This window comes from Colossoma macropomum, unplaced genomic scaffold (genome assembly GCF_904425465.1).
Source record: "Colossoma macropomum unplaced genomic scaffold, Colossoma_macropomum, whole genome shotgun sequence".
In the NCBI taxonomy this organism is placed as follows: Eukaryota; Metazoa; Chordata; class Actinopteri; order Characiformes; family Serrasalmidae; genus Colossoma; species Colossoma macropomum.
In genome coordinates, this window is record NW_023494785.1 from 1,963,179 (window position 1) to 2,024,126 (window position 60,948).

General features: G+C 39.9%; 3 protein-coding genes across 5 annotated transcripts; all 3 read left to right on the plus strand.

The window, feature by feature from the left end:
• The first annotated feature begins 16,917 nt into the window (after positions 1-16,917).
• Positions 16,918-37,155, plus strand: LOC118815246 (pentraxin fusion protein-like). Of its 3 annotated transcripts, XM_036581249.1 has the most exons (4): positions 28,959-29,235; positions 34,716-34,843; positions 34,966-35,027; positions 36,188-37,150. In XM_036581249.1, exons 3-4 carry the CDS (start codon positions 34,970-34,972, stop codon positions 36,820-36,822), a joined length of 693 nt encoding a protein of 230 aa, XP_036437142.1. In that variant the 5' UTR covers positions 28,959-29,235; positions 34,716-34,843; positions 34,966-34,969; the 3' UTR covers positions 36,823-37,150. The 3 variants fall into 3 exon arrangements, with proteins under 3 accessions (XP_036437133.1, XP_036437151.1, XP_036437142.1); XM_036581240.1 differs by lacking the exons at positions 28,959-29,235; positions 34,716-34,843; positions 34,966-35,027; positions 36,188-37,150 and adding exons at positions 16,918-17,025; positions 17,148-17,209; positions 18,362-19,150; XM_036581258.1 differs by lacking the exons at positions 28,959-29,235; positions 34,716-34,843 and adding an exon at positions 16,932-17,025 and having other exon boundaries at positions 36,188-37,155.
• LOC118815214 lies at positions 29,928-33,131 on the plus strand. The gene is made up of 2 exons (XM_036581192.1): positions 29,928-31,939; positions 32,170-33,131. Exon 1 carries the CDS (start codon positions 29,961-29,963, stop codon positions 30,924-30,926), a length of 966 nt encoding a protein of 321 aa, XP_036437085.1. The 5' UTR covers positions 29,928-29,960; the 3' UTR covers positions 30,927-31,939; positions 32,170-33,131.
• Positions 37,156-51,367: 14,212 nt separating the features above from the next.
• On the plus strand, positions 51,368-54,559 carry LOC118815275 (pentraxin fusion protein-like). The gene is made up of 3 exons (XM_036581281.1): positions 51,368-51,479; positions 51,602-51,663; positions 53,791-54,559. The coding sequence occupies exons 2-3, from the start codon at positions 51,606-51,608 to the stop codon at positions 54,423-54,425; spliced, it is 693 nt and encodes a 230-aa protein (XP_036437174.1). The 5' UTR covers positions 51,368-51,479; positions 51,602-51,605; the 3' UTR covers positions 54,426-54,559.
• The last annotated feature ends 6,389 nt before the right edge of the window (positions 54,560-60,948 follow it).

Sequence of the window (60,948 nt, forward strand, 5' to 3'; positions counted from 1 at the left end):
GTGAGCCACAACACGTCTGTGGCAAAACTGCAGTTTTTGTAACAATTTATCGAAAGGAAGCAACAAGGAACCACGCACCATTTTAGGACAACATAGCAGCATAAACAAATTTCATGTCTCTGGACATAGAAGGCAGCAAATCGTTGGATTTTTAAGAAAGACCCTTCATTAAGATAATTAAGTGTGTGTTTACAACAACTGCTACAGCACCATCCAACATCTGTGACAGGTAATCAAACCCACCACCTGATCTTCAAAGGCAGACTTTTTTATGGTGAGCTACAAGAGGCGACCAGCAGACCTGTTTTTTTGAGAGAATTTATTGGTACGGAGCAATAAGGAACCAAGCACCATTTTGGGAATTAGTTCCCACCTTGAATTTACTGTGACTACTGAGTAGTATAATTTCAAATGAAATCATAATACACTGTCAGTTTGTCATTTTGTATATTTGTGTCAAATTTGGTTATATTCAGACAATTATTGGTGTATTTTTAGCCTTTTATGGCAGAAGAAGCCAACTCACACCAATTTATTCAAATTCTTCATTCAAGAATTAGTAAGAAATGTCTATTCTCTATCATTTTTCAACTGTGATATTACTGAAAGTTTTTTAAGACTTGTGTTTGCAAAATGGTTAGGCTTAGTGGAAAACATAACATTCAGAAATGCTCTTCGCTTAAAGACATACAGTAAAGCTTTCCATGTATATGTCAACAATGAAGTGCAGTTATTGATTTGGCTCTCTCTGGTGGCCAGAGAAAAACTGTTGCTCTGAACAAAATTTGCTGAAATCAAATAATAGGATTTCCTGTACTGTACAACCTACACATATTTACAAAGTAAGAATTCTCATTAAGATGCATAATTTGAAATAATTGTCATGTTTGTATTGTTTTTATTCTTAGACAGGAAAAATTACATTTTAGATTTTTGGCAGTAAATTGAACATTGTAAGAGCTAACATAAGCAGAATCAAGCCAAATGTCATATGTTTCCTCAACTTATTATTATCAATATACAAATTGATTTTGGTCACAATCAGAGCATAAGTGACAGATTTGTGGTCCCTTGTTTCCGAATAGGCTGGACCGAACTGATTATTCCATAACTTGCAATAACATTGTGCTTAATAGGCAAGATTTTTTAAATAATTATTGATCTTGAGACTTCAGTGGTTGTTTTGAAACCAAGTTTGAGACAATGTAAGAAAAACAGAAAAACAAGTTTTTAAAAGACTTGTATTTGCAAAATTGTCAGGCACGGTGAAAAGCATAAAATACAGAAATGGTCTTGACCTAAAGACATACAGTAAAGCTTTCCACTAATTGTATATTTTTTTTATTAATTAGTTCAACATTGACATTTGCAGTTGCTGATTTGGCTCCCTCTGGTGGCCAGAGAAATATAAAACACCTCTTGCGCTAATTACAATTTGTTGAAATCAAATTAAATGATTTCCTGTACAGTTAAGCAACCTACACGTATTTGCAAAATGTTAATTCTCATTAAGATGCATCATTTGAAACAACAGTCATGTCTGTATTTTATTCTTAGACAGGAAAAATTACATTTTAGATTGTTGGCAGTACATTGAGCATTGTAAGAGCCAACTTAAGCCAATTCAAGCCAGATGTCATAGGTTTCCTCAGCTGATTATTTTCAATGTATATATCAATTTTGGTCACAATCAGAGCATAAGTGACAGATTTGTGGACCCTTGTCTCTGAATAGGCTGGTGTCTTCTCCACAAACTGTTTTAGGGAAGAAAAAGAATAAGAATAATAAGAAGAAAAATCCTACCAAAAGCAAAAGCGTTCCATGCACCTAAAGGTGCTTGGACCCCTAAAAAGAGCAAAAAAACAAAACACCATCCACCCCCAGGATCGTAACAGACATTGGGCAAACTGTGTGATAGTTGCACACTCTTGCCTCCTTTCTTTGGTATTGGGGTAATTGTAATGTTAGTCAGGGTGATCTCTGTTCACTCGTTAAGAAATGAGTGAAACACATTAACAGAATTGCATGAAGAAAACTGCGAACCGGTAAGCTTGAGGAACAGTGTGAATATAAAAATGGCAACAACAGAGTTTTTCCTTTCTGCGATATCAAATGCATACTAAAGGTATTAGATGTTACTGAATGTGTTTAGGAGAGTGTGTTCAGTTTTCACTCATCACTACTTTTTATAAAATAATTCTGCCCATATTGGGATTAGTTTATCACTGTAGGGATTCAATGTATGTGTTTGTGTAATGCATGCATTATTAGTCAGTGTGTCTCTGACAGTTGAAAATGCCCATTTCAACTATCAGGGCAATAATTAATAAGTTTCAAACAATGGGAGATCTATAATAATCTGCTGGCAAGAGGACAAACGCTATATGGACAAAAGTACTGGGACAGACCCTTTAATCATTGAATTCAGGTGTTTCATTCAGTCTCATTGCCTCAGGGGTATAAAATCAAGCACTCAGCCATGCAGCCTGCCTTTACACACATTAGTGAAAGAATGGGTCGTTCTAAAGAGCTCACTGAGTTCGAGTGTGGTGTTGTAATAGGATGCTACCATTGCAGCAAGTCAGTTTGCGAAATTTCTTCCTTCTTAGGTATTCCACACTCAGCTGTGAGTGGTATTTTCGAAAAGTGGAAAAAGGAACCACAGCAAGTCAGCCACGAAGTGTCAGACCACGCAAAGTTACAGAGTGAGTCGCCGACTGCTGGGGCACATTAAAGTATCTGACACTCTGCTGATCAATAACTGCAGAGTTCAAACCTCCTCTGGCATCAACAGCAGCACTAAAACTGCGCCGGGAGCTTCATGAAATGGGTTTCTAAGGCAGAGCAGCTGCACACATGCCTAAGATCAAAATGCACAATGCCAAGCGTGGAGTGGGGTAAAGCGCCGCCACTGGACTCTGGAGCAGTAGAAACGTATTCTGTCGAGCAACGAATAACACTTCTCTATCTGTCAGTCTGATGGACGAGTCTGGGTTTGGCAAATGCCAGGAGAACGTTACCTGCCTGACTGCACTGTGCCAGCTGTAGAGTTTGGTGGAGGAGTGATGATGATATGGGGTTGTTTTTCAGGGGTTGATCTAGAACCCTTAGTTCCAGTGAAGGGGAATCTTAGTGCTTCAGCAGAACAAGACATTTTGGGCAACTGTACACTTCCAAGTTTGTGAGAACAGTTTGGGGAAGCCCTTTTCTGTTCCAGCATGACTGAGCCCCAGCGCACAAAGCAGGTCCATAAAGTCATTGCTGGGTGGGTTCGGTGTGGAAGAATTTGACTGGCCCTCACAGAGCCCTGACCTCAACCCCATCCAACACCTTTGGGATGAACTAGAACGGAGAGTGTGAGCCAGACCCTCTCGTCCAACATCAGTGTCTGACCCCACAAATGGATGAATGGGCAGAAATTTGCATAGACACTCTCCAACATCTTGTAGAAAGCTTCCCAGAAGAGTGGAAGCTGTTAGAGCTGCAAAAGGGGAAAAACTCCATATTAATGCATATTGGTTTAGAATGGGATTCATAAAAGCTCCTGTAGGTGTGATGTGTAGGTGTCCCAATACTTTTGCCTATATAGTGTCTATACTGAGCCCACACAGAGTGAGAAGGAAGGTAAATTATGATATGTAGATACTTAATCTTACTCAAATATTATCTAGCAAAACCCAGAATGTGTTAAAGTTGTGTCCTGCTTTACAGTAAAACCTGTAAAAAGTACTAGTGTTCCAGTAAAGCATGGGTTTTAAATACGGCATCAACAGTGTGAACTAACAGCATCATCAAGAAACCAGCTTTTGCCATACAAAACACATCAAAGCATTTTTTTCCTCCCCCCCCCATTTTCTTCCTGACCAACAGGTGGCAGAAGCTTGTGTAGATGTGTATATATATGGGTGTTCTCAGGTGTTTTCTATTGACATGCCATTGTTCTGTGTCCTGATGAAGGCCTGAGAAGGCCGCAACGCATCAGCACATTTTTATACTTATTGCCATGTTTCAATAAAGGCTGTTTATACGTTTTCCAAGGACAGTGTGCCCCGGATTTCTTTGCTCTGGGATTTATTTTGCACGTGCCTTGTGGATGCTGATGGATAATTTTGGGTTTTTTTTTGCCTCTCCCAGCATAGAACCATTTCTTTTTTGAGTTTTCTGCAGCCATGCCCCAGGAGCACCTGTCTGTTTGTTTCATTTTTGTGATCTCTGTAGCGCCTCTTCATTTCTGCCGTTTCACTTCAAAGCATGATTTGACAGATTTCTTGCACATTCTGCTGATTAGACTAGAGAGCTGTTGTGGAAGAGAAAATGGGGAACTCATTTGTAAATGCGCCATTAGTAATGTTTAATCTTTAATGACCAATTGTAATGTACTTAATGGCCACTCATTTGTGTTTTGTGTTAATTGCCAATGTGTGTTTTTGCTTTGTTTTCTTGTTCTCTTGAATGAATTTCATATTGAAATTGACTTCATTTATTCTGAACAAATGCAAAAGTGCATTTCTATCCTTAGTGCTAAAGTCAGCTTCACACAGTTATTGTGTGATTTAACTCTCGATTGCAGAGGGTTAACAATGGGTCTTCAAAGCAGGACTGGATTTTACAGCTTCTCAATGTTTTATTTTTTTTTTTTGTTTATTGAAGTGTCATTTTTGCAGGAATTGGAGAGAACACTAAATTTATTATATACTTTTTATATTAAAATTAATTTTATTAGTTACAATTGTTTTTCTTTGCTTAGGAAGTCTGATTTATTTAATATACAATATGTATGCATGTAGCAGTCAGCATACTGTCTGCCTTACCAGTATCATTTGTTTTGAAAATAAACACCAATTCTAATTACTATAAAGTCATTTTGTTTTATTGTTTTAGCACTGTGTTAACTTTTATTTGTGGTTGATAAATGAAATTAAATTAGGAAATTAAAACAGTACTTTGCAACACTGCATAATGGTTTAATTGGAAATAACATAAATTAGTCTTTGTTTTGTTTCATTTGTTTTTTTAGCATTTAAATGTCAAATTGTGTTTTTCGTACGATCCTGTTTTTCGTATTACACTCTACATCATTTCCCCATTGTCACACAATGTAACATACCCCAAAAGGATCTCTCCACGATCTGTGTATCATTTGCTTATTCTATTTTCATCACAGAAACAGATATAAAAAAATATAATCAAATGGTTATTTGATTTTCTTTTCAAAATTCCAGCATAAGAAACTGAGAAATAAGTCAATTTTTTGTTTTCCTTGTCAGAAATAACAGATACAATGTAAAAGCAAGCTACGTCCCTTTTCTTTCTTCGCAGGATGGCATTGGAAGATGTTAATGCCATCTTCCACAGCAATATCTGCTCCTGTGTTTCTTTGTTCCCCAGCCAGCATTGTTTGATATTTGACATTGTCGTTTCATGTTCCTGGTTTAGGTTTGTTATATTTGTGTTCTTCCTTCCCTGTTCGTGATTTCTTTGTGTTCGTCAAGACTTTGTTTCTTAGTTTATCTAGTCAGTTCGTTTTCTTAGTAGATCCCTTTGTTACCTTGTTTTCATAGATTCTCTAGGATCCCCGTACTGTTTACCTACCTTCCTGTCGTTTGGAGTATCCACCTAAGAACTCAAATAAAATGCGTTCAAACTTCTACCCAGCCTCCTGGTCCACCTTGTCAGCCCACCGTTACAATAGCGTATGATTATGGGGAAGAAAGAGGTTTTGAGCTGAAAATAGCTTGAGTCGACAGTGACGCACATTCGGAGTTAGAGGTGGCAAAAGCCATAGATGAGGTAAGCATCTGCATGATATTTAATCATACAGTTTACAATACACATCGCTGTTGTCAGAAGAAAACCTTGTATCTCTAAAATGGTAACTTTACAGGGGAAGGAAAAAACCTACTTTACTTTTAATGTAAGTCAGTGAAACTAGATTTTTTTCCAAGTAATTTTGGGCTGTTTCTTTTGGTCCATTCATCATGAAATTTACACACAATGTAAAGGACAAGAGGCATTTTCAAATTACTTGAAAACCTGAAAAATGACAAAAATGGAGATTAATTCACCATTCGTTCATCATTAACCGCTTAATCCAGATAGGGTGACGGTAGCAGTTGGGAGAGCAGAGAATCCCAGACGACCCTGTCCCCAGCAACTTCCTCCAGCTCATTCCAGGAGACACCAAGCCACTCCCAGTCCAATTTGGAGATAGAATCCCTCCAGCGGGTCCCAGGGTCTCTTCCCAGTAGGCCGTGCCTGGTACACCCCTGGGCAGGCGTCCAGGGGGCATCCGGATCAGATGCCAGAACTACCTCAAATGGCTCCTCTCAATGCGGAGGAGTAGTGGCTCTAAGCTCTAAGCCTTGGTTGGAAGCCTTCTCCAAGTCCACAAAACACATGTAGACTGGGCTAGCAAACTCCCATGCCCCCTCAACAATCTGTGAGAGGGTGAAAAGCTGGTCCATTGTTCCACGGCCGGGACTGCATTGTTCCTCCTCAATCTGAGGTTCAACTATAGGCCGAAATCTCCTTTCCAGCACCTAGGCATAGACTTTCCCAGGGAGGCTGAACAGTGTGATACCCTGATAGTTGGCACACACCCTCTGGTCCCCTTTCTTAAAAATAGGGACCACCACCCCGGTCTGCCAGTCCAAGGGTACTGTTCCCGAGATCCATGCAATATTGCAGAGGCGTGTCAGCCACGACAGCCCCACGATATCTAGAGCCTTAAGCATCTCTGGACGAATCTCATCCACCCCCGGTGCCTTGCCACTGAAGAGCTTGCCAACTACCTCAGTGACCCCCACCAGGAAAATGGAGCTTGACACACCAGAAGCCTCTGGGCTTGACTCCCATGAGGGGGGCATGCCTACCGTTCCTCAAAGTGCTCCTTCCACCACCCGACAGTATCCTCATTTGAAGTCAGAGTTTCTCCACCCCTGCCAAATACAGCTTGGGCGAAGCCACCCCAACCACCCCTGAATGGCCGAACAGTTGTTCAGAACCTCCTTGAGGCTGACTGAAAGTCTTTTTCCATGGTCTTGCCAAACTCCTCCCACGCCCTGGATTTTGCTTCCGCCACCGTTGCTGCTGCTACCTTTTTTGCTTGTCGGTGTCCACCAAGGGGTTCTTGGGTTACCGCCCTGACAGGTACCAACAAGCTTTTGGCCACAGCTATGCCCTGAAGTTTCCACAATGGAGATTTTGAACAGGGTCCATTCAAACTCCATGTCCCCTACCTCCTCTGGGACATGAAAAAAGCTCTCCCGGAGGTGGGAATTAAAATCATTCCGAACCGGGGCCTCTGACAGTCGGTCCCAGCACATCCTCACTATTCGTTTGGGCCTACCGGGTCTGACCATCGGTCTTCCCTGCCATCTGATCCAACTCACCACCAGATGATGATCGGTTGACAGCTCAGCACCTTTCTTCACCTGAGTGTCCAGAACATATGGTCCCAAGTCAGATGAAACGACACCAAAGTTGATTACTGACTTCTGACCCAAGGAACTCTGGTACCATTTACACTTATGAACATCCTTGTGTTTGAACTTGGTGTTCGTTATGGACAATACATGCCTAGCACAGAAGTCCAATAACAAATCAACATTCGGGTTTAGATCGGGCAGGCCGTTCTTCCCAATCACACCTCTTCAGGTCTCTGAGCCATTGCCAACATGAGCACTGAACTCTCCAAGCAAGACTATGGAGTCTGTAGGCGGGGCCCTTTCCAGTACCCCGCCCACTCGCTCCAAGAAGGCAGAATACTCCGACCTGTTGTTTGGTGCATAAGTGCGCACAACAATCAGAGTTTTCCTCTCAGTGATTTTAATTCTCATTGAGGCGACCCTCTCGTCCACCAGGACAAACTCCAACTGCACGGCACTCGCGAGTAAATGTGGTGTTGTGGAATGCGACCTGAATCAAAATTATTATTTGCACAAAACCCGATCTTCCTCTGTACTACAGAAAAAAATATATAAACATATAAAAATATATAAGTTTGTTGTTGTAAATTACTATTACTGTTATATTATTATTGTTAATTTTTAAGGGTTGTACCATCAACATTAATATTAAATGTCAATACACTGAAGTATTTACAACAGGATCCGAGTCCTCGAGAAAGCAACCCTGGTTATTTTACGACAGGATCCAGAACAGGATGAGAGCGCTGTCTTTGGACTTTTACAACCGAAACAACGGCAGTGGGGGTGTTCTAGCCATGGTATAAGAATCTGTTTTTAAGCCGCTATTTTCAGACAGGTTTTGGGAGATGTTCAGCGTACGTCGACAATAAATCCGCATTTTCTGCATTTCCTGTGTATCACTCAGCAGCAAACCACGGTTGCTCAAGCCTCCCTGGCCCGCGTCCCTCAACCAGCTATAAGTCAGGAGCGAGTGGCGTCTGAGCAGCAGTTGGAGAAAGTCAATCTCTTGAGGAAGCAGAAGCGCAAATGCCGTGGGCGTAAGGGCGGTGAGGTTGCAACCAGTCCAGCAGCACCGGAACTGTCGGTTGCTGCTGAGCTTCCTGCTGTTTCTGCACCCCAGGAACAGCCTGTGTCTGCTTCCGCCACTGCTTTCCCTGAACAGCCTGCCTCCGAGGACATCGCAACAGGCCTGCCTGCCTGCCTCCGAGGATGTCGCAGCAGGCCCGTCTGCCTCAGAGGACGCCGCAGCAGGCCCCGTCTACTTACCCCTGCGTGCCATGTGCCGGCTCCCCGTCATGTTCCTGCGACCCGGGCGCTTCCTGTTCCTACGCCCCGACCACCCTTGCAGTCCACTGCCCAACCTAAGAACCTTAAGTCTGTGTTTTCTCCTGTGTCTAGACAATGTTTTACCCCAGGTTTTGTTTCTGTTCCCGTTTCTGTAAGAATATTTGTGCCTGTTAACGTTACTGTTTTTGTACCCATTTCTAGATTTGCATCTGTCCCTGTTCTGATCACTATCCCTGTCCCAGTTACTGTCATGGTCTCTGTCCCTGTTTCTATTATTCAGTCCCTTGTCCAGTCCCATGCCCAGTCTAGTCTGTGGTCCCAATCTGGTGTCCTGTCCCCTGTCTAGTCTCCTGTTTGGTCATGTTTCATGTTTTTCTCGTCCCTCCTCCTACCTGTCTCCCACATCAGATGGCTTTTGTTATTCGCGCCTCGGGAGCTGCACGTTCGGAGGGGGGTTCTGTCACGGTTTCCCCTTTGTTCCTGTGTCTGTTTCTTGCTCTGTTGTGTAGCCATGTGCTTTCTAACATTGCTTGTGCTTGTGTTTTTGTTTTGGTTCTTTGCCCCACCCCTTTTCCCACCTTCCCTATTAGGATCCTCACCTGTCTGTAGTCTCTGTCTCCTCCCTCTCCCAGGTGTTCCCCATTCGTTCTAGCCTTTATCAAGCCCTTTGTTTCAGTCAGTGTTTGCCTGTTCTACTCGTCACTTTGTCACATGTATTGTTTGCATGCCTACCTTGTTTTGTTTGCTTTGTTTAGACCGTGTAGTTTGTTACCTTGTACTTTGTATTTTTGCTAGTTTGTTTTGTTTATTAAAGTCTACTCACACCTCTATCCAGCCGCCTTGCTCACTACACACATGACACTGTTCTCCTGCTCTCTTCCTTGGCGAAAGAAAAGATTAACAACAAAACAGACTATACTATGCTAAAATTGATTTTCTCAGTAGGTTAAGATCGTTTGGGTTCAATAATCAGATTTTATTTTTGTTTTATACTACAGTAATCCAGAGTGTGATGCAACACAGTGCGAAAGCATGGTTTAGTTGTTTCTGTGAAATTAAAGGTGAGACTGTTTAGACTGATACTAATCTGTTCCAAGGCGAAACAGCTACATTTCACCTGAAATATTGGACTAACAGTTTAACATTGAGTGAACACAGACCAAGTGTTTTTTTCAGTTCTAAAAACATTATTGCTCTGCAAAAAGAGATTTCAAAACTGAGTAGTAACAGGTAAAAGGACGTGCTTGTTAACATCGCTCTCAACGTTTTGCACAACTCTGGCATGACTGCTGCGATTGCTCCATACATGTCTGCAGCATTGTGAGAACACTGGCGCATCAATGAATTCTGTGAGATAAAACTGCTAAGAAGGAAGGTTCTTCAGTCAGTTGTAGCCGAGTCACAGTTAGCATGAATTGCGTCTAATAGCAGATTTGACAGTTTCGTTTTCATATTGTGGGTTATATTGTTTATATAACCTTTTATGTTGTGTTTTAGAAGGGCTTGACATGTCAGAAGAAGAACTGTTTTTGGTGCTATATAGAACCCTTTTCAAAAAGGTTGTATATAGAACCATCGACAGCACATTCTCCATCAATCTGAAGAACACTTTTACAATGTAAAGAACACTTTAATCTTTGAGTGGTCATGGTTCTATATAGAACCATTTTCTTTACCGAAGAACCCTTGAAGAACCATCTGTTTAAATTCTATAAGGGGGTTACCTAAGATTTTCACTTGCACCTGTGTAAATGTGATGTGACAAACGTGATTTAAGAGCGTAGCATGTAGCAAATCAACAATATACATTCCACATGTATATATCTAGATTTATTTATTTTAATATCACAGTGCAGTATCTTAACAAATGAGGAAACATATACACACACATTCACCCTACCTTTGAAATGTTTTCATGGTACTTGATCTTAGTGGATTGGAAGCAGCAAGACGGGTAGCAGAAGAAATAGTTGAAGTAGGTCCTGTTTTCATGAAAGAAAAACGTTGGCCTGTGGAACTTGTTAACGAGCTAGCCTCACCATGGACTTCAAGTTTCAAGTTTATTTGTCATTTGCACAACATGTCAGGACATTGATGCATTGAAATGCTTGTGGTGAGGCTCAGATAATCACTGTACAGAAAGTAAATAAATAAAATATGTAAAAAACAAACTGAAATATTAAATATACACAAAATACAGAGAAAATATACACAAAATATAGAAACAATATACATTTTAAAGTGACTTAAGTGACTCAGTGTTATTGTTCTTTAAAGTGACTTAGTGTTAAAGTGTGATTGTCCATAGCAGAGATATATAATAATAATGCTGACAAAGTGACTAAGTGAAATGGTAGTTGGTGAAGGACCCACAGCTTCATAACTTGTTTAGAAGCCTGACAGCCTGTGGGTAGAAACTGTTCATTAACTGGGTTGTTCTAGCCTGAATGCTGTGAAATCTGGTGAACAGGCTGTGTGCTGGGTGGCGCTGTCTGACTGGATCTTTTTGATCTTCCTGAGGCAGCAGGACCGGTAGATGTCCTGTAAGGCTGGTAGGCTGTTGCTTATGATGGCTTCTGCCGTCCTCACCACTCCTTTAAGGGCCTTGTGGTCGCAGGCAGTGCAGCTGCTGTACCAGACAGTGATTCAGCCCGTGAGGAAGCTTTCTATGGTGCATCTGTAGAAGTTGGTGAGGATCTGAGAAGGCAGACCAAACTTCCTGAGCCTACGCAGGAAGAAGAAACGCTGACGGGCAGATCTCACGATAGTGTTGGTGTAGAGGGACCAGGTGTGGTCATCAGTGAGGTGTATGCCGAGGAACTTCACACTGCTGACTCTCTCCACTTCAGCTCCATTGATGAACAGGGGAGAGTGATCACCCCTCTGCAGCTTCCTGTAGTCCACGATCATCTCCTTTGTTTTGCTGATGTTGAGACAGAGATTGCTGTCATGGCACCACTCTGACAGATCACTGACCTCATCTGTGTAGGCTGTTTCATCTCCATCAGTGATGAGGCCTAGGATGGTTGTGTCATCAGCAAACTTGAAGATGATGTTAGATGTGTGTTTGGCTACACAGTCATGTGTGTACAGGGAGTACAAGAGGGGGCTGAGCAGACATCCCTGGGGAGGCCCTGTGCTCAGAGTCAGTGTGGAAGAAAAGCTGTTTCCAACTTTCACCACCTGGGGTCGCTCGTCAGGAAGTCCAGTATCCAGTTGCAGAGATGAGAGTCAAACCCAAGTCTGTGAGCTTAGAAATGAGTCTGGCAGGGATGATTGTGTTGAATGCTGAGCTGTAATCTATGAACAGCATTCTCACATATGTGTTCTTTCTGTCCAGGTGTGTGAGAGCAGTGTGTATTGTTAGTGCAATGGCGTCATCTGTGGATCTGTTGGAGCGGTATCCAAATTGGTGAGGATCTACGGCGGCTGGAAGTGTTGAGCAGATGTGAGCTTTGACCAGCCGCTCAAAGCACTTCATAACTGTAGATGTCAGTGTCATTCAGGCAGGTGACAGACGATTTCTTGGGGGCTGGAACAATTGTAGTTTCTTTAAAGCACGTGGGAATCACTGACAGTCTTAAGGAGAGGTTAAAGATGTCAGCGAAAACCTCAGCCAGCTGGTTGGCACATGCTTTAAGTACACGGCTGTGGATGCCATCGGGACCAGGTGCCTTGCCTTGGTTAACTGCCCTGAAGGATCTCACCAACTCAGACAGGGGAATGGCTAGAGCGCAGCTCTTCTCATCTACTGAGAGTTTCTCAGCAGGTGAGGTGTTAGTTGCCTCAAAACGAGCATAATGAGCATTAAGTTCATCTGCAAGTGAGGAGGAAATGCCCTTGTCATATATCACACCTTCTTTGTAGTCAGTGATGGTGCGCAGGCCGTTCCACATAGGTCTGAGATCAGAGCCAAGATAGTTGGATTCCACTCTGTCCCTGTAGCTCCTTTTGGCCAGTCTGATGGTCCTCTGAAGGTCATATCTGGCCTTCTTGTAGCTAGCTGGGTCACCAGAGTTGTAGGCAGCAGCCTGAGCTCTTAGTTTGGCTCGAACCTCAGCATTGATCCAGGGTTTCTGGTTGGGAAATGATCTGACATTGATTTTTGGTGCAATGTCTTCAGTGCATTTATTGATGTAGCTTGTGATGGAGTCAGTGTATTCATTGATGTCTGTGCCAGCCGCGTCATGGAACATCTTCCAGTCTGTGGATTCAAAGCAGTCCTGAAGTGTGAAGATGGCCTCCTCACTCCATTGACAGACTGATCAAAACTGGTTTTGCCTGTTTAAGTCTTTGTTTGTATGTGGGCAGGAGAAGAATAGAGGTGTGATCAGCTTTGCCGAAGGCAGGGCGGGGGAGGGATTTGTAACTGTCCTTGAGTGCAGTGTAGCAGTGGTCAAGAGTCTGTTCTACTCAGGTGGGAAATTTAATGTGCTGGTAGTATTTGGGCAGAACCTTCTTCAAGTTTGCCCTGTTAAAATCCCCAACCACAATAAAAACAGCCTCAGGGTGAACGTTCTCAAGTCCATTAATGGTCTCGTACAAAACTTCCAAAGCACGAGACTTATCTGCCTGAGGTGGGATGTCGACTGTGGTGAGAATGACTGAGCTAAAGTTCCTGGGCAAAAAAAGGGTCAAACTTTGACTATTATGAGCTCAATGTCTGGAGGGCAGTGCCTTACTAGAACCGCTACATCTGTTCCCCATCGAGAGTTCACCAGAGTCCAGAGTTCTGTCCTGGCGGTAGATGGTGAAGCTGGCTGGTGTGATGCTGTTGTTCGGTATTGCAGCGGAGAGCCACGTCTCTGTGAGCGCTAAAATGCAGCAGCTCTCGATGTTGAGCTGAAACATTATCTGTGCGTTCAGCTCGTCTATTTTGTTCTCCAGCGATTGAACATTTGTGAGCAGAATACTTGGAATACTGTGCTTAAAGTACCAGAAGCTCCAGGAAACATTGCCACATTTGAATCATCAGTGATGTACAGACTATGAGCGGACGCCTGTCAAAGAAATGTTTGCGCTAATTGCAGTGAAAGGTAGGCAACAATGTCACGTGTAATGAAATAACACAGGACAGTAACACTGAAATGTTAACTTGTGGAACTGCTTGATTTCACCTGGAATACTTGACTAAGTTTGTCCACAGTCATGTCCTCCTCTCTAAGCCATAACCGTTTGCTGACAACTTTTGTTGTCTTGAGATCACAAGATAGTTAACTCATTATCTCAAGATAACAATTCAGAAAATGAACCTACCTCACGGTGTCTCTGGACTATTGTAGAAAAGAGACCTAATTCAGTTTTACATTTGTATCTATTATTTCTGACAAGGAAATCAAAAATGACTTAATTCTCTGTTTCTTGAATTTGAATGTTGAAATGAAAATCAAATAACTGTTCGTTTTCATTTTGTAAGTTTTGTTTCTGAAATAAAAATAGAATTGCCAAAAGACACACAGACCTCTACTTTCTACACAATGTTTTAGATTTTAATAATCAGATGACTAATTTTATTAAAGAAAAAAATCAAACATATATTAAACGTTGCTTTCATAATGCGTGTAACAGAGGGTAAGTAATGCAAATGCTTTCTTTTTTTTTATTATTATTATTTTTTTCATTTATTTTGTTTATTTTCCTTGGCGAGTATTCCTTTGCCACATCACCACCACCGCTCCTTTTTCAGGGGACATTAAATTTTTCTTTTTCATTTCACTATTAATGTCACAACTCATTGTTTATTAATAATCATACAAATATTAGGTGATGTGGTACCACAAACACCCAACCCCCCCCCCAAACACCACCCCCCGCCCACCCATTCCACACTTTGAGTGAAAGAAAAAATAGAAATAACTGAGAGACAAAGCAGAAGAAGAAAAGAGAAAGAAAGAAAGAAATGATAATAATAATAATAATAATAATAATAATACTCAACAATGGACAAACTGGACAAGACAGGACACACAAACACAAACATTTAACAGAACAATAAACAAGGTAGTAATGCTGCTGGGTTGGGGGACAATTCCAGAAAGCATGATAGTAATTGTCTGATAAAGCTGGGAAATGTTGGTGTTTATCCTGTGACTGAATCCCATACGGTGTAGTTTAGAGGCTGTAATATATGTTCTTTGAATGGTTTTATATTGAATTAGCTGGAGTTTTGAACTGCTGTTCATAGAGAAGATGTCACTGCATATATTTTGCCATTTGAGTTTACTTGTTTCTCTTAAAGCTGAGGTCCATTTTTCAATTGGGAGTGAGATATTATTTCCTTTGAGACTATAAGTTTATATATTTATGATAACATTTTCTGAGGTTTAAGGGAGTGTAGATAATTCTTTAGAACATCTTTGAGTTGTATATACTGAAAGTGACAATTATCTGGCATATTGTATTTTTCTTTGATGTCATCAAAGGTCATGAGAAAGCCATCAGAGAACAACTGTGCCAGGCTGATTATTCCTCTGTTTCCAGACTGAGGATATAAAAGGTTTGTTATTTATTAAAAACATGGGGTTGTTCCACAAAGCAGTTTGACCGGAGGGAAAGTAGCTGTAGTTAAGGATTATGTTTGAATTCCACCAAGCATTCACGGTAGTACTTATTGAATTGATTTTTTTAAAATAGTTTTGTCTATAAATGGAATACTGTTAATGTCCAGTTCTTAAATTAAACTTTCCTTGATGTCTAGCCACGGTTCACTTGAGTTACCTGTCCAATATCTGATGCAAAGCAATTGGTGTGATAGAAAGTAGTAGTAGACATTTGGGGCTTCAAGTCCTCCAAGATGTTTAGGTTTCTGGAGTTTAACTAATTTGATTTGAGGCTTTTGGTGCTTCCAATAGAACTTAGTGACTGCATTGTCAAGAGAGGAGAACCAGCCTGACAGTGGGGTAACAGGAGTCATAGAGAACAGATCATTGATTTTAGGAAGGATATTTATTTTAACTGCTGATTTTTTGGCCAATTGGAGTTAATGGTAGTTTATTCTATCTTTCTAGATTATCCTGTATTTGTTGCATTAAAGGTAGATTGTCACACATCCATCCGGATCAGATCTACCTGAAAACTCCAACTCCCAGAACTCCCTTGGGGATCACATATCTGCTCACTGTCGTTCCACAATCATCGTTCTGCTTCTCCAGAGTACTGATATGTTTCTCCTGTCTTCCTTGTTCATGTGACCCCTGATAGTTAGTACCTAAAGCCTGGGCTTTAGTTAGGTTTCTGTGAGGTATTGCTTTCTTGTGAGCTGCTGAGCGTTTTTTCTTCTATTACCTTCTTGTTTATCTGACTGTGTTTCTGGATTTTCGACCCTGCCTTTTGTCTCTGCCCTTTTGGATTTTGTCTGCCTTCTGGTAATGTTTGTCTTCTTGTGTTTTTGGACTGTATTGGATCAGATTGGTGCCTGTGTTTTGACTATGAGTTTGGAAAGTGTTTCAATCAGTAAAGCCTCTTTTTCTAATTCCATCTGTGAGCATCTGTTCAGTTATGGAGTGTTCAAATGGTATATCATGGACCCCATCATCATCCCAGTACTTAGAGACAGAAACTCAGATTTGGACCAATTAATGGAATAGGCAGACATCCTGCTATACTTATTTTTCAGATCTTGGACTGATGGGAGGGACAGTGAAGGGTTAGTGATGTATAGTAAAATATTCTCTGCATATAGACTGATTTTATGGTGGTATGACTTTGACTGTATACCTGAGATTTTATCACACTGTCTGACTGAAGCAGCCAAGGGTGCAAATGCTTTCCTAACAGATGCCCACAACTTAGATAGAATCTTGACCGTTAACGGTTTTGTCATTGTGTGTGTGTGGTTCTCTCTCTCTATCGCTCTCTCTATTACTATTTTGAATGTATTCAATGGCTGTCTTGTCTTTTATATATATATATAACCTTGTATCTCCATTTTTGGTGTTTTTCAGTTTTTGCCATAATTATAATAATAAGAACATGGAGGTGCATGTTGGAAGCTGAGCTCTCAATTACTGACCCCTCTCTGGCTCTCAGCCTTGAGCCCATATTTCAACACAGAATTACACCCGTAATTGTGTAAAATAAAAGAACGGTTTCTCTGGAACAAAACATTTACTGTAGGTTGTGCAAGAGTTGAAATATCAAACAGGGCGTTCCATATGTAAATACAGCATCCTATAAATGCAGAAGCTGCAGCACCAGCTTTAGACTTGCTGTGAGAGCAGCTGGAAAACAGATCTAACCGGTCACAGGAGCCAAGAAAGATTCTGTAGACGTCTGGAGAGTCTGAGTGACTGTAGAGCTTCACTACCAGGTGAGCATCCACACTTCTTATTCATCACTTACAGCCACTTTAGTTTTACTGACGTTAAACGTGATTGTCAGCTGTGTGTAAGTTGTGAAGGTGGCTAACAGGTTGCGCTGAAATGTTCACAGTAAAATGAAGTCTGTGCTCGTTCTGCTGGGTGTCCTCCTGCCTCTGATCAGCTCTGGTCAAAGTAAGTTTATCTACACGATTCTGTTTCATGAAAACACAATAACTACACTGTATTAATTTACTTAATAACACCAATTACAGTAATTGTAATAACACAGCATTAATAATACTTATTATAACAGTAACTGTAACTTAGCCTTTTTTTTTACATTAAATTACATTGAAAGTAAAGAATGTTTTTATCCTCTCCTGTAAAGTTACTATTTTAGAGATACCTGTTATTCTTTGGACAGTGATGTGTATTTCTAAAGTGTAATTTGTTCAACAGCATAGATAGAATGCACAAATAACACAGAGTAATAGCATAAATACTAATATATATATATTTCTTATGCTATACAGTTTCTGATTGTATTTTATTATCTTTACGTTACTTATGTGCATTCTATTTTTGTCTTATGTATGCTGTTGGAACACATTTGAGGTTCAATTCTGAAATGTCTATAAATTTAGTTCTGTTTAACTTTATTATATCCAGTCTATGCAGATGTGCATGGTGTATCTAAGCTTATGCCTGTATTGTGTAAGATTACTTCAGTGCTGGATCATTTAGCGGAGCATGATAGCTGTAGGATGTTTGTTTTTAATTTTCAATGTTAAGGTGAGATTCACTTAATACATGCAATAATGTGCACTTCATACTTAATTACATACTGTAATGAGCCTGTAGTAGGAGAAGTATTTGTCAACTAATCAGGGTTTATAACAGGGGTGAGGAACTCCAGTCCTGGAGGGTTTGGTGATGTTACTGCTCAAGCACATCTGATTTAACTCACCCCCTGGTTTATAGCATAAAGTTCCCTGGCTTTAGCTGTTTTTTTGCTGATGGCTCGCTTCATAAATGTTTTATTCTACGTCCAAAAACCACATAGTACTACACTAATTAAGATGCCAAAACTAGTTCACCATCATAAAGACACACTGGACACATCGTGCAGCATCACAGAGCAGAACACAGCTACAGAACACATACAGTCAGAACACCACTGAACATCAAGTGCAAGTCCATTTTTACACTGTACTCGTTTACTTTCAATGAAATGAAACTTTCAGCACCATTAATCACCCAGTTTCCTACCTCGTCACTCATTGTTTTCAATTGAATTGCACTTTAAAATGTATCATAATGAAAAGAATATTATTTGCCTTTCAGGTGGTTTGACTGACAAGGGCCTGTTTTTCCCCAAACCGTCTGACAATTCCTACATAAAGCTCATCCCCCAGAAGCCCCTGAATTTAGAGGCTTTTACTCTGTGTATGCGTCTGTCTGTGGATCCAACTGTAGTAAACCAAGACAACCGTGAGACCATCCTCCTCGCTTATCGCACCCAAGACTACGATGAGCTTAACGTGTGGCAGGAGAAGGGGAAAATCTCCCTCTACCTGAGAAGCAGCTCAGAGGGTGTTTTCTATGCTATCCCACTTCTCTCCATCTTCCGCACAAACCTGTGTGTCACCTGGGAATCCAGCACGGGTCTGACTGCATTCTGGGTGGACGGCCGCCGCAGCACTCTGCAGGTGTACAGGAAAAACCACAAGGTCCAGTCTGGTGGTGCTGTTATTCTGGGTCAGGATCCTGACTCTTTCTTAGGTAGCTTTGATATAAACCAGAGTTTTGTAGGTGAAATTTCAGATGTGAACATGTGGGATTCTGTGCTGACAGGCGATCAGATTAGGCACTTCAATGAGAAGGTGTGGGTGGGTCCAGAACCGAATGTTCTTAACTGGAACATTATGCAGTATGAAGTAAATGGGAATGTCCTTGTAGTGCCAGAGAAGTACAAATGACATGTAAGACACCAATCACTGTTATCAGGTCCTGTAAACAAGTAGGGGGCCATGTTTTCTACAACAATGCTGTAATCAGGAATATACAAGTATGTAAGCAAATCACAAAATTGTTAAAAAAATAAAAATAAAAACACTGCATGGACAAACAAACCTGTATTCTGAATGTCATTAAAACAGCAGTACAACATGGGTGGTTAAACATTTACATTACTAACAACAATTATTATTAAAGTGTAAAAATGTCTAAATATTTATGCTCACTGTGTATAATTATCATACTGGCCTATTTACAATTATGACTGGACTTAATAACACCTGTTATACAGCACTGTGACCTTTACCCAGAGCTGTGAAGATAAAATATATATAATATGAAATAAAATAAAATATATAAAATACACACATGGAACACACCTGTACTATACTGTACCTTCATACCTCAAACTACACGATATATCTGCAGGTTCATGAACTCCAACATATCATATCTAAAACATATCGTTATATTATGGTCTTCAATGTGACATCCTTTATTAGTGTTTGATTGTGCCACAAATAAAATTAATGTCTACAACCTGATATTAACGATGGTATTACCATTACATGGTGAGAAGTGTCCTGGACTGTAGCCTAGGGAAACTTTGTTACCATGGGGAGAAGTGTCCTGGACCGCAGCCTAGTCAGACTCCTCTATCATAGTGAGAAATGTCCTTGCTGGTGGCCCAGTCAAACTCTGCTACCACAGTAAAAAGTGTCCCAGTTCATGGCCTAGTCAGTTTCTGCTGCCTGCTGTACAAAGTCACCGGCTATTAGAAACACTGCTACTGTGATGAAACATATCCTGACTTGTTTACTAGTTTAGTATTTTTGTTAGTATTTTTGTTATTTCCACAAATATTTAAAGTTTTGCTGGCTCTTTGAAGTCTCTGTATAGTGGGAAAGCTTGTTAGGATTCCTTTATGTTTTTAAATGGTGCTTTTAATTTTTTAGAAAATATACCTCTTAATTTATGAACAATTCAATTATGATTTTAAACATTCATAGAGCCAGATTTTCTCCACTTTTCCTGACTGTTCTTTTTTCTGCCTCCATAGTAATTTTCCTGCCATCAATAGAAATTATATCCTAAAAAATAGGGTTTAAGGACTTTAACTGTTTTTTGTGTGGGAGAATCCTTGTGTTTATTCAAAGCATTAATGATTATAGTTTAGGTGCAGTTTAGCTCCACCCATTGAGACTACAGCTGCCAATTCCGCGTACTGCCACCCATTCAGCCTACAGGAGTACAGCTCTGCCTATTCCTTTTGAAGCAATATGGAGTGTTGTCATATATATACATATGTAACAGAAAAATAAATAACACTTTATTTTAAGTAAACTTATTTTAGTAGAATTCGCCAAAATAAGTTCTAAAAGAGAATACAATCGAACGCATGTTTCTATGGGCGCACAGCGACACCCGCTGGTTGGAGGGAGTATTGCGTATTTTATAAAGCAGCTTCCTACTATATCTGGTTCAGTCCGGTTTTGCCACTGAAGAGATATGGTAGGCTCAGACGTCTTCTCCTCTCTATTTAAGTATTTATGAGTTTTGCTGTTGTACTTTCAGGCAATAATCAGTATGTTGAAGTAACACAGTATGTATGTTTTTAGTTTGTATTGCTATTGCTTCGTTTGTGTTATTGAAAAAGTTGCTAAGCACGAGCTGTAACTATTTTTCAACCGCAGCTAGCTATGCTCTGTGCCCCATGTGGTCTGAATGCTATATTGAACTGATGAGATTTCTTTGGTGCCTTATAGCTGTTAAGAGTGGGGAAGCACAATACTGACTAGCTGCTGTATTTCCTCTGATTACACTGTTTTTACTGTACAACCAAATAAGCTGAGCTGTTTAATACTGAAGAGTTGAGTCTATGCTGTAAAGATTCATATTGTAATCACTGCAAGTTCAGTCCGGTTTTGCCACTGAAGAGATACGCTGTTATAGTGGAGAAGCACTATACTGACCAGCTGCTGTATTTCCTTTGATTATACTCAAACAGGCTCCAGCAGACGTGATTCCAGTAAAAGCTCAGAACCAATTTCTTGTTGCACTTGCCTTATTGAGGGACCAGAACAGTGGAGTTACATACATACATATTACATATTTTATTTATTTATATATATATATATATATATATATATATATATATGTGTGTGTGTGTGTGTGTGTGTGTGTGTATATATGTATGAACTGATTTGAAAAAAGTCCCCAGCTAGTCAGACGATCAGACCATCATGAAAGGACTGGCCAATGTTTGTTGAATGACTGGTTCATGATTCCTCCAATTGTCCCCATCGATCTTGAAGCCAGTCATCCTCTTCTTCTTTTACTTTCAGCTCTTCCAAGCATGATGGTCTTTTCCAATAGATCGTTTTTTCTAAAAATATTCCAAAAAAGGTAACTTCAGTCTGGTTACCTGGGCTTCGAGTGAAAGGTGAGGCTTGATTTGATTGAGGATCCATTCATTCGTTCTTTATTTGTTGTCTGAGGTTCTCTTTAAGGTCTTCACCAGCACTAAAGTTCAAAGGCACCAATAATTTTCCTGTCTCGCTTGTTTATTGTCCAGCTTTCAAATCCATAAAGAACCACAGAGAAGACCACAGCCTGCACAGTTCTGATCTTGGTCTGTAGAAACAAATTGCATTTAAAGATGTTTTCAGGATCCTTCATTCTTCTTCTCCTGATTGCTGCTTTGTCTCATTTCTTGGGTGCTGGATACTCTGATGTTAATGACTGATCTGTGTAGGCAAAAGCCGTCCACCGTTTCCTCATCATCTCCATCGCTTTTAAAGCTAGCAGTCTTTCCTGTCGTCATAGCTTTAGTCTTCTTCATGCTGAACTGAAATCCCATCTGTTCACTTTGTTGTTTAACTTTCCTTAAACTTTCCTTAACTTTGCAGTTTTCCAGATTTTCCGTTATGAGTGTTGTATCATCGGCATATTAAGAGTTATTGATATTTCTTCCTCCAATCCTGAATCCTTGATCATCTTCCTCCAGTCCTGATTCTCTCATCATTATGTTCTGCATACAGGTTGAACAGGTATGTTGATGGTACGCAGCCTTGTCTAACTCCTTTTCTGATGTGGAACCAACTTGTTTGTCCATTTTCTGTCCTGACTGTGGCTTATTGATCAGTGTAGATTCCTCATTAGAACGATGAGATGTTCTGGTATTCCCATTGTTTTGAGGACATTCCACAATTTCATGTGGTCAGTGAAACTTCCTTGACTTCCTTCTTGAACTGCCTGTCTTTTTCATTGATCCAGTGAGCATCAATGATACAGCTTGTTCCTCTGCCTTTCCTGAACTGTACTTGCATGGCCAGGTTGTTTCCTTTCGATGTGAGGCCCTAATCTATGTTGAATGAGCATAATTTTACTGACATGTGATATGTTACGACCTCCTATGTCTAGGGGAACACTTAAGGCCGTACATAAAAAAAAAACAAGCCAACGCCATCCAACTGCCAGACCAAGACAGCACCAACTACAATTAATCAACCAATTATCAGCATTTATTTCTTTTAAGTAAGTCTAGTTTTAAACTGGTCAAATGCAGATGAATTTACACAAAAGATAAACTTCAGGGGGTGAGATAAAGCCAAAACAAACTAGAAACACTCACCCCCTTACTTAGAAAAAGAGAGCTTTACAGGTATTTATGCAAACTTACAACAATAACAAGATTTCACAAAAAGGTTCAGGTGCTTGGTCTGGTCAGGTGGAGGCTGATGGCACAGGTGCGACCACTGGAACAGCCATCTCCTTCTCCTGCAGTGCCGCAACGGCCCTTAAGTAACTGGTGCGCCCCCTGCTGTATCCAATCAGACCCTCCAGACACCAATTCTAGGGGAAAAGTGATTACAAAAAAAAAAAGAACAAAAAGGCAAAACACCATCCACCCCCAGGATCGTAACAGACATTAGGCAAACTGTGTGATAGTTGCACACTCTTGCCTCGTTTCTTTGGTATTCTGGTAATTGTAATGTTAGTCAGGGTGATCTCTGTTCACTCGTTAAGAAATGAGTGAAACACATTAACAGAATTGCATGAAGAAAACTGCCAACCGGTAAGCTTGAGGAACAGTGTGAATATAAAAATGGCAACAACAGAGTTTTTCCTTTCTGCGATATCAAATGCATACTAAAGGTATTAGATGTTACTGAATGTGTTTAGGAGAGTGTGTTCAGTTTTCACTCACCACTACTTTTTATAAAAGAATTCTGCCCAACTTTAGATTAGTTTTTCCCTGTAGGGATTCAATGTATGTGTTTGTGTAATGCATGCATTAGTAGCCAGTGTGTCTCTGACAGTTGAAAATGCCCATTTCAACTATCAGGGCAATAATTAAGAAGTTTCAAGCAATGGGAGATGTTAATAATCTGCTGGCAAGAGGACAAACGCTATATGGACAAAAGTACTGGGACAGACCCTTTAATCATTGAATTCAGGTGTTTCATTCAGTCTCATTGCCTCAGGTGTATAAAATCAAGCACTTAGCCATGCAGTTTGCATTTACACACATTTGTGAAAGAATGGGTCGTTCTAAAGAGCTCACTGAGTTCGAGCGTGGTGTTGTAATAGGATGCTACCATTGCAGCAAGTCAGTTTGCGAAATTTCTTCCTTCTTAGGTATTCCACACCCAGCTGTGAGTGGTATTTTCGAAAAGTTGAATACGGAACCACAGCAAGTCAGCCACGAAGTGTCAGACCACGAAAAGTTACAGAGTGAGTCGCCGACTGCTGGGGCACATTAAAGTATCTGACACTCTGCTGATCAGTAACTGCAGAGTTCAAACCTCCTCTGGCATCAACATCAGCACTAAAACTGCGCCGGGAGCTTCATGAAATGGGTTTCTAAGGCAGAGCAGCTGCACACATGCCTAAGATCAAAATGCACAATGCCAAGTGTCGAGTGGTGTAAAGCGCCGCCACTGGACTCTGGAGCAGTAGAAACGTATTCTGTCGAGCAACGCATCACACTTCTCTATCTGTCAGTCTGATGGACGAGTCTGGGTTTGGCGAATGCCAGGAGAACGTTACCTGCCTGACTGCACTGAGGAGGGATGATGATGTGGGGCTGTTTTTCAGGGGTTGGTCTAGAACTCTTAGTTCCATCCATCCATCCATCCATCATCTAAACCGCTTATCCTTCTGGGTCACGGTGGGGTGCTGGAGCCTATCCCAGCTGTCATTGGGCGGAAGGCAGGATACACCCTGGACAGGTCGCCAGTCCATCGCAGGGCAGACAGACAGACACACACATTCACACACACACTCACATCTAGGGGCAATTTAGCATGTCCACCCTTAGTTCCAGGGAAGGGAAATCTTCCTCCAATGCTTCAGCACCAAGAGATTTTGGACAATTGTCCACTTCCAAGTTTGTGGGAACAGTTTGGGGAAGAACCTTTCCTGTTCTAGCATGACTGAGCCCCAGCGCACAAAGCAGCTCCATAAAGGCATGGCTGGGTGAGTTTGGTGTGGAAGAATTTGACTGGCCCTCACAGAGCCCTGACCTCAACCCCATCCAAGACCTTTGCGATGGACTAGAACGGAGATTGTGAGCCAGACCCTCTCACCCAACATCAGTGTCTGACCTCACAAATGGATGAATGGGCAGAAATTCGCATAGACACTCTCCAAAATCTTGTTGAAAGCTTCCCAGAAGAGTGGAAGCTGTTAGAGCTGCAAAGGGAAAAAACTCCATATTAATGCATATTGGTTTAGAATGGGATTCATTAAAGCTCCTGTAGGTGTGATGTGTAGGTGTCCCAATACTTTTGCCTATATAGTGTCTATGCTGAGCCCACACAGAGTGAGAAGGAAGGTAAATTATGATATGTAGATACTTAATCTTACTCAAATATTATCTAGCAAAACCCAGAATGTGTTACAGTTGTGTCCTGCTTTACAGTAAAACCTGTAAAAATACTAGTATTCCAGTAATGCATGGGTTTTAAATACGCCATCAACAGTGTGAATTAACAGCATCATCAAGAAACCAGCTTTTGCGATACAAAACACGTCAAAGCATTTTTTTCCTTCCCTCCCCCCATTTTCTGCCTGACCAACAGGTGGCAGAAGCTTGTGTAGATGTGTATATATATGGGTGTTCTCAGGTGTTTTCTATTGACATGCCATTGTTCTGTGTCCTGATGAAGGCCGCAATGCGTCAGCACATTTTTATACTAATTGCCATTGTTAGAAATTCAGAAAGAAGAGTCAGGAGAGTGGAGCACATACACATACAGAGTCTGGGTACAGTGAGATCGATCAACAGTCAATCAGCAGGATCAGGAGTCTAGTCTTATTGACATGCATGCAGACAACCATGCACAGACACAGCTTGGTCATCAGTGTGTCACCAGTCTAGTCTGCTCACCAGTCCATTCTGGTTCAGTCTGGTCAGCAGTCCAGTCTGACAAGAATATTTTGGAAGAACCTTATATACATTGAAAACCGAGGGGGAGGAAGGAGGAGGAAAAGGAGTTTGCGGAGGGATAAGGAAGGGTTGTAGAAGGAGAATCTGAATAAAGATGTAGGGAGTAGAGATAAGGGGGAGGGGTGTTTGTTAGGGTCATTTCAACACAAACAAAGGAGTGAGGGGGCAAGTTGAGAGTGCGACCAGCTTCGCCTTCCTGCCATTTGCTTAAACTCTACAATGAACGTGGTTTAGACCTTAAGAAAATAACATAAGGGAAAATAACATATGTTGAGAATATTTTCTCTCACCATGTTTCAATAAAGGCCTTTTATAGTTCTTCCAAAGACGGTGTGCCCAGGATTTCTTTGCTCTGGGATTTCTTTGCTCTGGCAATTATTTTGCCCATGCCTTGTGGATGTGGATGGATACTTTTTTGGTTTTTCTTTTTGCCTCTCTCAGCATAGAACCATTTCTTTTTTGAGTTTTCTGGACCTCTGCCCCATTGAGCACCTTTTTGTGATCTCTGTAGCACTTCTTCATTTCTGTTGATTCATGCCAAAGCATGATTTGACAGATTTCTTGCACATTTTGCTGATTAACCTAGAGAGCTGTTGTGAAAGAGAAAAAGGAAGTCATTTGTAAATGCGCTTTTAGTCATGTTTAATCTTTAATGACCAATTGTAATGTACTTAATGGTCATTCATGTGTGTTTTGTGATAATGGCCAATGTGTTTTTGTGCTATGTTTTCTACATGAGAAAAGCTTGTGAAGTGATGCTTGCCATTAAACAAAGATGGACAACTTTGAGGAGCTTTGACTTTGGCAGACACACAATATTTCACTGTGAAACGTGCATTTGTTAAATAAACAATGAATATCTCCTAAAGATGTTAAGTCTATTATTCAGTAATACTAACTAGTACTAGTACTTGCCATAGTTACAACAGTGAAAGAATCGTTCTCCAGCAGCCATGAAACTTATCATAAAAAGTTGTAGCATCAAGCGGAGCATCTGCGACAGACAACATGAAGCCACAGAAAGTTTGCGCGCTTGTAAGCTCACGAAGACGCTTTCGGCTTCACGCAACCCTTTTTCGTTTTGTAAGACGTACGCTGTGGTAACCAGAGTTCTATGTGTTATCTGTTTTTGTAGGTTTGGATTGTTTAAGTTAGGGGGCCCCTGGTCCAAAGGTCCAAGGGTCAAGGTCCCATAGGGAATGGGCCCCTTTCTATTCCTCTCCCTTCCTCTCTTAGTTCCAGATGGATGAAATCATTTTAAAAAGGACCATAAGTTCTGTTTCCTTTTTCAAAAAACAACCACCCTATATAAGCCGTTGGTTATACTGTTCTGGAGGGGACACTTCAGAATTGGCACGGATCCCCTCTCAGGTACTTTATAGTGCTTGATATGATACTGTTTTACTTTGTAATAAATATCTTATACAAGCAAGATGGTGTCAGCGGAGACTTCTTCGTCATCTTCACATCGTCGCTATTTAATAAACAACAAGAATTTGGCGTCACAAACAGGATTCAGACAAGAATTTGGCATCACGAATTCTGGATGTGTTGTGGCTTGCTGCGTCGCCGATGGCCTTAGCACACTTATTCCCGCACCAAGCCGGCAAATAAGGTGAGCATTTCTCACATGATTGGGCGCTGGTTTCATCGTTGGGGCTGTTGTGTGTTTGCTGTCTAGTCACACCATTGATGTTTGGAGTGCTTTTCCATTCTAAATTAGGGTTTTATTGTGTTGCAAACGCCGCAATAAGGGGGAGTGTAATAGGGAAAAGGAAAGCTGATGTAAAAGTGTAGAATAGCCTAATTAGTAATGATAAGGTGAGCTCAATAACACCATGCGAGAATAATGAAGGTTGGGCCCTTATCTTCTTAACGGTAAGACGTGTATATTAGTCACTGTGTGAAAGTTGGTTTGAAGAAATAGTCAGATTAGGTTAAAAAGGAAAAAAAAGTGAAAAGTAACTGCCTGGGGCCCTGGGAAATTAGATTAATGGGGAAAAAAGAGGCAAGAAAAAGAGAAGTTAAAGAAAATAGAAAAGAGTTAAAGAGAAATAAGAGAGGTTAAAAAATATAGATAAGAGTTAAAGTGAAGTAAGAGAGGTTAAAGAAAATAGAGAAGATAAGAGTTAAAGAGAAAGAAGCTGCAGATTTAAGTGATTAAGTGACCTTTATTAGTCCCACAATGGGGAAATTTCACCTCTGCGTTTAACCCATCCATGAAGTGAAACACCTCATACACACTAATGAGCACACACACACAGTAGGGAGCCGTGAGCACACTTGCCCGGAGCGGTTGGCAGCCCTATCCGCACCACCCATGACGCAGTTGGGGGTTAGATGTCTTGTTCAAGGACACCTCAGTCCCGTGCTATCGGCTCTGGAGATCGAACCGGTAACCTTCCGGCCACAAGGCCGGTTCCCTAACCTCCAGCCCATGACTGCTCACCAGTCAGCTGGACCAAAGCCCTCTAGGAGGTGGTTTTAGACGGGCCTAAAATCCTGGAAAATCACTAGGTGAATTTCGGGAACTGGAGGTGTGGAATGGAAAATTCAATTGTAAGTTCCCACTCGAACACTAGTTGACGAACAGTGTCTGAAGCAGCTTTTTATTGAATATTCACACCTCATAAAGGAGCATAAATTTAGAAGAAAAAGAGAATAAGTAGTGGCGGAAAAAGCATGCTATAGGATAAAGTATGAATGAGTCGACTTTGAGCATTTAGGACTGAATGTTGTTTGTGTTTTCTGTGTTCTCTGAGCTTGCTGTGTGTTCCTGTGTGAGGGGGATTGGCCCCCCCTTACTGTGTGTGTGGGCGGAGTTGGTTTCTGTGTGTGTGTGTGTGTGTCGTTTGTCTTGGCTGTGTTCCAGCTGAGTGAATGGCTTCAAGAATGAATAAAAATATGTAAAAACTCTTCGAGAGGACTTTATGAATTTACATGACTCTTTCGAGGGGACTTTTTGAATTGGTTAAATAGTATGAGCCCCCAAAAAGGACGTTTATGATTTTGAAGAGAAGTGGAGAGACCAGTGAGGATATTTTGTGTGCATGGGTAAAGAAAAATTTAATAAGTATTTAAGGTGTTATTAGAGTGAAATAAACTGAAATTTCTTCATTGATGATAACTTGGTGTTTAAAGGAGGATAACATATGTTGTAGATAAAAATGACCTAAGTGTTGGCAGATAAAGGGTGTAAATCATATTGAATTCCTTATTGTGTTGTTAAAAATAGTGGGTTCATTTGATATTTAATTCTGATTTGTTTCTTCCTTTATCCACCTATGGAAGAAAGAGAAGAGGGAGTTGTAGGTTGTAGAAAGAAAGAAAGAAAGAAAGAGAAAATAAAGAGGGAATAAAGAGAAAAAGGAATAGAGAGTAGGTAGTTTAAAGAGCGAGAGAGGGAGAAATAAAAAAGAGAAGAAGAAACAGAAAAAGAAGAATAACAGAAAGAGGGGGGAAAAGAAAATGATGAGAGAAGGAGAAAGACAGAGAAAGAGAAAAAGAGAAATGTGAATGTATAGAGAGAGACAGAGAGAGAGGAAGCAGCTGGTCAGTGCTGACATGGATTTAGGTCTGATGATTCAGGAGGCACAGGGGTTAGCTCATGTTGCAAGGGGGAAAGTTAGGAGAAAGATGACAAAGGAGAAAGTACGTTTCTGACGGGCAAAGAAAAGAGGAAGTGCAGGCGAGGCTCGATGAACAAAAGAGGAGCACGGTGCAACCTGGAGACAAGGTGTTCGTGAAGGTATTTAGAAGGAATATTTAATGTTGGTGGTAATAATCCTGGTGGGAAAATAGTCGTGGCGAAGATGTGTTGTTAACAGGACCTGAAGTTGATACTGTGCCTCGTGATCAGAGAAAGTATCTTTTGTTTAATGACAGGAGGTGGTTGAAAGTTAGGGATGATTGTTCACTTGTTGTGTGTAATGTTATATGGGAAGACCAAGGGGAATACACATGTACTTATTTAGAGCCAGAGTTTAAATTTGTTCCGTTTCAAAATGTGTGGAGAGAGGGTTATATAACTCATAAGGTAGTAGTTTGAGGTCTACTGGAGTTTTCATGGTTGCTAAAAGGGTTCAGGAACGATTCACCAAAGCAACCGCTCCAAGGGTGAATGTTGCATCGATGAAGCTTACCACTTTAGCTCCGGAAACAACTAAGAGCGTTAATACATCAATTCAGGCTATTACTTTAGCTATGACTTTGAAGGGGATGAATGCTACTACAGGGATGGTGACAATTTCTACCTTTGCCACTTCTGGAAATATTACAAGTGAGGTTGGGCCAAGGGCAACCTTTGCCAATAAAACAGTGACGACATTTTTGTCACCAACGAAATTTGTAAATGTGACACAGACACCTGATATGACATCTTTGAACTTTAAAGAAGTAGAAACTATAACCCAGGAACCTATGTTAGAGTTTAGAGTGAATAGTAGTAATGAGATTTTTGAACCTAGAGAACAGATGGTGGAAGAGAATGATGCAGATTCATCTGTGACAGCTCAGAGGACTATTTTAGACATGGAAGATGGGTTTTTTGACTTTGACTGGACACCAGAAGACATGACTGACCATTATCATGTATTACAGAAGAGAGAAACTAAGTGGAAGGCATATGGATTTGATTCCTCGGTGTTACAAATCGCAGACCCAAGGGCAGGTAGGAACTTATGGTTCCAGCAGTTAACTCATTCTGTAAGATCGGTTGGGAAACTGAATTGTCCATGTGTGGTGAAAGTTCCAACACCAGGCACATGGCCTTCAATTTTAGAGACGGTACCAGAACAATTAAGTGCTAAATGTCAATCTTATGCATTATCGTGGCTGTTATATCAGCAGCAATCAGCAGAAGATAAGGTGATGGCTCTGTCAGTGCATCGGTTTAGACCTAGACATAGTTGGTCTTGGTTGTGGGAGTTATCATATGTGAATTTACTTGATCAGCATGAAAATATGATAACAGCGATCCCTGATCCGATGGAAGTGAAATCTGTGGAGGCTAACGACTGTTTTTGTTCAGATGATACTCATAATGGGCCTGGAAAGTTTATGGGAATATCAGACTGTAACAACTATATTATGGACTTGGGCGAGCGTAAACATAAGGCTATGGATCACTTGTATAAAGTGACTTTTCAGGTACCACATCGCAAACTGAGTAGAACTTTGATGGTGCAGAACCTAAAGTTGCCTGGAAACAAGACTTTAGGGAATGTTAAGGATATTTGGTGGGTTTGTGGTGATAAGGCATATATATTTCTACTGTATGAGTGGATCAGATGCTGTTATATGGCAACATTGAAGCTTCCACATGAGGTTTTTACTGTCCAGAAGAGAAAAGTATATGATGAGGTTCAATCTGATGCTATTTCTGTAAGTAGGAAGAAAAGGGAACTGGCACAATTTCATAATCTGGAGTCCTATCATTGAAGAATAAGTCTAGGAGAGAAGTGGGGTATAGGATTATTTCCATGGTATGGTGTGACATTTTTGGCAGATCACATTTCAAATATTACCTACACGCTACAGGGTTTTGCAAACGAGACTATAAGAGGTTTTGAATACTTGTCAAATACTTAAAAGAGTCACAGACTGACGTTGCTGAAACATGACATGGCTCTTGATTATCTTTTGGCCAAACAAGGTGGCCTATGTGTGGCTCTGAACTTAACTGGTGATGCTTGTTATACTTTGATTCCTGATAGTTCTGACAATATGACTAGTGTCATAGATGCATTGAAGCATATAAGGGAGGAGTTTGGCCCATCGGAAGGAGCTGGATGGTCTGCGAATGCTTGGTTGCAGGAGAAATTAGGACCGTTGGGAGCAGTGTTGGTTCAGATAATGGTAGCAGTTCTTATATCATTGAGTGTGATGTTCTGTTTCTGTACGTTGTTGTTGACCTTTGCGAAGGCTATGATATTGAGATGGCTTGGAGTTGTGATGCCTGGAGATCAACTTCAGATGCCATTACTACATAGGACTGACACAGACGATGATGAGGAAGTGGTGATAGAAGGCGAACTGATGGAGAAATATCTATTTTGAATATCTACTCTTATTATAGTCTTAATGTTTATTTCTGTTACTATTTTGGTATTTAGTGGTCTCTTATTATAGAGTGGTGACATAACTAGGAATAATGTGCAAGTATGATACTGTGAATTTCACATTTACTTATAAGGCGTTAATCTGTATTTGATGTTTCAATTTGCATCTGTTGTTTTTGCAAAAGATACTGGTTGGTGGTTTTCTTTTCTTTCCTTCAAGAACGATGTTGAGGGAAGACCACTGTAAGGGTGGTTGGATGTTCAGGGACCCCGATGTGCATGGACAATAAGAATAGACTGAAGGACTTTGAATAAGGACACTGTGATACAATGCCCAGAGTCAACACATCATCGACACTACACTGAGAGTCGACGCTGCTGAGTATTTGCATAGTATTGGATTTTGTTCTATTATATTGTAATGTGTGACATTGATAGAGGACATTTATAAGGTAGTGATAATCTTAGTAAGACATAATAGTTGGATTGAGTTGTTTACTGCATGAGTAGTACTTAAATTTGTAACATTTTCTTTGTTTTAATTGCTTGAAGACTGATGTTTTCTGTTATTGGGTAAGTACATTGGGACCTCAGATGTTTTTTTCTTTTTTTTCGGTGCTTAGGGATATTGGTGCCAGGCAGGGAAAGGTCCATTGGAAGGTCAGATGGGTCGACCAGCTTGAGGTTTCCATATGTATTTGCTTAAGTCATATCCCTACACGACTTGTTAAAATTCCTCCTTTCTAAATTGGTCTGGAATACTCTATGTGGTCGCCTAAGGCAGAGGGACCGTGAGAGAATTTTTGATGGACAGGACTGCCTGACAGGTTTTTTCGATCTCACACTCCGTAAAGTTGTTGTATTGTTAAGGTTACGCTGTAGGAAGCATGTGTAGGAGGAACTGTTATTTTGTTACAACTGCAAACATGTATGTGTTACTTTTTTGTTTTTCGAGGGGGGGATATGTGGTAACCAGAGTTCCATGTGTTATCTGTTTTTGCCGGTTTGGAATGTTTAAGTTAGGGGGCCCCTGGTCCAAAGGGTCCAAGGGTCAAGGTCCCATAGGGAATGGGCCCCTTTCTCTTCCTCTCCCTTCCTCTCTTAGTTCCAGATGGATGAGATTATTTTAAAAAGGACCATAAGTTCTGTCTCCTTTTTCGAAAACAACCTCCCTATATAAGCCGTTGGTTATACTGTTCTGGAGGGGACACTTCAGAATTGGCACGGATCCCCTCTCAGGTACTTTATAGTGCTTGATATGATACTGTTTTACTTTGTAATAAACATCTTATACAAGCAAGACGGTGTCAGCCGAGACTTCTTCATCATCTTCACATCGTCGCTATTTAATTAACAACAATGCTGAGGCCTTGAGTCTCCTTCGTCACCAAGAGGCTACAGTACTGGTCATTTTGACTGAAAGGTAGATTGTGGTCTAGTGTCCATATGCCTGTATGAAGCGCGCACACATAGGGGAGTTCGGCCCAACACCGACAGAAAACGTCTTGAACTTGAGCGCACCAGAAGCTGATCTGGGGAGCACGAAGCCCCCGTGAAATGGTGGGAGTTCAGTTTCTTCCCTATATCGTTTTTGTCTTCTTTAATTTGTACAGGTCAAATATACAAACGCTTATACAAAAAGTAATATAGTCGACCAGATAACCCAGAACCACAGGCCTGATTTCTGTGATTTCTGAGCTTCCACACCTGCGCTCTGCACGTTTATTTCTGCTTATGATGGGAAATTCTAAATTTGGATCATTAGAATATGACCCTTTATTCCATTACTGTTTGTTTATTTGATTTTATGATTAGTTTGTAAAATTGTAAAATGAAGCTATTTCGTGATTCCACCGACACTAACAGAACCAAAAACGAGAATCGACCCATTTGCCGTTTTTCAATGCTGGTTTTTAAAATGAAAATCAAATGAACAGACGGTACACGGACCCACTTCTTACAGTGTAGTTCGCTTTTACATTTTGTATCTGTTATTTCTGAGAAGGAAAACAAAAAATGACTTAATTTTGTTTCTTGTATTTGGAATTTGAATTTTGTATTTGATTTTCTATTCTGAAAGGAAAATAGAAAAAATACATTTAAGGAACTTTCTATAAAATGACTGGCTGAGACGAATTAAAAAACACAAATAAACGCATTACTTGAAACAAAATAGACTTTGTTTTTAAAGCCTTGTATTCTTCCGTTTTGAATTCATTCATTTCCTGAACACAGAGCAGCATAAAACATTTTAACACTGCTGTTATATTTTTAAAAGCTTTTAAACTCGAGTTATAGGAGTTTAAAATGGTGCCTCATGTATGTTCATGATGTCAGTGAGCGCAAACAGGAATATTCCAGGTACGTTGAGTACGTTAACTTGTGTATGTGGGCACAGAACTGTCTAGCTAGGTAGTTAGCTAGCGTGGGTAACATTAGCTAGCTAACGTGAGCCAAAATTTGTACATTCCTGAGTATTCTGAAATATTAATATAAACTTTTTACTCTATACACTTTGTGTGGTAAATAAAGATCTGTAACAGTCGTTGCATCACTAATCATCCATTCAGCAAGACTCACTGAATCATGAGTATTGTTAATCTTCCTAAATGGCAAGTGTTTCTTTCTTTGACCTGGTTAATTTACAAAATTGAGTTTAAGAAACAACAGAATAATATTTACATGCTTGCATATATTTAAAGTAAAATAAATGAATAAATGAAGAAATATATAAATAAAATCAAAATGGCAACTTTGCAGGAGGAGGTAAATGTGTTGATGTATGAGCTTTGAATTTCTATCTATCTATGAATGTCTATCTATCTATCTATCTATCTAAATAAATAAATAGATAAAATTAGAGTCAGATATTGAATTTAAAGAAATGTGTAGCAGTGCACTTGTATGTGCATGTGTGTATCTTGTATAAATGCTGAGTTGACTGAGATGACTGAAGAACATGGAGGTGCATGTTGGAAGCTGAGTTCTGAATTACTGACCCCTCTCTGGCTCTCAGCCTTGAGTCCATATTTCAACACAGAATTACAGCTGTAATAGCGTAAAATGAAAGAACTGTTTCTCTGAAACTAAACATTTACTGTAAATTGTGCAAGAGTTGAAATATGAAACAGGGCGTTCCATATGTAAATACAGCATCCTATAAATGCAGAAGCTGCAGCACCAGCTTTAGACCTTCTCCTGTGAGAACAGCTGGAAAATAGATCTAACTGGTCACAGGAACCAAGAAAGATTCTGTAGACGTCTGGAGAGTCTGAGTGACTAGAGCTTCACTACCAGGTGAGCATCCACACTTCTTATTCATCACTTACAGCCACTTTAGTTTTACTGACGTTAAATGTGATTGTCAGCTGTGTGTAAGTTGTGAAGGTGGCTAACAGGTTGTGCTGAAATGTTCACAGTAAAATGAAGACTGTGCTCGTTCTGCTGGGTGTCCTCCTGCCTCTGATCAGCTCTGGTCAAAGTAAGTTTATCTACACGATTCTGTTTCATGAAAACACAATAACTACACTGTATTCATTTACTTAATAATAACACCAATTATAGTAAATATAATAACACAGCATTAATAATACTTATTATAACATTAACAGTAACTGTAACTTAAAGTCTTTTCTTTTTACATTAAATTACATTGAAAGTAAAGAATATTTTTATCCTCTCCTGTAAAGTTACTATTTTGGAGACACTTGTTATATATTATTTATGCTATACATTTTCTGATTCTATTTTATTATCTCTACGTAACTTATGTGCATTCTATTTTTGTCTTTGATGTATGCTATTTCCCTATTTCCCTTTAGGGATTTAGAAATATAGGTTCAATTCTGAAATGTCTATAAATTTAGTTCAATTCAACTTTATTATGTGGAGTCTATGCAGACGTGCATGGTACATCTAAGATTATGCCTGTATTGTGTTATTACTATTACTTCAGTGCTGGATCATTTAGCGGAGCATGATAGCTGTAGGATATGTGTTTGAAATTTTCAGTATTAAGGTGAGATTTACTTAATACACGGTGGCAACAGTTACCTATATAACCTACAGTTAACTATATAACCTATATATAGCAGTCTCACAAAAAATACTCAGCTCTGTTTCCATTCTTAATCCATCAGTAATGCAGTAATGTGCACTTCTACTACAGGCTCATTACAAAAGTATGGAGAAGTATTTGTCAAGTAATCAGGGTTTATAACAGGGGTGAGGAACTCCAGTCCTGGAGGGTTTGGTGATGTTCCTGCTCAAGCACATCTGATTTAACTCACCCCTTGGTTTATAGCATAAAGTTCCCTGGCTTCAGCTGTTTTTGTGCTCGCTTCATGAATGTTTTATGCTACGTCCAAAAACCACATAGTACCACACTAATTAAGATGCCAAAACTAGTTCAGCATCATTAACTGTTACATGCCACAGCTACAGAACACATGCAGTCAGAACGCCACTAAACATTAAGTGCAAGTCCATTTTTACACTGTACTCGTTTACTTTCAATAAAATGAAACTTTCAGCATCATTAATCACCCTTGACATCAGTTTACTACCTCGTCACTCATTGTTTTCAATTGAATTACACTTTAAAAATGTATCATAATGAAAAGAATATTATTTGCCTTTCAGGTGGTTTGACTGACAAGGGCCTGTTTTTCCCCAAACCGTCTGCCAATTCCTATGTAAAGCTCACCCCCCAGAAGCCCCTGAATTTAAAGGCCTTTACTCTGTGTATGCGTCTGTCTGTGGATCCAACTGTAGTAAACCAAGGCAACCGTGAGACCATCCTCTTCGCTTATCGCACCCAAAATGGTGATGAGCTTAACGTATGGCAGGAGTATGGCAAATTCTCCCTCTACCTGAGAAGCAGCACAGAGGGTGCTTTCTATGCTATCCCACTTCTCTCCATCTTCCGCACAAACCTGTGTGTCACCTGGGAATCCAGCACGGGTCTGACTGCATTCTGGGTGGACGGCCGCCGCAGCACTCTGCAGGTGTACAGGAAAAACCACAAGGTCCAGTCTGGTGGTGCTGTTGTTCTGGGTCAGGATCCGGACTCTGACCTGGGTGGTTTTGATGAAGACCAGAGTTTTGTAGGTGAGATTTCAGACGTGAACATATGGGATTCTGTGCTGACAGGGGATGAGATTAGGAACTTCAATGATAAGGTGTGGGTGGGTCCAGAACCGAATGTTCTTAACTGGAACACTGTGTGGTATAAAGTAAATGGGAATGTCTTTGTAGTGCCAGAGAAGTACAAATGACATGTAAGACGCCAATCTCTGTAACCAGGTCCTGAAAACAAGTAGTGGGCCATGTTTTCTGCAACAATGCTGTAATCATGTACCAGTATGTATGCAAATCACAAAATTGTTAAAAAAATAAAAATAAAAACACTGCATGGATAAACAAACCTGTATTCTGAATGTCATCAAAACAGCAGTACAACATGGGTGGTTAAACATTTACATTACTAACAACATTTATTATTAAAGTGTAAAAATGTCTAAATATTTATGCTCACTGTGTGTACAATTATCAGACAGGCCTATTTACAATTATGACTGGACTTAATAACACTTGTTATACAGCACTGTGACCTTTACCCAGAGCTGTGCAGATAAAATATAAAATATATAATATAACGCATGGAACACACCTGTACTATACTGTACCTTCATAACTCAAACTACACAATATATCTGCAGGTTTATGAACTCAAACATATCATATCTCAAACATATCATATAATGGTCTTCAATGTGACATCCTTTATTAGTGTTTGATTGTGCAACAAATAAAATTAATGTGTGCAACCTGATGTTAACGATGGTATTATGTTCATGTTCCCACACTGGATTTAATATTACACATTTGAAGCTTGTGTCCTTTAGTAAATATTTAATACACATTCTTACATAATATAGTGGGTCTTTTACTTCATACACTTCCCAGTACGTGTTTGTGCTATTAATGTGAAATGGAAGAGCAACAACAGCTCAGCTGTGAAGCTGTAGATCATGCAAACTCACAGAGTGGGACCACCAAGTGCTGAAGTGTGTAGCAGTGTGCGTAGCATAGTGCCAATATTAAAGTTTGGTGGAGGAGAGGTAATGGTCTGGGACTGTTTTACAGGGTTTAGGCTCGCTACCGTGGGGAGAAGTGTCCTGGACTGTAGCCTAGGCAAACTTTGCTACCATGGTGAGAAGTGTTTCGGACCGCAGCCTAGTCAGACTCCTCTACCATGGTGAGAAATGTCCTGGACTGTAGCCTAGTCAAACTTCACTACCATGGTGAGAAGTGTCCTGGACTGTAGCCTAGTCAGACTCCTCTACCATGGGGAGAAATGTCCTTTCTGGTGGCCCAGTCAAACTCTAGAGCCAGAGCCAGCTTTTCTCCACTTTTCCTGACTATTCTTTTTTCTGCCTCCATAGTAATTTTCCTGCCCTCAATAGAAATTATATCCTTAAAAAATAGGGTTTAAGGACTTTAACTGTTTTTGTGTGGGAGAATCCTTGTGTTTAATCAAAGCATTAATGATTATAGTTTAGGTGCAGTTTAGCTCCACCCATTGAGACTACAGCTGCCTATTCAGCTTAATGCCACCCATTCAGCCTACAGAAGTGTAGCTCTGCATATTCCTTTTGAAGCAATCTGTATAAAATCAAGCACTCAGCCATGCTGTCTGCCTTTACACACATTTGTGAAAGAATAGGTCGTTCTAAAGAGCTCACTAAATTAGAGTGTGGTGTTGCAATAGGATGCTACCACTGCAACAAGTCAGTTTGCGAAACTTCTTCCCTCCTAGATTTTCCACACTCAGCTGTGAGTGGTATTTTTGAAAAGTGGAATAAGGAACCACAGCAAAATGTCAGACCACGTAAAGTTACAGAGCAGGTCACTGAGTGCTGAGGAGTATACATAACCAGTCATAACCATGTCTTGGGATGTCTTAAGACATGTCTAAAGACACATTATGAAGACGTCTTAGGACATCTTGAGGCATGTCTTAAGAAATGAAGACATGTCTTTAAGACATGTCTATAGACACGGATCTTAAGATGTCTTGACAATAACAACATCCCAAGATGTTTTAAGATGTAGGATGCATAATATGTATTTTTAAATTTTACCTACACTTTTTTTTTAAATAAATCTTTTAAAGGGAATTTTAAAACGTAACATTATTTATAGCAAAAATTCTAGTAATTAAATTTTATTAAATTTTTTTTGTTCTTTTTAGGATGCATAATGGTATCACTTATTTTAGTATTTATATATATATATATATATATATATATATATATATATATATATATATTGTACATTATTTTATAAACATACAAACATTACATACATTAGTACATACTACATTTATACATTTCAGAACAAATTTAACAACAAAAGTAGTAATAATAATAATAATAATAATAATAATAGGCACATGGTTCCCAGTCTGTAACTTTCTCTACAATAAGCCATTTTATATGAAACCACTAAATGACTTTGTTTACATCGCAATGACAGAATCAAGTGTACAAAAATGTGAAATTCGCCTTTAAATGTTTCTGTTGCATTAGAAAAGTGAATCAGTGAAAATTTACTTGTGAGTACATACCATGCCTTCAGCATGGTGGTAGTATGAGGGAAGACTCTTATGCAACTATTTTGTAACACAGCGTTGCTGTAAAATTTAAAAATCTAATTCAGTTCTTTTAAATACCTTTTTATAGTAATTAACCCCTAATGTTTTAAAAATGGGTTAAAATTACATTTTTTTACAATTACTATTTTATACTTGCTTCATTTTTTAATGAAGGTATCCTTTTATCAACTTTTAAAATAATAATAAGAAGAAGGAGAACAAGAACAATAATAAGTATGCATAAATTACAGTAATGTAATTTAAAGGGGTATGGAAGTTTTGTATTTCCTTGTTAATCTGTTAAAAATTCAGAATACTTCTATATTCAAAAAAATTACTCTGCAATCCAAAGCATAGCCCATGAAAAAGCACCCACATAGCTTTCAAAAAATATAGATTACAGTTATTGTTTATTGTTTTTACAACTGTGTATATGCATAGTACAATAGCGTCATCACACTTGATATGTTCTACAGACAAGGAAAAACATGTTAACTGACTTTGTGTAGAAATTTGAAATATACTGCAATAACTACACAGTTCCGACCAATGAATCTGATTTTAAGGTCTGCTGTTACTCCGTACATAAGTTATGTTAAAAGTTATTAGCAATATAGTACTATGAACAATTATAAATGATGGAAAACAATTTTAGAACAAATTCATTTGGACTGAAAAGAAAAACGTACCAACAGAGTAATACAGAGGTCTGAACCCCAGCAGCACTCCTAACATACCTGAGCCAGGTAATGATCAGCTGTCAAACAATTAATACCCGACTCAGATGTGCTGGGAGCTGGAATAGAGCCAAGCTGTGGACATTTTATGTGGACATATGTGGTCACAGGAAACAGGACACAGATAACTCGATGTGCATATTTCCATGCCGTAATGCCTGAACACTAACATTACTGATATCACACTGCTAATGTTACTGATCTCTTCTTTTAGAGTTAAATCCGTGAAGAGTGAGAGAGCTGTCAGATTCAGAGCCCATCGCTTCTTCCTCTGTTTTTTCTCAGTGTTGGTCTTCTTTGTCGGAGATATAAGGGAAATGCATCTGTTGAAAAATGAATTTTAAGACAATAAATTTTAAATTACTTTTGGATCTGCATATACAAGCAGGCTGAATTTAAAGGGGACCTGTTATGCTAATTTCCAATGTTCATAAATTTATTTTTGGGGTCGACTATAATACATTTACCATGCCAAGCTCGCTGGTAGGTGGGCAATAAGGACTGTGTTATGGGATTACATCATCTTGTAACAAAGGAAAGGGCTGGGGAACTCCAGCCCTCAGGCAGCTGAGAAAAGTGGTTTCTGTGGGAGAGAGTTTCTCCCTCTGGCATATACTTTCAGCTTTGTATCTTACACACACAAAAAGCTACATAACGCAGTAAATAAAAAGGAAAGCATTATATATTCCCTTTATAAGTAGAATATAATGTACTGTATACATAATTTTACTCATCTAAAATCAACTCAGGCATTTAGTACACAAAGAAATGTGACAAGGCTTTAAATAATACCTATGCATGAACTCCAGTGTGGCACCCAGCTCACACGCATAGCTGATGTTCAGACAATGATGTTCAGTGTAATGAAAGAAGCATCAGGATGAGGCCACTTGGGTAAGAGCACAGTGGAGTGCTGAGAATGATATGGACTGCCACCATACTGGATGAGGCCCAAAGAGAGGATGTTCCTTTGGAAGGATTGAAAACAAGAAAGTTGATTAGATAATTCACAATTCTATTGTTTTCATCCTCTAACATGCCAAAGTGCCATAAACATGCAACAGAAATGATCATTTGCTGTTGAGGCAGGTGTGAGCTTAGTACTGATATCTGTATCTGTTAAAAGCTGTGTTAAAGGAGAATTACACGATTTTTAGGCACAATTTCATCATTAAGATGCAAAAAAGTAGTTTGATACAAAATGTTCCATTGTGGAAAAACTTACAGAGTCAGAGTTGTTCATAGTGGCAGTGATAAGAACCAGGCGTTTGAAGAGTTCAATGCCTCTAATCTCTCACAGAGAATTATTACATGAAATGATTATTAATAAGAGCTGAACTCTATTACAGCATGTTTACCACATGCTGTATGCTATAAATTGTAGGGCTCTGAGACTTGCAGTATTACACATTAAAGCACTGTGAAGAAGTAAATTCATAAATATTGATACAGTGCTGGTGATATTGCCATATCGATATTTTGAACACAGCTGTAGTGGCAAATAACATATTAATAAATTGAATGAATAAAGCTCAGATATTTGAATACTGTAACCCAGCTTTACCTAAACATTCTGCTCTTCTGTATTACCATAAATACTTCATGAAATATATTTGTTTGAAATACCCACCAAATCTAAACATTTGTCTGACATTCATGTAGTTTTATTTAAAAAATTAAAACTTGAGTCTCACCAGTTGCTCAGCTTCAGATGATTTCTGATGAGAAACATCTAAAACAAAACAGACACATGAGGTAAATGCAGCAAAACAACAACAGCAAGGCATAACAATGAACTTAAACACAAAACAAACTGGTCATTATATATTACTAATAAATGTAGCCGAGTAAAACATAGATTATTAATATAAAGCACAAATAATACATTTTAAAAATACTCTAGAAAGTACAAATCCACCGAGACGTTACTAGAGTAAATGTAACTGAGCAAATTAAAATCATTACTACCCTCTCTGAACCACACAGACTGACGGACTGTGATCACTCTCATTGTTGTATTGTTCAGTGTGCTGACCCTGCTGCACTGTGATCAATCTTAGATTTAATTCTGAGGCAGCCTTTCATTTGTTCCAGCTACCTAAATGCTTCAGCTGACTGATTCTGCTGCCCACTAGCATAACATCTCACCTGTCCATCCTCCAAACCTTATGAGTGTCCATGGCTTCACTGCTGGGATGAGACGGCTGTACAGAGCTGAAGCCGCTAGCTAGCTAACTACATACGCTACCCTAATGCTGGTGTCTTCACTCGGCAGATCCACCCAGAAATACAGCAATAAAAATTTACTCCAGCTGACTGTTAGTGAGGCTGCTTATCTCATTCAGTCACTACTCACCTTTTAAAAGCAGAGTCTGACCGTTGCAGTCATAACTCCAGTCTCCACTCTACTCGGTCCAGTCAGCTGGTTAGCTTAGCTAACTATGCAGCTGAAAACTCCTCGTTTCTGGGAGCTGAAAGCGTCACCCGGCAGGCGGCGCTGTCTGAGTAAGGAGTGTAAGAGAGTCTTATCGAGTTTTAACACTTGCTAAACAAACTCGATAAACTGACCACGTTAGTGACCTGAGAGACCCGCTCACTGTAACGGCTGTAACGGTCGCACTTGGCTTTAAACGGAGGAGCGGCGGAGAGCGCTCGCGCTTCAAAACCGAATGTCCAAGCGGCGGAGTCCTGCGCTCTGATGGGTCTGAAACTCCCGCCAGTCTTTTGTTTGTCCTCCCACAGATCTTTTCTCCGCCGGTTCGCGCCTCTGCTGTACTAAATGAACTGTGCTGTTTTGTTTCTGTTTGTTTGTTTGTTTGTTTTTTTTAATCTAGACACAGAATAGAAAACTGCAAACTCTTAAATACATAAGGCAGCTGTACAGCATTATCATACAGCATCACTGGAGGCCATGTCTTAATATACTAAAGTCGAAGTATGAAGTTGGACATTTAAACAAAAATCTGTTTATGTAATTTTACGTGGTGAAACAATACAGGTCTTTATATTAATACTCAAATACATTTGTTTATTATTGTTCGTGTTTTCCAAATACCTGGAGATAATCATTTTGAAAGTTATACATGGTATATAAAAAGTTTGTTCTCTTTTTCTGTTGGGCCAAATTAAAAGTCCTAATGGTCAAACTTTGGGCAGCCCGTGATCTGCTTAAGAAAATAAACAGAAGTGTAGATGATGAAGAGAGTGAACCAGGTGCTTTTTCTGCATTAAGTTTTGGTGGTATGTGATCTCTAAAGTACACAGGTTAGCTGTTACGTACATTTACTTCCTATTAGTTCAAAGTTGTTTTATCTTGGTTCCCAGCTTGTTGTCTCTGGTTACAATTGTACATTTGAAAATAGATCAATGTTGTGTTAAATTAAAATTTATTCTGCCATGAACTTCAATGATATAAGGAAATGAGTTTAAACATTTTAAGGTAAGGTAAATGGTTTAAGAATTTATTTTTTCTTTTGCTGTTTTGCTGCTGTAAACACATTTCTGCAATAATCAAAAAACAAAACATACAAAAAAAAAGAATCACAAAAGAACAGCAAGTAAAACCTTAGTGAATGTTCTTTTAGTAATATCACACAAAAACCATAAGATTACAGAAGGCTGTTTCTTGAGGACATACTTGTTATATTCTCATTATATTTTATATATTATTCTATATATTAGGCAGTGCTGTGGTAATCCTGGTACTCCGCAGTTGTAATTTTGTAGCGTAAGTTTGGCAGTACCACAGGAATACCACACTCATACCACAGGAGTTTTTGTAATGGACCACTCTTTGAACTCAACTGAACTGTCTTAAGACACAACATCTCTGTGTCTTAAGACAAAGTGATGTCTTAAGTCGTGCCTCGTCTTCAAGACACACAAAATAATTACTTCTTTGTCTTAAGACGTTAACTTTCCTGTCTCAAGACAGAGATTGTGTCTTCACTCATACGTCTTAAGACGTTCTTGAGATGTTCTTGAGATGTCTTGGCATAAGAAAATGTCTCAAGACATCTTATAAATACTGTCAAGACATCTTAAGACACAGTGACAGCCGGGTATGTAGTGCATAAAAGTCACCAACGCTCTGCTGATCAATAACTGGAGTTCCAAACCTCCTCTGTCATCAACATGTTAAGAGCTTCATGAAATGGGGTTTCATGGCTGAGCAGCTACATACAAGCCTAAGATCAAAATGCACAGTGCCAAGCGTCAAATGGAGTGGAGTAAAGCGCCACCACTGGACTCTGGAGCAGTGGAAACGCATTCTGTGGAGTGATAAATCAGCTTCTCTATCTGTCAGTCTGGTGGACGAGTCTGGGTTTGGCGAATGCCAGGAGAACGTTACCTGCCTGACTGCACTGTGCCAGCTGTAAAGTTTGGTGGAGGAGGGATGATGGTATGGGGTTGTTTTCAAGGGTTGGCCTAGAACCTTTAGTTCCAGTGAAGGGGAACCTTAATGCTTCAGCACCAAGACATTTTGGACAATTGTACACTTCCAGCTTTGTGGGAACAGTTTGGGGAAGAACCTTTCTGTTCCAGCATGACTGAGCCCCAGCGCACAAAGCAGCTCCATAAAGGCCTGACTGGGTGAGTTTGGTGTGGAAGAACTTGACTGACCCTCACAGAGCCCTGACCTCAACCCCATCAACACTTTTGGGATGAACTAGAATGGAGATTGTGAGCCAGATCCTCTCATCCAACATCAGTGTCTGACCCATCCAATGGACAAATGGGCAGAAATTTGCACAGACACTCTCCAACATCTTGTAGGACGCTTACCAGAAGAGTGGAAGCTGTTATAGATGCAAAAGGGAAAACAACTCCATATTAATGCCTATGGATTTAGAATGGGATTCATAAAAGCTCCTGTAGGTGTGATGTGTAGGTGTCCCAATACTTTTGTTCATATAGTGTATATACTGAGCCCACACAGAGTGCAAAGCAAGGTAAATGATGGATATGAAGATTACTTAATCTTGCTCAAATATTATCTAGCAAAACCCAAAATGTGTTAAAGTTGTGTCCGCTTTACAGTAAAACCTTTAAAAACGTACTAGTATTCCACTAATGCAGTGGTGGGCAATTAACGTTCCCAAGGGTCCACATGAGAAATTGCAATGGTTTTAGAGGTGCAGACTAATATACGTAACTCAGTTCTGCCCAATGCATATATACTTATACAGTATATATAATATCCCTTCATAAAAAAACAGTAAAGGAAACATTACAATGATACAATGAAAATGTGGACAGAATTATATCATTATTTAATGAACTTGTGATTGTTCAGTTTAGAAAATTGTAAAATTTTGCAATGTTTAAAAAAACGTTCATCACAACCTGACATAAAATAGCAAGTTTTTCAAAGACCAGCATCACTTTAACCTAATAAAGAACAGTAAATGAAACATTTCAATGATGCAATGAAAATGTGGAGCACAGAATTATAGCAGTGTTTAACAAACATTTATAAAAACAGTTTTACAAATGTGCAGCATTTAAAAAACTAACATCACAACTTTACACAAAAAATCTATTTTTTTAAAGACAAGCATTGCATTATCTTTACACAAAAAGCAATAAATGCATCCAGCTTTGATTGTTTGTTCCACCTCAGTTCTTTTTTTGTGTTCAATGAGAGAAATCTAGCCTGTTTTGGGCTTGAACAAGTCAGGTTGAATATCTGAGGTGGATATGCGAAGGACAGCACACAAGTGATCATCCCTGAGAGAGGATCTGTATCTGGATTTGTTGAACTTCATCACTGAGAATGTTTGTTCACATATGTAGGTAGATCCAAAGAGAACCAACATCCTCTGAGCATGCCTCCTGATGTTATGTGTGGAAGGTTTTCTGAGTTTTTTGAGAGAAGAATAAAACTCCAGCAGTGATACTGACTTAAAATGCTCTGCCAGTCCAGTAGATTGCCAGACTGCACATCAATGGGTTCAAGCTGGACATCACTGGGTGCATTATCCACGCTGCATGTAAAGGGAGAAGAAATCATGTGCATTTCACTCTCAACTGTTCTGAAGTCTTCCAATTCTTCTTGAAAACTGACTGTGCAGTGCCCCTAACATGGATAAATACCTGTGGAGGTCAACTTCCTCATGAAAGCCGTCACCAAGCTGGACATTTCATGTGCAAAGAGGTGCAAAAAAGCTTGGTATTTAGTTCATTCATTAGTGTCAACAGCAACAGCCAGATCTGCCATCCAGTGTGTATCTGAGAGCTCTGGGATGCCCTGGCCTTTCTTCTCACAAAACACCTGAATCTGTGCTCTCAAGTCCCATACTCTTTGAAGGACCTTGCCAAGGCTGAGCCACCTCACAGCTGTCTGGTAGCCTATGTTACTATGTTCACTTTCATCCCTTGTACAAAGATAAGTAGCTGGGCTGTATCGTGGACATCACAGCTCTCATCCAGAGCCAAGGAAAAAAAGTTAAAATTATCTGCTTTGTTTTAAGATTAGATTAAGTGACCCTTACTAGTCCCACAATGGGGAAATTTCACCTTTTAACCCATCCATGAAGTGACACACCACATACACACTAGTGAACACACACACTAGGGGCAGTGAGCACACTTGCGTGGAGTGGTGGGACACTTCAGTCATGTACTGTTGGCTCTGGAGATCGAACCGGCGACCTTCTGGTCCACCAAACATTCTTTGACAAACTCCCCGTCAGAGAATGTCTTACTGTTTCTTGCAATGTTGTGGGATATTACCAAGCTGGTCCTGACTGCTGCATGGCTGGATGAGTGGAGCTTTGTAAAAAATCCTTGCTGCCTTTGCAGTTTCGCTAGAAAATCTTCAGATGCCCTGTGCCCGCTCTGCATCAGTCAAGTTCTTGTATTTCTCTGTGTGTTTACTCTCATAATGCGATTCAAATTGTAATCCTTAAACACAGCTGTCTGTTGTCCACAAACTAAGCACACAGCTTTACCTTTGACTTCAGTATATAAACACTTAGAAGTCCATGCCTTGTTAAAAACTCTGCACCAATCTTTCTTTTTTTAACTTTAGCTGACATATTTAAGGGCTAAGAGCTAACTTCTTGAAAGCTGAACAACACATTTGTTGACACATTTGAGTGAAGATGCATAAGCGCACTGACCGGACAGACGCAAATCTAAAGACAAACAAAAAAAACAGTTGTCTTCAAAATAGTGTAGTTGTATTTCGTGCACCTATCACAGTGTAATAGGTGTCGTAGTTACACATTTACCTTTGACTTCTAATTTACCAACGATCTCATGCGGGCCGGTCAGAGATAGTCAGAGGGCCGGATGTGGCCTGTGGGCCGTACAATGCCCAGGTCTGCACTAATGCATGGGTTTTAAATATGCCATTAACAGTGTGATTGACCAGAAACCAGCTTTTGCAAAACAAAACACATCAAAGCATTTTTTTCCTTCCCTCCCCCCATTTTCTTCCTGACCAACAGGTGGCAGAAGCTTGTGTATATATATGGGTGTGTGGTAATGTGACCATGTGTGGTGGATGAGATGAAGACTTCGGGAGGACGCAAAGGTGAGGATCCATCAAATCTTGTCAATTTATTAAAATTTACAAAAAAAAGTTGAAAAAAAAATACAACAAAGGAAAAAGGAAATGCATTAAAACAGCCACCGGGCTTCTCCCAGCCTCCATGTCCATGAGCCCGCCTGCTAGGCCCTGCCACCCTTAGCAGATGACACATCTGCTCCAAGCTGTGTTACCCCTGTCACATGCACTGCTGCCTTAATACCTCCCCTTCCCTGGAACATACCATGCTAAGGGGGTTACAAACAAGAGAAGCATTAAAACCAGTATATAATATACATCAGTCAACAAAGACACCATTAACGTAGATTTCTCTGCATACATATCATAAATCTACAGCGTAATCCAATGGTCGATTTCTCCCTTCTCTCTCTACAGGAGCTGCTGACAGAGGACACCCCCCTCTTGAGGATATCCACCAGGTAAGTACCACTATACCCAACAATATAATTTCTCACCGGTGTGTATGTGTGTTCTCAAGCTAGCTTAATCCAATTTAGATGTATCTTATATTACTAAAGGTGTAGAGCAGATGTAAACCTCATTGGTGATGTGTCTGGCGCCTTGACATCATCACAGGGTGTTCTCTGGTGTTTTCTATTGACACGCCATTGTTCTGTGTCCTGATGAAGGCCTGAGAAGGCCGCAACGCGTCGGCACATTTTTATACTTATTGCCATTGTAGTATCTGGAGTTCCATGTGTTATCTGACTTTGCAGGTTTGGAATGTTTAAGTTAGGTGGCCCCTGGTCCAAAGGTCCAAGGGTCAAGGTCCCATAGGGAATGGACCCCTTTCTCTTCCTTTCCCTTCCTCTCTTAGTTCCAGATAGATGAGATTATTTTAAAAAGGACCATAAGTTCTGTTTCCTTTTTCAAAAACAACCTCCCTATATAAGCAGTTGGTTATACTGTTCTGGAGGGAACACTTCAGAATTGGCACGGATCCCCTCTCAGGTACTTTATAGTGCTTGATATGATACTGTTTTACTTTGTAATAAATATCTTATACAAGCAAGATGGTGTCAGCGGAGACTTCTTCATCATCTTCACATCATCGCTATTTAATAAACACCACCATGTTTCAATAAAGGCTTTTTATACTTTTTCTAAGGACGGTGTGCCCCGGATTTCTTTGCTCTGGGATTTATTTTGCTCATGCCTTGTGGATGTGGATAGATAGTTTTTTGAATTTTTTTTTTGCCTCTCTCAGCATATAACCATTTCTTTTTTGAGTTTTCTGGACCTCTGCCCCATTGAGCACCTTTTTGTGACCTCTGTAGTGCTTCTTCATTTCCGTCGTTTCACTTCAAAGCATGATTTGACAGATTTCTTGCACATTCTGCTGATTAGACTAGAGGGCTGTTGTGGAAGAGAAAATGGGAAGCTCATTTGTAAATGCGCCGTTAGTAATGTTTAATTTTTAATGACCAATTGTAATGTACTTAATGGCCACTCATTTGTGTTTTGTGTTACTGGTCAACGTGTTTTTGTTTTTTTGCTTTGTTTTCTTGTTCTCTTGAATTAAATTCATATTGAAATTGACTACATTTATTCGGAACGAATGCAAAAGTGCATTTCCATCCTTAGTGCTAAAGTCAGCTTCATACAGAGTTATTGTGTGATTTAACTCTTGATTGCAGAGGGTTTAGTTGAATTTTACTTAAAGATATACTGAGCATTTACAAAGCAACTACAGTGGACCATCCAAATAAAGTGTTACCACAATATTGCATAATGGTTTAATTGGAAATAACATAAATTAGTCTTTGTTTTGTTTCGTTTGTTTATTTTAGCATTTAAAGGTCAAATTGTGTTTTTCATACAATCCTGTTTTTCGTATTACACTCTACATCATTTTCCCCCATTGTCACACATTGTAACATACCCCAAAAGGATCTCTGCATGATCTGTATCTTTTGCTCATTCTATTTTCATTTCAGAAACAGAAATGACAAAAAAAGATAAATGAATAGGTATTTGATTTTCTTTTCAAAATCCAAACAAAAGAAACAGAGAAATAAGTAGAGTTTTTGTTTTCCTTGTCAGAAATAACAGATACAATGTAAAAGCGAACTACATCCCTTTTCTTTCTTCGCATGGCTTTGGAATCATACTCTGAAATAATTTTGCACATGGCGAGAAGAGCACTAGCTTCCACAGCAATATCTGCGACTATAGCTGTAACATCCTGTCTCCCTCTGTCCCTGTCTTTTTCCATTTCTTCCTTTGTTTTCTTGTTTCCCACCACCTTGTGTGTTTGTTTACATCTGCCATGTGTCTTTGTTTTCCTTGCCATGTGCTTTTGTTGTTATGTTAGCTCCTCCACTGTTCTGCCCTGTGTTCACCTGTTCTATGTCTCCTAGCCCCGCCCTCTCAGTTGTCTCAGGTGTTCCTTGTTTTCTGTGTTAGTATTTATACCCCTGTGTTTTCTTTGTTCCCCAGCCAGCATTGTTTGATATTTGACATTGTCGTTTCATGTTCCTGGTTTAGGTTGGTTATATTTGTGTTCTTCCTTCCCTGCTCGTGATTTCTTTGTGTTCGTCAAGACTTTGTTTCTTGCAATTGTACCCCGCCTCCCACTGCACCCCAATCGTTACAATAGCGTATGATTATGGGGAAGAAAGAGGTTTTGAACTGAAAATAGCTTGAGTTGACAGTGACGCACAATCGGAGTTAGAGGTGGCAAAAGCCATAGATGAGCTAAGCATCTGTATCTCCAAAATGGTAACTTTACAGGAGAAGGAAAAAACCTACTTTACTTTTAATGTAAGTCAATGGAACCAGACTTTTTTCCAAGTCATTTCACTCTTCATGAAATTTACACACAATGTAAAGGACAACAGGCATTTTCAAATTATGTAGAAAACATCATTCATCATTCATTCATCATCATTAACCGCTTAATCCAGATAGAGTTGCAGTAGCAGTTGGGAGAGCAGAGAATCCCAGATGCCCCTGTCCCCCGCAACTTCCTCCAGCTCATTCCGGGGGACACCAAGCCACTACCATGCCAACTTGGAGATATATAATTCCCTCCCAGGGTCTCGTCCCAGTAGACCGTGCCTTCTACACCCCCACCGGGAGGCGTCCAGGGGGCATCCGAATCAGATGCCCAAACCATCTCAACTTGCTTCTCTCAATGTGGAGGAGTAGCGGCTCTACTCCGAGCACCTCCCGGATAACCAAGCTGCTCACCGTATCAAGTGGAGTGCAGCCCACCACCCTGCAAAAAAGCTCATTTCTGCTGCTTGTAATTGCTATCTCATTCTTTTGGTCATTAACCACAGCTCATGACCATAAGTGAGGGTCGGGATGTAGACCGACTGATAAACAGAGAGCTTTGCTTTATGGCTAAGCTCCCTCTTCAGCACTACTGTCTGGTACAGTGACCGCGTTACGGCTGCCGCCTGTCCCAGCCTGAGGCTGATCTCACCATCCCTCTTCCCATGACTCGTGAGCAAGACTCCGTGATAATTAAACTCCTCCACCTGGGGCAGGTCCTTTCCCCTTACCTGGAGTGGACATGCCAGGCTAGGACCATGGACTCAGACTTGGAGGTGCTTTATGCCAGGAGTATTCTTAACTTCTATCTTAACTTCTATCTATCTAGATAAATAGATAAAATTTAGAGTCAGATATTGAATTTAAAGCAATGTGTAGCAGTGCACTTGTATGTGCATGCGTGTATCTTGTATAAATGCTGAGTTGACTGAGACGACTGAAGAACATGGAGGTGCATGTTGGAAGCTGAGTTCTGAATTACTGACCCCTCTCTGGCTCTCAGCCTTGAGCCCATATTTCAGATTACTGTAGATTGTGCAAGAGTGCAGGGCGTGTAAATAAACATGCTATAAATGCAGAAGCTGCAGCACCAGCTTTAGACTTGCTGTGAGAGCAGCTGGAAAATAGATGTAACTGGTCACAGGAGCCAAGAAAGATTCTGTAGACGTCTGGAGAGTCTGAGTGACTGTAGAGCTTCACTACCAGGTGAGCATCCACACTTCTTATTCATCACTTACAGCCACTTTAGTTTTACTGACATTAAATGTGATTGTCAGCTGTGTGTAAGTTGTGAAGGTGGCTAACAGGTTGTGCTGAAATGTTCACAGTAAAATGAAGTCTGTGCTCGTTCTGCTGGGTGTCCTCCTGCCTCTGACCTGCTTTGGTCAAAGTAAGTTTATCTACACGATTCTGTTTCATGAAAACACAATAACAACACTGTATTATTATACTTAATAATAACACCAATTATAGTAATTATAATAACACAGCATTAATAATACTACTAAAAAATTAACAGTAACTGTACCTTAAAGTCTTTTCTTTTTACATTAAATTACATTGAAAGTAAAGAATGTTTTTATCCTTACTATTTTGGAGACACTTGTTATTCTTTGGACAGTGATGTGTATTTCTAAAGTGTAATTTGTTCAACAGCATAGATAGAATGCACATAAGTAACAAAGATAATAGCATAAATATAGATATTTATAATTTATGCTATACATTTTCTGATTGTATTTTATTATCTGTATGTTACTTATGTGCATTCTATTTTAACCTTTTACGTATTAATGTATAATTTTATGTATGCTGTTGGAACACTAATTTCCCTTTAGGGATTTAGAAATATAGGTTCAGTTCTGAAATGTCTATAAATTTTGCTCAATTCAACTTTATCATATCTAGTCTATGCAGATGTGCATGGTGTATCTAAGCTTATGCCTGTATTGTGTTAGATTACTTCAGTGCTGGATCATGTGTTGAAGCATGATAGCTGTAGGATGTTTGTTAAATATTCTATGTTAAGGTGAGATTCATTTAATACATGATGGCAACAGTTATCTATATAACTTATAGTTAACCATATAACTTATATAGCAATCTCACAGAACATACTCAGCTCTGTTTCCATTCTTGACCCGGAGACCGCAATTTGCGAGCAAAACGGTTGGTCACTTCTAGGTTTCATAACTTCAGAACGGTTTAAGATATGAACATGTGACATATCAGGACATTCAGCAGACCCTCCCCTAACTAGCAAGCATGACATCATCGAGCTGTGACGTCAGCAACAGTGAGTAATTCGGCTTGGAAAATCACCCACAATCCTGATGTTATTGCTCTGCTGTTTGGCCTTCACATTGCAACAAAGGGTTAATACGGCACCATGATTCACAGATCAGATCCCTCATCAGACTCTGCCTCACCATCCAGAGTGATTTCATCCACCTGTGACCGTCCATCAGCCAGAGATCCAGCTCCAAAATCACCTAAACCCACTTGCTACTGTTATATTATCACATTGATTTTGAATATTACAAATATCTGATATTAAATATGCAACTCAATTTGTAATTAAAAATAAAGCCTGTCTTGCTGTGTATCAGAGTTTTAGCACTCAGCATGAATCCAAGAGGACAGAAAATCAATAAAAAATCATGTCCGCCTTATGCTAATTGTTTACTTTTACTCGAAATAACAAATAGAATGAATCACCATCAAGATTATTGCAATTTCAGCTCACAGACACTCCAGACAAACAATTTCTGAAAAGTTAATTACCACTGGACTTGTTTTCAAGATCTCTTTAATTAAAAAATTACAAAATTTCGTAGGCACTAGGTACATTTTTGATCAGAAATGACCCAAATTCATAAAGTTATCAAATATCTGTTTGATATCTGTTTGATTGTTTTACTTGGCAAACAATGGCATGTCTGAGCAGCCCAGAGTCTCCTGAAAATAACAACATATGGTATGTGTGACTGTCACATGTAAATACTTTATAATTGCAATTGTAATTGACTGATTTTAGCTTTCTAAGGATTAATCCATCAGTATGGAAAAGTATTTGTCAAGTAATCTGGATTCATATCAGGGGTGAGGAACTCCAGTCCTGGAGGGTTTGGTGATGTTCCTGCTCAAGCACATCTGATTTAACTCACCCCCTGGTTTATAGCATAAAGTTCCCTGGCTTCAGCTGTTTTTGTGCTCGCTTCATAAATATTTTATGCTACATCCAAAACCACATTCTACCACACTAATTAAGATGCCAAAACTAGTTCACCATCATTAGCTGTTGCATCCCACAGCTACAGAACACATACAGTCAGAACGCCACTAAACATTAAGTGCAAGTCCATTTTTACACTGTACTCGTTTACTTTCAATGAAATGAAACTTTCAGCATCATTAATCACCCTTGACATCAGTTTACTACCTCGTCACTCATTCTTTTCAATCAAATTACACTTTAAAATGTATCATAATGAAAAGAATATTATTTGCCTTTCAGGTGGTTTGACTGACAAGGGCCTGTTTTTCCCCAAACCGTCTGCCACTTCCTATGTAAAGCTCATCCCCCAGAAGCCCCTGAATTTAAAGGCCTTTACTCTGTGTATGCGTCTGTTTGTGGATCGAGCTGTAGTAAACCAAGGCAACCGTGAGATCATCCTCTTCGCTTATTGCACCAAAGATGGTGACGAGCTTAACGTGTGGCAGGAGTATGGCAAAATCTCCTTATACCTGAGAAGCAGCTCAGAGGGTGCTTTCTATGCTGTCCCACTTTTCTCCATCTTCGGCACAAATCTGTGTGTCACCTGGGAATCCAGCACGGGTCTGACTGCATTCTGGGTGGACGGCCGCCGCAGCACTCTGCAGGTGTACAGGAAAAACCACAAGGTCCAGTCTGGTGGTGTTGTTCTCCTGGGTCAGGATGCTGACTCTTTCGTTGGTAGCTTTGATATAAACCAGAGTTTTGTAGGTGAAATTTCAGATGTGAACATGTGGGATTATGTTCTGACAGACGATCAGATTAGAAACTTCAATGAGAAGGTGTGGGTGGGTCCAGAACCGAATGTTCTTAACTGGAACACTATGCAGTATGAAGTAAATGGGAATGTCCTTGTAGTGCCAGAGAAGTACAACTGATACGTAAGACACCAATCACTGTAACCAGGTCCTGAAAACCAATAGTGGGCCATGTTTTCTGCAACAATGCTGTAATCATGTACCAGTATGTATGCAAATCACAAAATTGTTAAAACAATAAAAATAAAAACTGTATGGACAAACAAACCTGTATTCTGAATGTCATCAAAACAGCAATACAACATGGGTGGTTAAACATTTACATTACTAACAACAATTATTATTAAAGTGTAAAAATTTGGGAAGAAGTGTCCTGGACTGTAGCCTAGTCAAACTTTGCTACCATGGTGAGAAGTGTCCTGGACTGTAGCCTAGTCAAACTTTGCTATCATGTTGAGAAGTGTTTTGGACCGCAGCCTAATTGGACTCCTCTACCATGGTGAGAAATGTCCTTTCTGGTGGCCCAGTCAAACTCTGCTACCACAGTGAAAAGTGTCCCAGTTCATGGCCTAGTCAGTTTCTGCTGCCTGCTGTACAAAGTCACCGGCTATTAGAAACACTGCTACTGTGACAAAACGTGTTCTGATTCATGCTTAGTTTAGTATTTTGGTTGCAAGAGTGGTCGTGTCGACAAAGATTTGAAGTTTTGCTGGCTCTTTAAAGTCTCTGTATGGTTGAAAAGCTTGTTAGGATTCCTTTATGTTTTTTATATGGTGCTGTTAATTTTTTAGAAAATATCTATACCTCTTAATTTATGAACAAAGTAATTATGATTTTAAACATTCATAGAGCCAGATTCTGTTCACTTTTCCTGACTGTTCTTTTTTCTGCCTCCATAGTAATTTTCCTGCCCTCAATAGAAATTATATCCTTAAAAAATAGTGTTTAAAGACTTTGCTTTTCTTTGGGAAAATTCTTGGTGTTTAAGTAAAGCATTAATGATTATAATGATTACAGCAGTTTAGCTCCACCCATTGAGACTACAGCTGCCTATTGAGCTTACTGCCACCCATTCAGCCTACAGAAGTGTAGCTCTGCCTATTCCTTTTAAAGCAATATGGAGTGTTGTTCCGAAAGAGTTATTAGAGTGGAAGATGTAGGAAAATTATTAAATGTGGTGCTGTTGCTGGCTGATGACTGCACCCTTCCAAAGGATCCACAAATCTGAAAGAAGTGGCTAAAGTTCATGCTTTTCTCCACAGCCCTGAGGATTTCCTCCTGAAATTATCAGCTTGTGCCACATTTCTGTCTGGACTGTTTTTTGAACAATGAACAATACATGACGGCCAACAAAGGTCATTTATATATATATGAACTGATGTCTACTGATTTTTAGAAAAAGTCCCCAGCTAGTCAGACCATCAGACAATCATGAAAGGACTGGCCATGTTTGTTGAATGACTGGTTTATGATTCCTCCAATTGTCCCCATCCATCTTGAAGCCAGTTGTCCTCTTCCTCTTTTACGGTCAGCTCTTCCAAGCATGATGGTCTTTTCCAATGAACCATTTTTTCTCAAAATATTAAAAAAATTTGTAACTTCAATTTGTTTATCTGGGCTTCAAGTAAAAGGTGAGGCTTGATTTGATTGAGGATCCATTCGTTTGTTTTCTTTGTTGTCTGAGGTTCTCTTTAAGGTCTTCACCAGCACTAAAGTTCAAAGGCACCAATAATTTTCCTGTCTCGCTTGTTTATTGTCCAGCTTTCACATCCAGAAAAGAACCACAGAGAAGACCACAGCCTGGACAGCTCTGATCTCGGTCTGTAGAAACAAATCGTATTTAAAGATGTTTTCAGGATCCTTCATTCTTCTTCTCCTGATTGCTGCTTTGTCTCATTTCTTGGGTGCTGGATACTCTGATGTTAATGACTGATCTGTGTAGGCAAAAGCTGTCCACCGTTTCCTCATCGTCTCCATCGCTTTTAAAGCTAGCAGTCTTTCCTGTCGTCATAGCTTTAGTCTTCTTCATATTGAACCGAAATCCCATCTGTTCACTTTGTTCTTTAACTTTCCTTAAACGTTCCTTAACTTTCAGGTTTCCAGATTTTCCGCTATGAGTGTTGTATCATCTGCATATTAAGGGTTATTGATGTTTCCAATCCTGAATCCTTGATCATCTTCCTCCAGTCCTGATTCTCTCATCATTATGTTCTGCATACAGGTTGAACAGGTATGTTGATGGTATGCAGCCTTGTCTAACTCCTTTTCTGATGTGGAACCAACTTGTTTGTCCATTTTCTGTCCTGACTGTGGCTTATTGATCAGTGTAGATTCCTCATTGGAACGATGAGATGTTCTGGTATTCCCATTGTTTTTTGTTTGCTTTTTTTTTTGTTTTATGTGGACAGTGAAACAAAGGTTGACTTCCTTCTTGAACTGCTTGTCTTTTTCATTGATCCAGTGAGCATCAATGATATCACTCATTCCTCTGCCTTTCCTGAACTGTGCTTGCATGGCCAGGTAGTTCTCTTTTGATGTGAGGCCCTAATCTATATTGAATGAGCATAATTTTACTGGCATGTGATATTAGGCAAACTGTGTGATAGTTGCACACTCTTGCCTCCTTTCTTTGGTATTGGGGTAATTGTAATGTTAGTCAGGGTGATCTCTGTTCACTCGTTGAGAAATGAGTGAAACACATTAACAGAATTGCATGAAGAAAACTGCCAACCAGTAAGCTTGAGGAACAGTGTGAATATAAAAATGGCAACAACAGAGTTTTTCCTTTCTGCGATATCAAATGCATACTAAAGGTATTAGATGTTACTGAATGTGTTTAGGACAGTGTGTTCAGTTTTCACTCATCACTACTTTTTTAAAATAAACTAAACCCAATATGGGCAGAATTATCACTGTAGGGATTCAATGTATGTGTTTGTGTAATGCATGCATTATTAGTCAGTGTGTCTCTGACAGTTGAAAATGCCCATTTCAACTATCAGGGCAATAATTAAGAAGTTTCAAGCAATGGGAGATCTATAATAATCTGCTGGCAAGAGGACAAACGCTATATGGACAAAAATACTGGGACAGACCCTTTAATCATTGAATTCAGGTGTTTCATTCAGTCTCATTGCCTCAGGTGTATAAGATCAAGCACTCAGCCATGCAGCCTGCCTTTACACACATTAGTGAAAGAATGGGTTGTTCTAAAGAGCTCACTGAGTTCGAGTGTGGTGTTGCAATAGGATGCTACCATTGCAACAGGTCAGTTTGCGAAATTTCTTCCCTTCTACATTTTACACACTCAGCTGTGAGTGGTATTTTTGAAAAGTGAAATTGTTTAGGAATCACAGTAACTCATCCACAAAGTGTCAGACCACGCAAAGTTACAGAGTGGGGCTCAGAGTGCCGAGGAGCATGGAGCATAAAAGTCTCCAACGCTCTGCTGACTCAATAACTGGAGTTCCAAACCTCCTCTGGCATCAACATCAGCACTAAAACTGCGCGTTAAGAGCTTCAGGAAATGGGTTTCTATGGGAGAGCAGCTGCACACATGCCTAAGATCAAAATGTACAATGTCAAGCGTCAAATGGAGTGGTGTAAAGCGCCACCACTGGACTCTGGAGCAGTGGAAACGTATTCTGTGGAGTGATGAATCAGCTTTTCTATCTGTCAGTCTGATGGATGAGTCTGGGTTTGGTGAATGCCAGGAGAACGTTACCTGCCTGACTGCACTGTGCCAGCTGTAGAGTTTGGTGGAGGAGGGATGATGGTATGGGGCTGTTTTTCAGGGGTTGGTCTAGAACCCTTAGTTTCAGTGAAGGAAAATCTTAATGCTTCAGCACCAAGACATTTTGGACAATTGTACACTTCCAACTTTGTGGGAACAGTTTGGGGAAGAACCTTTCCTGTTCCAGCATGACTGAGCCCCAGTGCACAAAGCAGCTCCATAAAGGCCTGACTGGGTCAGTTTGGTGTGGAAGAACCTGACTGGCCCTCACAGAGCCCTGACCTCAACCCTATCGAACACCTTTGGGATGAACTAGAGCGGAGATTGTGATCCAGGCCCTCTCGTCCAACATCAGTGTCTGACTTCACAAATACTCTTCTGGATGAATGGACAAAAATTCCCACAGACTCTCTCCAACATCTTGTAGGACGCTTACCAGAAGAGTGGAAGCTGTTAGAGCTGCAAAGGGGGACCAACTCCATATTAATGCCTATGGATTTAGAATGGGATTCATAAAAGCTCCTGTAGGTGTGATGTGTAGGTGTCCCAATACTTTTGTCCATATAGTGTCTATGCTGAGCCCACACAGAGTGAGAAGGAAGGTAAATTATGATATGTAGATACTTAATCTTACTCAAATATTATCTAGCAAAACCCAAAATGTGTTACAGTTGCGTCCTGCTTTACAGTAAAACCTGTAAAAAGTACTAGTATTCCAGTAATGCATGGGTTTTAAATATGCCATCAACAGTGTGAATTAACAGCATCATCAAGAAACCAGCGTTTGCGATACAAAACACGTCAAAGCACGTCCCTCCCCCCATTTTCTTCCTGACCAACAGGTAGCAGAAGCTTGTGTTTATATTTGTATGGCTGTTCTCTGGTGTTTTCTATTGACACGCCATTGTTCTGTGTCCTGATGAAGGCCTGAGAAGGCCGCAACGCATCGGCACATTTTTATACTTACGTAATACTTAAATACTTTTATTAATACTTTATACTTAAAGGCTTTTTGTACTTTTTCCAAGGACAGTGTGCCCCGGATTTCTTTGCTCTGGGATTTATTTTGCACATGCCTTGTGGATGCTGATGGATAATTTTGGGTGTTTTTTTTGCCTCTCCCAGCATAGAACCATTTCTTTTTTGAGTTTTCTGCAGCCATGCCCCAGGAGCACCTGTCTGTTTGTTTCATTTTTGTGACCTCTGTAGCGCCTCTTCATTTCCGTCGTTTCACTTCAAAGCATGATTTGACAGATTTCTTGCACATTCTGCTGATTAGACTAGAGAGCTGTTGTGGAAGAGAAAATGGGGAACTCATTTGTAAATGCGCCATTAGTAATGTTTAATTTTTAATGACCAATTGTAATGTACTTAATGGCCACTCATTTGTGTTTTGTGTTTATGGCCAATGTGTTTTTGTTTTTGCTTTGTTTTCTTGTTCTCTTTGAACTAAATTCATTTTGAAATTGACTACATTTATTCTGAACGAATGCAAAAGTGCATTTCCATCCTTAGTGCTAAAGTCAGCTTCATACAGGTTAACAATGGGTCTTTTTTGTTTTCCTTGTGAGAAATAACAGATACGATGTAAAAGTGAACTACATCCCTTTTCTTTCTTCGCAGGATGGCTTTGGAACCATACTCTGAAATAATTTTGCACATGGCGAGAAGAGCACTAGCTTCCACAGCAATATCTGCGACTATAGCTGTAACATCCTGTCTCCCTCTGTCCCTGTCTTTTTCCATTTCTTCCTTTGTTTTCTTGTTTCCCATCACCTTGTGTGTTTGTTTACATCTGCCATGTGCCTTTGTTTTCCTTGCCATGTGCTTTTGTTGTTGTTAGCTCCTCCACTGTTCTGCCCTGTATTCACCTGTTCTATGTCTCCTAGCCCCGCCCTCTCAGTTGTCTCAGGTGTTCCTTGTTTTCTGTGTTAGTATTTATACCCCTGTGTTTTCTTTGTTCCCCAGCCAGCATTGTTTGGTATTTGATGTCGTTTCATGTTCCTGGTTTAGGTTGGTTATATTTGTGTTCTTCCTTCCCTGCTCGATTTCTTTGTGTTCGTCAAGACTTTGTTTCTTAGTTTATCTAGTCAGTTCGTTTTCTTAGTAGATCCCTTTGTTACCCTGTTTTCATAGATTCTCTAGGATCCCCGTGCTGTTTACCTACCTGCCTGTCATTTGGAGTATCCACCTAAGGACTTGAATAAAACACGCTCGCGCTTGTACCGTGCCTCCACCTTGCCAGCCCAATCGTTACAATAGCGTATGATTATGGGGATGAAAGAGGTTTTGAGCTGAAAATAGCTTGAGTCGACAGTGACGCACATTTGGAGTTAGAGGTGGCAAAAGCCATAGATGAGGTAAGCACCTGCATGATATTTAATCATACAATAAAAATACAGATCGCTGTTGTCAGAAGAAAATCCTCGTATCTCCAAAATGGTAACTTTACAGGAGAAGGAAAAAATCTACTTTACTTTCAATGTAAGTCAATGGAACTAGACTTTTTTCCAAGTCATTTTGGGCTGTTTCTTTTGGTCCATTCTTCATGAAATTTACAGACCATGTAAAGGACAACAGGCATTTTAAAATTATGTAACAACTGAACTCGTCACCAACTCTTTACCACTACAGTCCGGTACAGTGACTGCATTACTGCTGCCGCCCATCCCAGCCTGCGGCAATCTCTCCGTCCTCCCATCACTCGTGGGCAAGACCCCGAGATACTTATACTCCTCCCCCCTGGGGCAGGTCCTTTCTCCTTACCTGGAGTGGACACACCATCCTTTTCCGGGCTAGGACCATGGACTCAGACTTGGAGATGCTGATCTGCATACCAACCGCTTCACACTCAGCTGCAAACTGCTCCAGTGAGCGCTGGAGGCACCCATGCGATCCAGCCAAAAGAAC

Coding starts and splice junctions, on each gene's coding strand:
- LOC118815275 (XM_036581281.1), top strand. CDS start 51,606: ATGAAGTCTGTGCTCGTTCTGCTGGGTGTCCTCCTGCCTCTGACCTGC. Junction 51,664..53,790: donor TCTGACCTGCTTTGGTCAAA/GTAAGTTTATCT, acceptor TTTGCCTTTCAG/GTGGTTTGACTGACAAGGGC.
- LOC118815246 (XM_036581240.1), top strand. CDS start 17,152: ATGAAGTCTGTGCTCGTTCTGCTGGGTGTCCTCCTGCCTCTGATCAGC. Junction 17,210..18,361: donor TCTGATCAGCTCTGGTCAAA/GTAAGTTTATCT, acceptor TTTGCCTTTCAG/GTGGTTTGACTGACAAGGGC.
- LOC118815214 (XM_036581192.1), top strand. CDS start 29,961: ATGGTGGAAGAGAATGATGCAGATTCATCTGTGACAGCTCAGAGGACT.